Raw genomic sequence first — 72,089 nt, 5'->3', positions numbered from 1 at the left:
GAGTTTATTAATTTTTTATGATAATTCATACATACATCTAATATAGTACATCAATAAAATAGAACATTGTGCTTGAGATAATTTGTATTTCTCAAATTAAGCATGTTACAAATACATTTTAATATCTATTTCTCAAATTAAAATATTAAGCCAATTTTATATTTCAAATGTAAACCTTAAATTATTTAATAGAGGGAAAATTTTGAAAAGTATATAAAGGCTTCAAATAAATAATCATTGCTATTTACTGAGTATCTACAATTCTTATAACAGGCACTGTACTAGCTGACTTTTATTTTTTCTAGTATTCTCAACAGTACACTTCTTTCTTTCTTTCTTTCTTTCTTTCTTTCTTTCTTTCTTTCTTTCTTTCTTTCTTCTTTCTTTCTTTTCTTTCTTTCTTTCTTTCTTTCTTTCTTTCTTTCTTTCTTTCTTTCTTTCTTTCTTTCTTTCTTTCTTTCTTTCTTTCTTTCTTTCTTTCTTTCTTTCTTTCTTTCTTTCTTTTTCTTCTTTCTTTCGTTTGAGACAGGGTCTCACTCTGTCACCCAGGCTAGAGTGCAGTGGCATCATCATAGCTCACTGCAACCTCAAACTCCCCAGCTCAAGTGATCCTCCTGTCTCAGCCTCTGGATTACCTGGGACTACAAGTGTATGCCACTATACTTGGCTAAGTTTTTGTAGAGTTTTCTAGTTTTTGTAGAGACGTGGTCTTGCTATGTTGCTCAGGCTGGGACCATCTATATTCTATAATTGAGGAAACAGAGAGGATAAATAACTTGGCCAAAGTCAACAGCTTACAAATTGCTAAACTGGGACTTGCTTGTTCTTTCCCCTGCATCCTATTGCCAAGGATCAGGCTTCCCATGAAAAACTAACAGTGCATGGACTTTAGAATTTTATTTAAATGATACTTCTTACAAAACAATTATTTGCCAAAATTTTATGAGACTCTCTGACTTTCTAAAAGCAATGAGATTCAGTGGATGGATGAATTTGTAATTTCTTTTCAGTCATGTACTTTAAATTATAATAACATCATGGTCAAATTCCATGTAAGAAATATATAGATAAAAAAATAAATGTTCTAAAGATGGTCTTTGGTTTTCTGTTTTCATATTATATTCTGTTGGTATCTGAAAATCCATATCTTAATTTTCAGAAATGGAAACAGTCTCAAAAAGTAGAATTTGAGTATAAATGAGAAAAAGTTTACCCTTTAAAAAAATGCTTAGCAGAAACAAAGATATCCATAACAAACTATGGAAAAAATGTCAACAAGTTAAAATAAGATGCCATTTTTACATTCATCTTATAGATGAATAACACCTGCAGAATTTGATAAACCTCAGGGTTGATGAGGAAAATGAGCTCTCAGATTCACTCTTAGTAGTACCATTAATTGGAAACATTTTTGAAGATAATTTTGTAATACCCATCTAAATTGAAATGTATATACTCTTCACATCAGTAATTCCATCTTATCCTGGCAAAGTGTGCCAAGATATATATTTACATGATACAAATTATATAAAATTTTTGATAGAGTAAAAGAATCCAAAAATGAAATGTCCATTATCAAGAAATTTCTTTTAAAATTGTTATTTACTGGTACCATGGAGTGTGATATAGTCAATACAAAGATGTACTGAAGTACACAGAGTAAGTTATAGAAAATTATAAACACCATAGAGGAATTTGTATTAAATATGTACATATACATTTGCTTCCATATTCCTAAGAAACTTCTGCAATTATATAGAAGAAACTGTAACCTAGTGCTATCACTGGTAGAGGGAGGAAGGAAGGGGTTTTTCAGTTTTCCATTTTGTATTATTTTACCCAGAATTGCAATGACTTTACAAGAATAAAAAAGCTTCACAACTCAAAATGGATTGAAGATTTAAATGTTAAGGTCTAAAACTATAAAAGTACTAGAAGAAAACATACGGAAACTCCTTCAGGACATTGGTCTAGGCAACTTCAGTTAGAATGGCTATTATCAAAAGGACAAAAAGTAATAAATTCTGGTGAGTATGCAGAGAAAAGGGAACTTTTATATACTGCTGGGGAAATGTGAATTAGTACCGCTATTATGGAAAACAATATGGAGATTTCTCAAAAAACTAAAAATAGAACTACTATAGGACCCAGAAATCTTACTGCTGAGTATTCACCCAAAGGAAAGTAAATGAATATATCAAAAAGATATCTCTACCCCTGTGATTATTGCAGCACTATTCACAATAGCCAAGATATGGAATCAATGTTAAGTGTCCATCAACAGATGTATGGATAAAGGAAATGTGTGTGTGTGTGTGTGCATATATATATACACACACACACACACAATTAAATACAATTATGCCATAAAAAAAGAATGAAATCCTGTCATTTCACAGCAACATGGAAAACCTAGAGGACATTATCTTAAGGGAAATGAGCCAGGCACAGAAAGATAAATACGGCCTGTTCTCTTTCACATATAAAAGCTAAAAAATTTAAGAAATGAACTTATTGAAGTAGAGAATAGAATGTAGTTATTAGGGGTTGGAAAGGATGAGGGATGGGGAGGAAAGAGGTTGGTTAATGGATACAAAATTATGCTGAGTGGGAGGAATAAGTTCTAGTGTTCTATAGTATTGTAGAGTGAATATAGTTATCAATAATTTATTGTATATGTTCAAAAAGCTAGAAAAGATGAATTTGAATGTTTCCAACACAAAGAAAAAATAAATGTTTAAGGTGACAGATACCCTAATTACCCTGATTTGATCATTACACATTGTACATGTATATCAAAATGACTCTGAACCCCATAAATATGTACAATTATTGCATAGCAACTAAAAATAAAAGTACAAGAAAGAATACAAAAGATTTTAAGCTAACATAAAAAACTATACAAGTGTTTTAATTTTTAAAAAATTATTGGAGTTAAAAATGTATAATAATAATTTGAATCATTTTTATTGCTTTTTGAAGCTCAATTCAGATATTAAACAAGCTAAAGTATAAAGAAATGATGTCTATAACAAATAAAATATTTTCCTTTTCCCTCACAGGAAATTCAATGCCTCAAAGAGTTTAAGATGTTAGTGACTTTGAGGATGTTGATACTTTGAGACGGGAGTCTGCCAATCTCCTCGTTTGCTGGCAAATTAATAACTCCTCTTTCCTTCTCCTCAAAAAAAAATATTTTAGTGACTTTAATTGTACCATAATCCAAGTATCTAGCCAACTGTGGATTTGGCATATCCCAAACTGGTTTGTGGCTTCATCTCTTGTTTCTAAAAGGAAGTCTGGAGGAAAAGGAGAAGGAATTGACAGTAACATTTGTACAAGTCAGATCAAGTAAGGCATTCAACTACAACCACTCTGCTCTTGGCTTTTACAGGGAGTTGAAGGCTAACTGTGTACGCAACACAAGTTCCTTTCAATCCTGTGCAAATTAAGAGTCCTCAGTAGAACTAGAGAATGTAAGGAATTCTAGTTCTTTTCCCTTAACTCTTCCCTCTTTTTGTTTTCTTCTCTCTCTCTCTCATAAGCAGATGAGAAAAGAGAAATATCCAGGTTCTCTAAATCTTATTGATGAGTTTTATTGATAGGTTTTCACTTTCAAGTTCTTAATCACTCCATGTCAAATTGTAATTTCATCAAAATGTCAATACTGTGCAAATGATTGTGCTGAAACAATCGTGGCATTTTTACAAGTGGAACAGATAATATGAGTTTGTGAGCTCTGAGCTATAGAATACTGATAGGCAAACTGTTGAGTCCTGGAATACAAATTGAATTCATGGTTGAGAATTCCTACAAGATTGCAGTGTTTGTCAAGGTCAAAGGAAACCACTATTCATTAGGTATAGAAAGAACTTTCCAAAAAGGACGTTTCAGTGAGGCATGTTGTTTTCAGACATTTAGTTGGTCTAAAAAGCATGCTTTAAAATGGACATATTGTTCATTTTAGCTAAAATGTACAACTACAAATTCACTATAGAAGAGCTCATGGTGAGAAACAAAATATTAACAAAGAAAACTATGGCAGATGGTGTGGAGGATGAGACAGTATGGGGAGTGGAAGAAGGTTTTTCATTCCAGCTGGAAGGCTGACCACTGAGTTCTGAGTTTGGAATGGCATCTATACAAATGTTTTCAGCAACACACACATCAATAGCATTAATGTCTTTTATATCATCTCTCTCCTTACAACCCAAGGTAGAATAACAGCTACAACGAAATTTTTCAGAAAATTGCTGCAGGTCTTCAAGTGCAGGTTTTCCAAGTACTGTGTACTCTCTACCTTTCCCAATTTGAATAGCAAAATGCGCTGGGTTCAGGTGAAGATAGTCACTTGAATTCCAGTTTTTCCTTGTACATACACCTTGCTCCTGGCAAAGCACTTGGCTACACATTTTGGCTGCTAGGGTGAGATTGAGTATGTAAGGATTCAGTGTAGTCTTCATGTAATTGTCCAGGTTCAAGCAAGATTTCTATAAAATAAAACAGAATACAGCCAAGAACAAGTTAGTTCATATGTGAATTAATTCACTGAAATAAGCAATTTTTAAGGAAGAACAAAAAAAGATACAGAAAGAGGTAGGGAATATTTTTCCTTAATAAGCAAGATTCTTCCAACTATTTTTTGTAACATTTGTCATTAAGTTTCCCAGCTGTTTCAAGCTACTAAATAATTGACCAGTTGAAGCTTCACATACTATAGCCTTGTTCTTCCTTAATAATGCATAAACTAATTGAGATAGAAGGCTATAGCTGTTCTGTGGTCAATTTGCTTTAATTGATTCCCAGTTCAATTAGTGACTACCTGTAAGAAATTGGGAATCTCTCAAGCTTTTGAAATCTTACTTTCTTAACAGCATGACTTGGGAAAATTACTTAACCTATATGCTTCAGCTTCATGATCTGTAAAATATTAAAATAATATTAAAATAATATTTAATAATATTTAATATAAAAATAATATTTAATAATATTTAATTTAATATGACGCCTACCTCATAGAGTTGTTGTGAAGATGAAAACGTATTATATATACACAAGTGTTTAACACAGGGCCTAGCATGTCTTTGGTTGACCCTCAATAAGTTATAAATAATGTAATAAGCATCACATTTGTCAGACAAGTTTAAACAGCATTGAAAAGATTTACTAATTTCTAAATTGCAGGCTCAAAACAACTAAACAGGGGTTTAACTGAGTACACTTTATATTAAATGTTATGTATAGTCAAGTTATGGGTAGATAATGAAAACTCTTTTACAAATTTGGCAGAGTGATTAACTGAAATGATTCATCTTGAGACTGGTATGTACTTAAACTTGGGCACTGTTGTTCTAAAGACAATAAAGATAGTCCTTTTTCCTGACTGACAGTTTCCACTGAGTGAGCTGAGTCAGCAGACAAAAGGAAATGGTGATTGTAGGTCGACAGGTAAGTCAAGAAATCTTGACAGCTTCTACTTAAATCTATTTCCTGTTACCTTCCTGGAGATGATGTCATCTACTGCTGGCAGAGTAATTGCTTCCCAAAGATGTCACACCCTAATCCCCTGGAATCTGGGACTATGTTATATTACATGGCAAAAGGAACTTTGTAGATGTGATTAAGGCTATGGATCTTAAGAAGGGGAGATTACCCTGAATTATCTGGATGTGCTCAACCTAATTACTTGAGTCTAAACATGTAGAAATTTATCAAGCTGAGTTAGAAAGATTAGATGGAAGGAGAAGGATAGATTCAAAGTGTAAGAGGGACTCAATTCACCATTGCTAACTTTGAAAAGACAAGAAGAGGGCCATGAGCTACGGAATGGACCAGCCTCTAGAAGCTGGGAATGGTCTCTAACCAACAGCCAGCCAGATAATGGAGATCTCATTGTTCCAACCACAAGGAAGTGAATCTGCCAACAACCCAAGTGACCCAATTAGGATCCTCCCCTAGAAAGAAATGCAACCCTCCTGACACCTTGATTTTAGCCCATTAAGAACCACACTGAATTTTTGACCTACTGAACTATAATACATTTCTGTTTTATTAAGTCATTAAGCTTTTTGTAATTTTTATGGAAGCAATAGAAAATTAATATACCAGCCATCTTCTTAACTCTCTAATGGCTTTGCATGATGTTAAAATAAAATCCAACTTCTCCTCTTGACTTGTACACAGCCTGACATGTTGTAACCCTTCTTTCCTCTTGTACAACCTTCAGACACCCACTCTACCATAGACATAGGAGTTATTTCACTAGCATGGCATGTAGGATAGGAGAAGGATAGATTCAAAGTGTAAGAGGGACTCTTACATAAATTTCTACATGTTTAGATAATTTCTACATGTTTAGATAAATTTCTACATGTTTAGACTCAAGTAATTGCAAACTGCACTTACTCTTCTCTCTGCTTGGAAAGCTCTTTCCTCTAATTTTTAACATGGTTGACTCCATCTTGTCATTCAGATGGCAGCTTTAATTAGATAATGCCTTTCCCAGAAACCTTTCTGGTTGATTTTCTCACATCTCTCTATTTTAACTCTCTGTATAGCACTTATCAAACCAAATATTTTTCTTGTTTGTGTATTGTATTTCAAACACTCATAAACCTCAAGGTACATGAATTACTTGTTATGTTTCTTCTGATTTGTTGACAACTGGAGAAACCAGTAATTGAAGGTTTACTTGCAGTTACTGAAACTGACCTTAAACAAGTGTAAGTAAACCATTTCTTTTCCTTTCATTTTACTAAATCTAGTGGTGTGATGGAGCCAGCTCTACTGTTTCTGCTTGTTAAATACCATGTTCAGATAACATTGCAGTTGCTTCCTCAACTCCACAGAGACAAGGGTTCGGCAAAAAGAGGAGTAAAGGGATAAGAATAATTTTAGAATCATTAGCCTACGCAGCAGTAGTCTATAAAAAGATCCCAAAACTGGCTTTCTAACAGATAAGGCCTGGTTTATGTCAGATATATATATATATATATATATCTTCATGGTGTAAATACTCCTACCATGGCCAATTTCAAGTTACTAATCTGACATTACTGAATGCAGAATTGGGAATCAAGTATATCACCATTACACAATATGGCAGTATGGCGTAGAGTAGCACATCATTACATAGTATTTTCACTTATATAGATATAGTAGATGTAAATAATTTCAAGAGATGAATAACAGTAAAATGAAGTAAAATAAACAATATAGTGAGAATTTATTACCTTTGTTTTTAACATAATTCATTTTAATATAAATCTTTGAAAATTAATATTTAATAATGGCTGTATTTAACAACTGTCTCACAAAATTCCCAAATATTTAACAAGCAGAAACAGTAGAGCTGGCTCCATCACACCACTAGATTTAGTAAAATGAAAGGAAAAGAAATGGTTTACTTACACTTGTTTAAGGTCAGTTTCAGTAACTGCAAGTAAACCTTCAATTACTGGTTTCTCCAGTTGTCAACAAATCAGAAGAAACATAACAAGTAATTCATGACTCTATAGGGGACAATTCTGAGACAGTGCCATGAAGTAGAAAATAGTCATGTTAAAGTTAAAGGGCTGTCCCTGGTATAAATAATACTAAAGATGATTCAGGAGGCATGGTAGTAGAATGTAAATCTAAGATTAAAATGCCATTAAAAATCAGTGTCACACCTAAATAGTAAATGTTATCCTACTCATTGAGGAATGCATGATTCATTGTTCCTCCCACTAAAGGTGGAGTTCTCGATGGGGGAGTTTGTTTTTTTCTTTTTTTTTATTATTTAATTTTTTTAATGGAGTTCCCAGTTACATTAAAAACAAAAGGAAAAAATTTGTATGGAGAATTCATATATATTTATAAAATGTTAAATAATAGGACCCTTGAGAAAGGAGTTTGTGGGTTTGGGAAAACACCTAACAAAAATTAGGAATATACTTAAGAGAATTACAATTTTAAAATAACTTACTGACATATACAAGATTTTACCGAGGGACATATACCTTTCTCTGAACTTCTATTTTCTGTTATTTATTTTTATTGGAGATCAAACTAGAGACCATAGAATTATTCAAAATAGAGAGAAGGGCTCAGATTACCTTGAAAGAATTTCACAAATGTAACTGCCGTTAAATATTTTTAAATAAAGTAAGAACGTGCTATTCTATCTGAAGGACAAGAGATGAATATGACCCTTCTCATAAGGTTTCTTGGGGTCCTAGAATTTAAAGTCTGTTCTCTACAGATCCTACAATAGGACCCCTGGGCCATGAGCTCCATTTGACATGTCCCCTGGCACGTTCATTACTATTTCCACATCCATCAGATAAGGAAAAGTTCAGCTTCAATTCGCAATGACCATATGACAGCTTTCCTCTCATATTGAATCAAGAGGACTGAAGAGGTGGGGGATAAAGACCTGATATGGAGAATTAAAGAGGAATGAAAATAAAGGCAGAGAGAGACCTATCTTCTTAAACCAAATACCATGTCAGAAAACAGAGGATAGTCTTGTTTTTGCAACTTAATAGCCAGGTAGCTTAGACAAATTCAATTAACCTCACTGAATTTCTGCTTCATCACTGGAAAACAGGTATAATATTTTCTGCCTTACCTCAACCACACAAACACAAGATATTTTAATTCAGCCAGTATTAACTGAGCGAGCGCTTACTGTTACAAAGGTGTTACATAGGCATAGTAGTACTTATCTCTCTTATTCAATACCAAACAATCCCGAAAAATATTAAAGAGAGAAATATTTTCATCTATTTCCTACCAATTCAACTTACCACACTCCGCATTATACTTAGGCTATCCCATATTACAATTCCAGAGGCACCCAGAGCCACACTTTCACCAAGTGTATTCACAAGGTCTTCCTGGCAAATGTGATAGAAAAAGTTAGCAGGCATAAAATGAAAGTGTTATATATAGGACAGTAACAAAACAAAAGTTAAGCATGCTAACCCAACAATAATAATTTAAATATTTCTCCACCATTTTTTCTATCTTTTACACAGCCATTTTGTCTCCCTACAAAAAAAAAATAGAAACTACTATTATTTTAATTACTTCTATTGATAAGGGAGCAGAAAGAAAAAAAGAAACTGAGTAAATACATTGTCTATATTACCTAATTCTCCATACTTACTAAAAAATCATAAGTAACATAGAAATTAAACATATTCCTATTTTGCATTCATACAATAATGTAGAACTACTTGTGCACATTCCTAAGTGATATTAAAGGCTAAATTTCACTCCCTTCAAAAATAACATTAAATCCCACTAAACACTTTTTGTTGACAGCATTTCATAGCCCTTATACCTTGATTTACTTACCTCAGAAAGGTATTTCAAAGCTTGATCAGTAAAAACTAGGCGGGCATATACAAAAACTGGAAGTGGCCTTTCAACATCAGGTACTTTGGAAATCCTAATGGCCTCATGAACTCGATTACGAACATAGAGCAAACTTTTTCGAGGAGATATGCTGCTGTTCAAATAAATGGATGGGAAAAGGGCAGTGCTTTCCTTCCATAACCAGTCAAGAGCATCATTTCTTTTCTTTTCAATATCAAAGCAACTTCCATTAAAATTGGGTTCTCTATGATTATGGTTGTAACAATCAGGAAAAAGATAATAACCCCATACATGATTTGGCTGAAGTAATTTCCCCAATTTTAAAGTCTCTTGCATGAAACTCTTTGCTGCATTTTCAAAATCAGCCTTGGCTATCTTGGTAGCCTCTGTGACATTAAGTTGTATATTCTGTTGCTGGACCAACTCAATAGACTGATTCCTATAAACATCTTTAGGTTTCCAGTTTCTTTCCCAAGTGGGCCTCCATTCTTCCCAGTCAATGACAGCCAAGCCCACATTGTCCGTTGGCATGTAATAAAGAATGTCTTTCTTAGCTTTGTCCAGATGGTCTTTTAAGGACCCCTTCTGGGGGATTCCTCCGTTCAAACTTGTGCCTTTCCCATTTATATAAGGATAGTAGCCAAGTCTATCAGTATAAAATATTGTAACGCCTTGCCCTGTTATGTTTTTCCGAGGGCTTCCCACTAAAGAGAAGAGGCTCAGATCTAGTGGCTCACCAAAACTTCCAACACAAAGTTCAGTTGGGGCATTCCAGGCCCAGAGGAAAGGCACATTTGGGATAAGAGGGGGTGCTCTGAAATCCAGAGCCAAGCAACATGGAATCAAAAGGAAGGTGAACACTGCCTGGGATGCTCCACTGAACTCCACAAAGCTCCCACAAAAGATGCGCTTGAACCTTAGCACTCCCATTGCAGAGAATAATGACTGAAAAACACTTATTTCTTCCTACACAGTTTGGTTTACCCAACAGTTGATGGAAGATAGGAGCACAGATGAAAAAAAGTGGAAAGAAGCCACTTTGATAAATAAAGAGGTATATGATTATATTACATTTAAATATTGTTCTTCTTGTTTCACATTTCAGGAATGTTTTGCAAGTTGCATCATCTATAACTGAAAAAAATATATAATATATCATTATGCTACATTTCACAATAAAGATTATAAGCTTTACCAAGTTCTCAACTTTTAAGTGCAAAGAGTTTAATTCAATTTTAAAAGATGGGAGACCTACTCCTGTGTTTGAATCAATAAAATTATTTCCCCTTATGTTTGTTATATGTTCTATAATGGTTAATATTTGTCTTATCTTTCAAAATCATTACTGAGCCTACAGAGAGACAAAGGTAGCTATTTTTCCTTTTGCCTTCCCAGGTGTGCAGAGTGCTATACCAAGCAATGCCTCAGCAAAAGCCCATTGAATGAAAATACAATCAAAGTTGGACCTCTTTTTCTTGGTTATTGCAAAACCAATTTATAGTGGTCTGCCAAATATTGAAAACAACCTGTCATAGAATTGAAAATTTTCATATTTCTTTTTTTTTTTTTTGAAAGGGGTAGTAAGAGAAAAGGAAAAGTCACTTCTGCCAAAGGTAATAAACCAAAAGTTTCCTTGAACTTATTAAATCAATGAAAAACTCCTACCAAACAAGTTTAAGTGCTCTTTGGAACACTGCTCAATCAAGTCTTACAGTAATGTACTCTCATGTTTGAAGTTAATAAAACAGTTTACTACTTCATATCTTCTATTAAAAGGATTGGTTCCAGCGTAGCTTAAGAAAAGTAATATATGGATTTTGGTCTTTTTATAGTGTTTGTTAAGTGAGATTGTGTTGTCATTCTGATTGTTACAAAGTGAAGTGTTATACACTTTCACTGCATGGTACCACTTTTGTGGTAAAATAAAATGGTCTGAGCCAATGAAAAATTAAACTATGTATTATTCATCATTTGATATTTGCAAAAATTGCCTACAAGAAGATATATTTAAATGTTCTGTGATTCTAAAAGGAAACTAGAACCTTTCTTTTTAATTAGATTAGTAGTATACTGCTATATGAGGGTACAACAAGAAATACACCATTCTTCCCAGGAACATGTGTCTTTACTGTAGAAAATTATCCATTCACTCCCATCACTGAAAAATATATTACTCTAATAAGAACACCAAAGTCAGAATAAAATAAAATCTTAAGAACTATTACAGTAATATGTTTTAAAAATAATGAGTTTTTCACCTCATATTTAGAACATGTAAAGTAGCTAAAGATTTTCATAGTTTAAACCCTTAGAAACTTCTTTACTTAGGACCTAGAAAATCTTCACCTGAAGTAACATTTGGGGAAAAAACTAATTCCTTTTACCTGAAGTAACATTTGGGGGAAAAACTAATTCCTTTTAACTACCAACACCAATGCCTGAATGGCAGAAAAGGGAGCAGGAAATGGAATACAGGATTAGCTTTTCTTACGTGTCAGGGAAAGAGTTGGCTAAGCTCATTGAAATTAACTTTCAAATCTATTTCGTCATAATCATTTTATTTTTTTAAAAAAATGGGGTGAGTGAGACTATTGAGAATATCTTTACCCACAGAAATCTTCAAAAAAGAAGGGACACTTCTATTCTTGAAAATTTATTCAGTGAAATATCTCTTTTTTTAGTATTAATCCAAGACAAAGCCTTGGGGCACAAAATTGGCACAAAATTGGGGACAGACCTAGAAGTTAGAAACCAAAATAGCATCTTTGTATTATTTAAAATATCTAATACAGAACCTTGCCTATTTAAACAGAGAACCTAATAGAGAATCCCATTTATCTGGAAAATCTTAACTGATTTAGCCCCAGATTATTAACACCCAACCTTCTCTCTCTACTAGCATTCCTAAGGTCTATACTCAATTTATACTTATGAAAGTTGCCTCTTTAAGTGTCTTCCTGGTCCACTGTGTGGATAATTGCTTCTTAAAGCACTGCTGCTAAGTCTTTAATATCCCCCCAGTCTCCAACAATGGTACTTACCTACAAGCCTACTTTCAAAGTCCAACTACACAACCTGTCTTCAGTAGTATTAAGATAAGATGTGGCCTGGGCTCAATATCTTCCTAGAGCATTGGCTGGCCAATTAGCATACCTTTAAAAAAAAATAAAGATCATTTTCTTTCAAGATAGACTTAGAAGCTTAAAATATGAATACATCTAAAATCCTATTTTAATTAAACTTTTGGCTGGAAGCAGTGTCTCATGCCTATAATCCCAGCACTTTGGGAGGTTGAGGCAGGAGGATCACCTGAGGCCAAGAGTTTGAGACCAGCCTGGGCAACACAGTAAGATTGCTGTCCCTACAAAAAAATTTTAATAAACCCAGCTGGGTGTGGTGGTGTGCACCTGTAGTCTCAACTGCTTGGAAGGCTGAGGCAGGAGAATTGCTTGAGCCCAGCAGTATGACGTTGCAGTGAGTTTTGATGACACCACAGCATTCTAGCCCAGGTAATGAAGCGAAACCCCATATCAAAAGAAAAAAAAGGCAACTTTAATACCCAATGCATAAGATATGCTTCAATACAGTATTTCACCCTGAGAGAATTTATGCAGATATCAGAACTAGTTATAAAGCAATTGAAGCAACATGTAAAGATGTTTCCCTAAAATATTAAGTGAAATAAAGTAAAAAAAATACACACTATAAGTTGAGGTATACCAAAACATGTAAGTACATACTTAGGGAACTGAAAAATATTCAGAAATATGAAAGAATATTTGTATTTTCTGAGCCTCCATTATATATTATTAATCTTCTAATTTTCTTTTATCCAACTATTATACCATTTCTCAAATAAAAATGGGAGCAAAATAAAATTTAATGTTAGAACTTAGTTTGCCAGAACAGATTTGAAGTTCAGCTTCTCTTCATCAGGGAAAGGAAAAGAACTATAGACCTTCCTATACTCTATTTACCAGGATGCTTGTACAAAGGGTTCTTATTTTATATTTTGAAAGAGGAGTTGATGATTGGACTTTCTTCAAATTAAATTGTATTTTGTATATTTAAGGTATATAACATGATGTTATGGGAAAACTGGGATTTTTGAGGTAAAATCATAATGAACAGACATAGAAATCAGTCAAGAGACTGTCTTCAGAATATACCTTTTGTTGTTCCCATTTTCTTTGAGTCTATGTATATATTATCTGCATGGAATTAAGAACTGAATTTAGGGCTGGGCATGGTGGCTCATGCCTGTAATCCTAGCACTCTGGGAGTCCAAGGCAAGAGGATCCCTCAAAAATACAAAAATTAGTCAGGTGTGGTAGTTCATGCCTGTAGTCCCAGTTACTTGGAAGGCTGAAGCAAGAGGATCAATTGAGACCAGAAATTTGAGGTTGCAGTGAGCTACTGAGCTGTGATGATGTCACTGCACTCTAGCCAGGGGCAACAGAGTAAGACATCTTCTAAAAAGGAAAGAAGGAAAGGAGAGGCTAGGAGAGGCCTGGTGAGGCCAGGCGAGGGGAGGGGAGAGGAGGGGAGGGGAGGGGAGGGGAGGGGAGGGGAGGGGAGGGGAGGAAAGAAAGAAAACTGAATTTAGATACAATCCTTATACCATTACAATTATTTCAGATATTGAATGTAAATTATTATAAACATGAAGGTAGAAATTCAGAAATATGGACAAGTACTGATAAAGGCAAGATTATAGCTTTGGTGAAAGCAGATCACAACATTATTGAAGGGGGAGGGGTGAAGGAGAGAGTCCAAAGGTTTCAGTCTTCACGAGGCACCTCCCCAGTCTCTGTTTCCCTACAGTCCTCAGAACAACTAACACTATCTAGGCATTGTTGCAATAATGCACAAATAGCTTCTAGCCTCAGGAAGCCTAAGAATACTGAAGGTAATTTTAATATATCTAAATTACTTCCATAAATAGTCGGAATCATTCTTTAAAATGAAAAATAAAAAGCAAAATTCCACATGAGCAGCAGGCCGCAAGTTTACTGCCCTTGTATCCTAATCACATTTGGTAGAGTGTGTAACATTTCCAAGGTACTAGGTTCATAAATTCACCCCAAAGACTGATTTATGCCTCCAGTTATAAGTTACAGTGAATCCAAGCTAAGGATTTTACACAAACTTTTAAGAGACCAGCATAATATCCCCCAAAGCAAGAAACTAAGTATTTTTTCTCTTAAAGCAAAAATTTACAGATTTTTAGGAAAGAAAGGAGCCTTTGAGCAATATTTCTAGATTTCTTCTTAAATTGTGGTATTTTATAAATAATTTGGCCAAATATGATAAACGGGATTTGACAAGAGAAGTTAATCTCATTTTAGGTGACATTCCATTAACTCCTTTTTCCTTCCTCTTTTCTTTTATTATTATCATAATCACTCTTTTCCCTTGCTTCCTTCCAGCTTCATTTTAACTTTCTCAGTGTTGCCCCAGATATGTTTTGAACTAGCTGGAGATTCTCAAGGCTGAAGGAATTGCTCAAATATCTGGCCTATTACAAAATTTCTTATCCTTTTTCACAAAGCAATACCTGAATTTCCCTACTAGGCTATAAAGTAGGAGGGAAAAAACCCAACTTACTTTTGATGCAAAAATTGAAAAGTTTTCCTGTAAGATATCAGTAGGTCAGAAGTTGCTTCAATCTATAGCTCTGCAGTATTTAATCTATTGAGTGAGAAAAAGGAGCCCTTTTCCCAGTCGATTAAAGAAAGAATTAATCTTTTAAGAAGTTACTGTGTGATGGGGTAGGGAAACCTGTGTGTGTGTGTGTGTGTGTGTGTGTGTGTGTGTGTATGTGTGTAGGTGTGCATGCGTGTACACTTATGTGTGTGTGTGTTTGGTATTTTAATCCCAGCAAATTCAAGTCCCATGGCAGAGAAAATTAGCATAAGAACAGTATAAATTTTTTTATTATCATTTGAAATGAGTTTAAGAGCCCAATGGTAAAACAAGCCCTCATTGCAATTACTTTGATTTTTAAGCATTTTGTTAAATTGTCAGATTTCTGCAGTGTAATACAGATGAAGAACAAATGTTAAGGCACTGTCTTCTAGAAAGTACATTTACTGTAAAAATATAAGTAATTTCTTCTTATAAAATTAATAAAATAAATTAGAATTAATGTTTTCAAAATGATAAAGAAGGATGTATTTAATATTTGTTATTATAGGAAAATACTAATTTTCTGAATTCTGCTCCTTTTCTTTAAAGTGGGAAGGGAGAGGGGAAAGGAGAAAAAGAAGAGTGAAATACATAATGAAATGAAATCCTTCAAGAGTGTTCTCAAAATCAAATTTTATTTAATTGCAGTGGTGGAACATACAAATGTAATTCATAATTGCCCAATTTATACAGTAAATTTATCTTCTTGTTTCATGATATAATTAGGGAATAATATATCTAAGAACTGAGAAAACCACAGTCTGATTAAACTCAAATTCTAAATATTGAATACTTAAGCAAATTGATGTGTTGTAAAAAATATTAAAACCTCAACTGTTAAAGATGCATACATAGTCAAAATAAGAAAGTAATTCATTTTAATTTTGGAAGATAATTCTTTTGGGGAAAAGTGTGAATAACATTCTATGTCCAAAATATCTTCACAGGCCTCAGAGTTTATTAAGGAATGTATATCATATACCTTTACTTGTAGAATTAGGATATTGTTCCACTTTCAGAGCCATTCAATTGGTAGTCAACAGATAACATGCTAAATCAGTTATTTACTTAATTGAATGAACTTGTACTTTGAATTTCAGTAAACAAAATTATAGTCAATGATGACACTTCGAAATGAATATGTTCAAACAAAAACTGGAGCTATTTTACCAATCACAAGCCACAGACTTGTCAAAAGAAATCCAGGACTGAACAATAATTAAAGCAGTAAAAAGAAATTTTATTCAGAAAAACTATTGCAATAGGTTAAACAAAACCTCAGTGTATATTATAACTGGGTTCAATTCCAAATACAGCAAGGAAAAATGGGAATTTATACCCAAAAAGCAGGGCGTGGAGTCAGAGGATAGAAAATTACTAAGAGGAAACATCAGGGATAAGGGAGATTCTGGCTAAACTGACCTAACAATATTCTTGCTGGCAGCTGGCTAGGGTGATCAGACATCACTTGGGGGATGATGGAGGAAGAAGAACCTCTAAGAATGACATGATATGGAGGATGGGAGATTCTTGCTACAGCTAGACGCTAAAAGGAAGCAGGGTTTGAGATAACCAAAACAGAATGCACAGATGAGCCTGATTAGAGTTTGGTCAAGGGGAGAATGTTTGTCAGTTTCCCCCCTTGTACATGCTAAGTGAGTTACTTAATTAAGTAAATGAAGTTGATGTACTCTGAATTTCAGTAAATTCAAAATTATGGACAATTACGACACTTTAAAACCAAGATATTCAAACAAAAAGTGAAGCACATCATCCAGAACTTGTAAAGCTCAAGCATTATTCAGATCCAAGCATTATTCAGATTGGATCTTCTGATCCAAATCAGAAGACAAGTATGTTTTCTATAGCTAAGTATGAGGCTGACACTCAGATATGACTGAAGCTAGGTAATTGAATAAAGACTTGAACAGCCTCTAAATGCAATGTGCTAATTAAAAACACAATAGCTCTGCTAGGGATGCTCTCTGCAATGCCACTTCTCAAATACAATGCTAAGCTCTGTGATACGTGACTTTCAGTCAATCCAACATCCCACCATCATAAACCTAGGACCAAATTCTAATTCTTCTATGATTAAAGTGGCTCAGCTGCCTGTACTAATGAGCAAAAGGGCTCAGTATCAAGTCAAGTCAAAATTTAAGAATAATAAAGAATACTTATGGTGCAACTGGTACATTGTATAATGAAGTTCACAAAATTATAATAGCCATAGCATGGGCTATGAGTCCACAATAAGCCTTCTATAAGCAATAACCAGTGTTTCTCTTTCCTTGAGCAGTAAGACTTTTGTTTCTTATTTCTCTGATTTTCCCAAGTCATAGTTACTAAATCTTCCACATATGGCAATACATTAAAGATCCAAATCAGTACTCTAGTCAAACACATAGAGAAAATACTTATCTGTTAATAAATTTCCTTTGTCCAAAGGTAATGGGGACACAATCTCATCAAATGTAACTGAGCACATTAACCAATGCTGAAGATAAATACCATTAAAGAAAAACATATGATGTCACCTTCAAAAGATAATACAGTAAATATTTTTCCTTCTATCTATATAACATATTTGGAGCCTATAAAGATACCAGGCCTGGAGCATTTAGGATGTAGACTGAATTTTTCCCTAGGAAAGATGATAGGTTCAATAATCTTGTCAGAGTTTAAGTGATTTATTACTTATCTTCTTTAAAAAGCCATGTCCTCCCGTCTACCTTAGGTATGCACATTTTTATTTCTCTACACTTGTTCACACACACACACACAAAAGCACATTTTGTACAGTCAGGCTTAGTGGTGCATCCCTGTAGTCTCAGCTACTTTGGAGACAGAGGCAGGAAAAACACTTGAGCTCAGGAGTTTGAGGCTGTAGTGTGCTGATATCCTGCCTGTGAACAGCCACTGCACTCTAGGCTGGGCAACTTGGCTAGACCCTGTCTCTTTAAAAAAACAAACAAACAAAAAAAACAAGAATGTGCATTTTGTGAAAGAAAAACTATAACTGAAGTCTGAAGCAATCAAATGTCTTCCCAGCACTAAACACTACTATGCTCTCTAGCTAGTGGTGTGATAAAGTACAAAATTACAATATACTTGTGCCACAAAGCAGCAATCAAAACACTTATTATATTATACAAAGCCAGGACATTGCGAAAATAATTGCCCTGTACTTCAAAGAAAGGAAGGCTTAAAGAATCTCCCTAAACTCCAATATCCTCAGGGGGTCCATTTTCTCCTTTCTGGGGAAGTAGGGGGAGGATCCTCTATTTTTAAAAATAGAGGATCAGAAACTAGATTTCTTAGTTGACACTGATGTGACTTTCTCTACCACTGGCTCAAAGGATTTATCTCCACCTATCACCTCTAATTAAACAAGCTGTTGGAATTTCTGGACAACCTACTTCATTGCCCACATCTCAGGTCACTCCAATATTTGCAGGCTGTCTTAATATACATCATGCCTTTCTAGCTTCTGACTCCTCAAACCTTTTAGGCAGAGATTTATTATATAAATTTAATGCCATCATACAGTGTAATGATAAATATGTTCTTATTTTCCTACATTCAGACAAAACCTAAAACTTCCTGCTTTTTCTAAGAGAAACCCATCTCCATTTGAAATCCTCTGAAGAGGATGAAATCTTAAAAGATACCCCAATTACTTTCTGGGCCTCACATATAAATGACTCAGTTGGACTGCTATTGAGTACAGAGCCTGTGGGCATTGCCTGGAAAAGTTATAAACCTTTCCTATGAGTAGCCTAATACTTTTTTGTTCAAGATGCAAAACAAGGAACTGAACCTATAACAGACTGTTTTGTATAGCAGAGTATGTTTATCTTTATTCCCTCATTAAAAGGGAAATTTGATTCAGAGGAGAATCAAATCCATAGATCTATATAGGATGTAAGAGCTATAAACTCTTTTGTAATTCCACACTACCCCATAGTCTCTAATCCAGCTACTATTCTTACTTTGTTGCTGATGTAGCCTGGTTTACAGTAATTGGCCTCTGTTCAGCTTTCTTTTCAATTTCTTTGCACCATGACTCAAAATTTCTCTTCACATTTATGTTTAGAGGAAGACAATTAACAGAGACATTTTGAGTTCCGCTGAATATTTTCTCAATTCTATAAAACCAACTTAGACCTTTAGCTGTTACTCAAGGCTTCACACTTATTCAGTATATAAATGGCATCTTAGTTTATAGCCAAACTAAACCAGGTACCTTCATTCTCCTAAAGGCATTAGCTGAAAAAGCCAAAAATTCTCCAGAACCAAATGTCTATGGGTACAAACAACCACTTGCTTAGGACATGAGCTATCTCAGGGAATTTAAAAATTCAACACAAAATGCATTGACTCAGTTTTGCCCATCCATCTCCCCAAAACATAAAGCTGCTGCTTAGATTTCTAGGGATAATTAGCTCCTGTCACAAATGGATTCCTAATTTTGCTGACATTCAAACCCTTATGTGTCCTCATTCCAGATGCTACGTCTCAGTCAGTTTTCTGGCTCTCGCAGGCATTGAACTGTTGCAAATACTTCAAATTAGCATTTCCCACATACCATGCTCTTGGCTAACTCAATTTGTACCAACCATTTCATCTATATTGTCATGAAAGTAATCATATTGTTTTAGGTATTCTGGAATAAACTTTTACTTCTCAGATACAACCTATATCATATTTTTTTCAAGTTAATTAGACCCTATTGGATCAGGCATGTCCCCCTGCCTGCATGAGGTAGCCACAGCAGCTGCCCTAATTGAAAAATTCAACAGTTTTCCATTAGGCTCCCCCATTCACCTCTACACTCCCCATTCTGTGTCTGCTCTCTTACAAGTCCATAAGACACGGCACCTTTCTACACAGCAACAGACCACTGATGAACAGGCCCTAGTAACCAATCTTTCCATTATTGTAACACTTAAAATTCACCTACTTTACTATCCCTCTCTGATGATTGAGAGCCCCACTCCATTCCACATGATTGCCTTGCAACTACAGAAACTTTCAATGTCATGAGAGGATCTCTTAAATATCCCCTTAGGAATCCCAGACTTACCTCCACTTTTTTTTATTTCAGCATATTATGGGGGAACAAATGTTAAGGTTATGTATATTGCCGTTGCCTCCCCTCCACCCTCGAGTCAGAGCTTCCCCTAGATGGTGCCCATCACACTCATTATGTATGTATATACACATCCCCACCTCTCCCCTCCCACCTGCCCAACACCCGATAAATGTTATTCCTATATGTCCACTTAGGTGTTGATCAGTGAAACCAATTTGCTGGTGAATACATGTGGTGCTTATTTTTCCATTCTTGGGATACTTCACTTAGTACTTTTTAATGGATCTTGTGAATGAAATGTCCAGGGAAACATAATAGATGTTTATACCATAGTTTCCCTGAATGTAACACTTGAGGCATACTTTTTGCACAATGTAAAATCAGCACATGCTGCTCATAGCCCTTACTAGAGCTTTATATACTGAGAAAATGGAAAACTAGCTGTATACAAGAACTAATATACTTGGAACATATCATCAACAAGTAAAATGGTATGACCTCCACTGACTGACAAATCTTGCCATCTTTTTCGACCAGGAGATCAAGTGAACATCAAGATTTTTAGAAGAAAGCATGCACCATTACCTTGCTGACAAGGACCCAAGGAAGTACTGCCAACCATCTACACGGTCATGATAATAAAAGAAAAAAATCTTTCTGCATTTATGTAAGCCACATCAAACTAGGCTCAGCTTATCACTCCCAGGATAACTGGAATACTATCCCTACAGGTGACCTCATAGTAAGGATTTCAGAACAAATTCCAAGCCTCTAGAGACAAGATGACACCACAAAGTAGACAGCCTTCCCTAAGATCACAGATCAAGAAATTTTGCTTTCACCTATTTTCCCCTTTTTAAGTCCTCTCCCCCCAGGTGGAGGAATGTTTTTATAAAACAAAGCCTAACATTCTCCCCCCAACCAATCCTGATTTATTGAAGATAAATTGAAGTTTTACTTGTCTCAATTTATCCTACTTCCCCTTTGATCCTGCACTATGGGCTCTCTTTCAAATTATATCTCTGTCATATTTATTAATAGGTCAGGCACAAATCTGATACCCCCTTACACCAGTTTTCTAAGCCCTGGTCATGTTAACTAGTCAATCTGATTGCTGGTTATGTCAATATCCAGATAGCACGAAAAAACCTGAACTAGTTTTCATTCCTGCCAATGTGAGCACCTGGCAGATGAACTGTGGAAGATGGACAAATGAAAGTGTATGGTATCCATGACCAGAAAAACAATGTCACTCTACCTTTCCTTCTGGTGAGTTCATTCAGCCTAGAACAATCTCTATGCAAGGTCAAAGACTGTTCCTTGCTCAGGTAACATTGAAAGGAATTTATTTTCTTTGTATTAAAAACATACATGGTACTAGACTCTCATTGGTGACAAACCAAGGCAATACTGTGATCAAACTCTGTGGTTTTATTCCACACTCAACATTCTCAAACCCTTCATGGAGGCCATAAGTGGTTTTAGCACAGCCTTTTATGGCACAAACTTTTGCCAATTCTGGCAGGTTCATAGGGTAGTCTTTCACAACCTGGGATAGCTGAGCTGCTCCCCTCATTAGACTACCTAACACCAAATATTTTATATGGTTAGACCAAAAATCTGGACTAACTTGGTTAGATAATAAAATCAAGCTTTATACCTGCCAAAGTCAGACTGCAGGTCTCCTATATATCAAATATTTCACAACTTGTCCTGCTCTAACAAATTGACAGCAGAACATGAAAATAGAGGTGTGCAGATGCCAAGATGACCAATGACAAAGGCTGTGAAACACACTTGACCCAGAGAATTTCAGATTTGACCCTGACTTTGTTCATGAACAACACTGGTCTTTTTTATCTTATGTGGGAACAAAGTATAATATATAAAGGATTCCTGCCTAAATAGGGAGGGCAATGTGGACTCAGATACCTGGATTCTTCTATAACTAGATACTACACCTTAAATACTAGCCGAATTACAAACTTGGGATGCTTCATTAATAAAGTCATGCCATATAAACATATCAGATGAGACTGCATAGTAAACCTGCTTGTGTATTGCCAGCCAAAGTTCTTTACAATGTTGAGGACCTACTTCCAAGTTTTGGAAATTGTGACTTAGAAAAAGCAACCCTAAAGTCTTTTTATGGTAATAGAACAAGAGTTTAATGCTACTATGAAAATGTTGGAAGCATTCTGATCAGAAGTTAATAGTTTAGCTTCTATTATACTCCAAAATCATCATACCCTGATACACAACTACCCAACAAGGAGGAGCTTGTGCAATTACTGGTGAAAATGCTGCCTCTTTGTGAATCAGATGAGACAAATATTGTCTAATTTATACCTTTGAACAGAAAAGAATAACACTCTCCATAAGGTAAATGAAGCTCAACCATTTTATTGACTGGCCCATTGCCAGAGTTGGAAGACTGGTTTAATGGGAGATGGGGGAATATGTTTACATTTGTGCTTTTTTGCTTATTTATCCTCATTCTAATATACATTCTTCTCTCCCTTTGAGAGAGATCTCCTACCACTCACTACCAAACTGATTCTTTTCTCTACAGCCACCAACTGACCTTTTATAATGAAAAACTTTTGATGTTTCAGATGGGGAAATGAAGGTGCTCAGAACATGGTACCTCAAAACATGCCACTTTGCCATATTTATTATTTTGGGCTGAAAGTGGTGGAGCAACAGCAGATGCAGGAAGAGGGCTGTTGACCACCTCCTTTCTGCCTGAAGCAAGACATAAAATTTCCCATATGAAAGATATCCTCCCTGTGTTAGGAAGAGAACATTTTTATCACTGGAGGCTGGGAGTCAATGCTAACATGGATCAGTACAAACAAACCTATTAAAATAATCCTTGTCTTCCATTAGTTTTTCCCATTTATTTTCTAGTCATTATTGCCACAAATTACAAGCTTAAGCCACTTTTCCTTTGTCTTGTCACTTCTCCACAATTTATCATTCTTTGTTAAAGAAGTATATAAGCTTTCTATCATATTTGCTTCTTTGGGTCTTCATTTTTGCTATGAAGTTTGCCATATGCCAACAAAAATATTAAATAAAATATATATTCTTTTTTCCTGTTAATCTCTCTTTTGTCAGTTCAATTCATAGGCCCTAGCTACAGAATGTAAGAGAGTAGAAGAAAGTTATTTATTACCCCTTATAACTGGCACATAAAAAGTACTCAATAAATATAAGTTGTTCCTTTTACGGTTATTAATAATATTGTCCCTTGCCCCTACCCACTTCTGTATGAAAGGCAGTGAAAAGCATGAAAAAGAAGCCAAGCACAAGAACATTTAATGATTCATAGGCCTGCTAGCATTCAAGCTCCCCTAAGAAATTAAGATAAAAAAGTAATCAAAATATGATATCCATTAAAGAATTATTCTGGTAGAAATGAAATCATTCTGATGGCACATGCCTGTAGCCCCAGCTTCTTGGGAGGCTGAGGCAGGAAGATGATTTGAGCCCAGGATTCAATTCCAGCCTGGACAATATAGTGAGACTCCATCTCAAAATAACAAAAATGAAAAAAACAAAAAGCAATGAAAAACCCAAAACTGAAATACTCAGCAAATTCATACTGCAGTATAGCCACTGCACCTTAGTAATGGTGAGTTGTTCACCATATGGTGAGCTTCCTAGAAGGAACCTACACAAGGAAGTCTTCACGGATCATGACACTATCAGCATATCAAGCTCACTCAAGCCTTAGTGTACTTTTCATTAATTTGACTGCCTCTTTGCATGTGCGTCACAGAGTCCACTAAGAAAACACCCTATTCAACCTTGAAGTAAGACTTCAAGCTCCCTTCTCAGCCCAGTTGAAATATTTTTCTAACTTGTAAAATTTGACTTCTCTGAAAAGTTTTCAACCTTTTAAACTGGATTAGTGGATAAGTAAGTGACATTTTAAAAAAACAGTGGCAAAATGCATTATTAATATAGAAACCAGTATTTTTTACAGTTTTTGGTAGTTATACATCGGTCTGGCAAACAGGATTGTTATGCTTCTATTTCACAAAGAGAAGGAAAAGAGGTTACCAAACATTATCAAACATTAAAGAAACAAGAATTAAAAAGATGATTTCTCAGTATCAAACTCAAACCAACTTACTTTGGCTATTAGCATGTTTGTTACATCCACAGGATATAGTTAATCATTAATAACCATTATTGTTGTTATTAAAATAAATAAAACATCTAGTATATAGCATATCTCATAAATGTATGACAGATGCTATCCAAAAAGACAATTAACTGCAATTTCAACCTTTTAATGACATTATAAAGATGCATTAATATTCATAGTTCTCTTTGCCCCTCTACTCCATAAAAACCTAAGCACATTTACCCTTATGGATGAGAAGACCAGGCAGTTGTGTTTGTCTCCTTATCAAAAACAGAGGAAAACAAGAATGCCCTATGATTCTTACCTAAAACATAAGAAACAGGAACTCAGTGCACAAGCAACAGGTGACTAAGAATCTGGCTAGTTGATGACAGGATGGGAGTGTCTCTGAGACTCACCAACTAGGAAAAGGGACGGGAAAGGAAAAAACTCTGAGAGGACCTGGGAAATGAGCTGTGAAAATATTCAGGTATATTTAATAGGATTGGAGGCTGTTCCACTTCAGAATTTTATAAGAGTTTGGACCAAGTATGATGTTGGGGACCAAGTGTGAGGTTGAGGTATGGGGACAAGACCTACTTGCTTAAAAATAAAACAAACAAAACCCAGAGCAGGGAGATAGCAAGATAACTTGAAAGGATTAAAAAGGAACTTCAAAAGGCACAGGTGCACTCGTAAACATTGTAATTACGTTTTATGTGTTTTATAAGTTTACGTATGCTCTGTAATTGAGTAGTGTCGCAAGGTTGCATCTAATTAGTATCTTAGTATTTCATAAATATTATGGCAGACAAAAAATATTGTTGTTATTTAGTTGTGTATGTCTTATTTGCTTTTAAATCTTAACATGTAATAGCTACAATTTCAAAAATCCAAGCTATAATATTTATTGATGGCCTACACTGTTCTATCCAAATATGTGATATTTATTATAATTTTAAAGGTTAAAATAAATACACAAGTCTTTCATTAAAATATTATTGAGACAGTATTAATAGGAAAGTAATTTCTGCCATATCTATAAAATCCAAAATCAATAACTGGATATGAAGTTACCTAACCAGTTATCCTTAGTTACCTAAGGATTTTCAGTAAATAATTATGACATTTAAAAATTACAGCAACACTCTGGGGTCAGAATTACAATTCTCATTTTCCAAATGAGTAAATAAACATTTTAATAAGTTATTAAAATTTAATAACTTGCCTATCAGCCCAAAGCTAGAAAACCTACTTCTAGCTAATTCTAAGGCTCTTGCTTTTTACCCTGCCCTATACTGGACCAGTCACTATTATTGTAGAGGTAAAACTATGATACAAATGTAGGACAAGTCAAGAGAAGGGAGACTGAATATTTTCATTGTCTAGTACAGTATGGAGATGAGGGAAATCTTTCTATTTGTATAATTAACCATCATACTTTGCTGTTATAATCAATTTCACTTTTAAAAAAGAAATTAATAAGGCTAACAGTCTAAATATCATCAAAGATATGCATTTAGCTACACCAAAGGACACTACTCTTTCTGTGAAACTATTTTTAGCTTAGATCACTTTAACAAAATGGTTGCCTCATTTCTTAATTTTTTTCTAATTCAACAACTGTTTTTATTTACTCAAAATGATTAGAGGTGTTAACCTGGCAATTAAGTTATGTTTCATATTTTGACTTAGTTTATTCAATTTTCATGAGAAAAATGGAAGTGCTGCATTCATATTTAATAACTTTCCACATCATGAGATATAAGAATTTAAGAAGTCCTTTAAACTAAGGCACAAACATTTTACCTAAATTAGAGGTAAGTTTTAATCATTTTGGGGAGTCATATCTCCTGGTTATGTACAGCACATTCCAACTGCCAACAGTGATTAATTGAAGGTCAGATTTGTTATATAACTTTCTCAGAAAAACACAACGGCCAAGCGTGGGTCCATTAGCACCGGCCTAGAAATTTTTGTGCTATAAAGCACAGAGAGGAACCAGGACAAAGGGCACTAGCTTGAGTCTAGCATCAGCCCTAAATCTAAGAGAGCTAAACAGTTACTCACATTTTTACTTTCCTTTCTTTCCTATTCTCTCTTTTTCTCTCACTCTTACACACTCTGCATATATTGACTCATCGAATTCTATTAACACCCCATGAGTAGGCACAAGTATTGTCCCCATTTTCCAGATGCCACTCAACTGCTTTTTACCTCAGACCAAGCAAATTTCAGCCTCATCGCCTGGATTCAGGTTTCAGAACCATATCTCATCCATTGGCAAAGCCCTGCAGGGGCTCAGCTCAGCAGTTCAGGTGAGGAAACCAAACCAGTTGGGGTGAGGACAGGTGGGTTCTTCAGCTCCAGCCATCTCTTCCACCTAAATGCTGGCTTCTGGGATGTTTCTGGCTCTCTGCAAAGTTTTAGAATAAAGTTTTAGCGTTTAAGGGAGAGAAAACTGTAGAAAGTGCCAAAAGATGTGTGGCTGGAACCAGGGACCCAATCCGGAGGTTTGGCTAAAAGCCCACCGTGCCCAGGAGCCCCCAGTCTCTCATAGCCGCTGTCTACACTCAAGTGTGGCTGGTGCAGCAAATGAGCCAGACCCAGGGTGGCCACTACCAGAAGGAACAGATGGTTTCCCGCCTCGATGCTGTCCCGTTCCACACTCCTAACACTGGCAAAGTTGGGGACCCCGCATTACTTCTGTCACAGGTCGCCTCAGCGTGCCGGGTCCTCACTGGCCTCTGCCCACCAGAACAATGGCGTGGGTTTCCCACAATCCCTGGCGCGCCTGCGCTCTGGGGCTCGCGGGTCTCCAGGCGGCTGCGACAAACCTGCTCCTCACGCGCCTGCTGCTCTGATGCCTGCGGTTTTCCTCTGAGGCCTGGTGTTCGCGTCTCTGCTTCAGGTGTTCTCATGTACCCTGTAAGTCCTTTGCTGTGATTTCGATTCCGGTTTCTTCTCTGTACTCCATCCTAAGAATCCCCCTGGCTATGATCTCTACACCCCAAGTAAGGCTCCCCACACTGCAGCCAAGGCCTGGCATCCACTCGGTAGCAATTAATTAAATTCTACTTCATGATCCTGATCCTTCCTGGCCCACAAACCGAGTTCAAATGTCCTGCTGTCTTGGTCCAGTTCCTTCACTGATTTACTTCTATTTAGATTTTTATGCTGTAGAAGTTTCTGTTATATATCTATACTTAAATAAACACATAAATGTACTTACGTTATATGTTACTATAATTGTAATAATGTTATTGCATTTAGACTGGACTCCATCAGCGTTTTCACTGATTGCCTAAGTGAGAATTGTAGACATTACTGAAAGATTCAGAGGAGAAGCTCTAGGGTCACTGGGACCTTTCAGACTATACGATAGGTGTCAGTTACTTAATATATTGATTTAACCATTTAACAAATGTTAGTGGATTATTAATTACATTCCAAACACTGTTCTAGGCATGGAGGGTATTGTAATAAACCACACAAAACAGGCTGTATTCTCATGGTGCTTGCTTTCCAGTGGAAGGAAACAGACAATAAATAATAAATGATTTCAGAGTGATAGCTGATACTACAGAATCTAAAAAGAAAAATGGGAAAGAGAGCAATTAGGGTTGAATATGTATGTCACGTCCAGTTTAAAGTGTAAAAGATAACTGCTGTTTAAAGAGTAATTATCCAGTTAGCATTTCCTTCAGAAATTGATAGTACTTATTTCCTCACACCTCAAGCTAACATTTACTATAATACATCATAAAGTTGTTGCCAATATGAGTAATGTAAAAATGTAATCTCATTATTATTGTGATTATAATTTGTTTTATTTTGAGAGAAGTTGAGCCATTCATATTTCTTTGCTGTGATTTTCTGTTCAGATTCTTTTCCGATATTAGGCTTGAATCATTTTGAATTGATTTGCTTAAGAAGTCTTTAAATAATAGGGGAAATTAGCAGTTGTCACATGTTCTCAATGTGTTTTTCCAATTTTTATTTTCACTTGTCCATGATATTGTTTCCATGCAAAAGGCAAGCTCCTTCTTTTTTCTTAAACATAGTTTGTTTCTAAATATTTGGAGAGTAAGTGGAACTTAGTTCCCCCAGGAGCGAGCCCTAAGATGAGGTTTCATGTGATTTTTTTAAAGAAATTTTTCTCAAAATAAAACTCTTAAGAGAATGAAAGAAGCAGGAAAGAGAAAGGGTTGAAGCCAAGAAAGGGTGTAATTTTATGTAAAGCCTTGGATGGGCAGCTTTAGCCTCATTATATAGAGGGGATCCAATTAAGGGCAGTGGGAGGCAAAATAAGCCTGAATGGGAGTGAGGGAGGGAGAAGGGCAAACACATTGAATCTGGGGAAAGGGATGCACAACAAACAATACAAGGGGCCTTGAGGGATCTGTATAGGCACTGACAGTGTCCCTTAACAATGGATGGTTCAGGGTCAATGTAAGGAAAGAATAGGGAAGTTCAAACCCAACATCTGACTTGCATAAAAATCTCTTTTTATTTACTTGTGATTAATTCTTCAACTAGGTAATAGGAGAAATCCACCCAGTCAGGAAAATTTAGTCCACCCTAACATAGTCACTCATGATTAGTCACATATAATTTGTTTCCTGCTTTCCGTCACCTTTCTCAGTATTTGTAGTCATGACTGAAGATGCCAAAGTTATTGAGAAAGTCATTTTTCAATAAGTTGAAGGCCAAGTAAATACCTATAGATGTAGATCTTGGGGGTCTATGAAAAGTGATAATGTATTGGAAAGGAAACACTTGGTATTGGTTAAGGAACACAGAATTTATTCTTGTACCATTACTTATTAAGAACACCCTTGTGGTATTTCTGACGTAACTGAAAAATAGTCCATGATAGTGACTCTCATTAGCATCTCAGAGTGTTTTCTTCTTGAAGGATGCATAAATTCTACTAAAGACATGTGTTTCTTAATATTGTTCTGAAGTAAGATTTTTATCTTATAAATATCAAGCTGAGGACTCAAATCAATACATATTTGCTAATGTTTGAGAAGACAGTTCGCACAGGCTATGGGTTTCTAGAAGCTTCTCTGAAGGTCACATGGAGTTTATATGGCCTGATACTAGGGCAACTCATAACAGTAACTTTCTCATGGCTGTGCAGGCTTCTCCCAGCAGCATAAACAGGTCAGGTGAGCACTGTATAATGACTGAGGGACATTCAGTATGAAAAGTAGCTTACATCAATGACTTTTTGGTTGTTGCTTTTCTTAACTGAACCTCATATATGTACATGTGATTTTCACCAGGCCTTCTCATGGAGAAAGTTCCAGACATGACTAGGTAAATGCCAAAGATTCTTTATGAGATAGTGTAGTCACATTGAAATAGTGATCCCCTAGGTTTGAAAAATGTAAGTCAAACACAAGGCATATGGCTAAACTATTGGCTCACAGCACTTGGATTTTATCACCACAGATCCCCTGACATTATTTTTGTTGGATACATTTAAGATTTCATGCCAAGCCTATACTATTTTCTGAGCAGTCACAAATTACTAAGCAGTGAATAATATACTTGGCACCAGAAAGCAAAAAATACTTTGTGGTTACTAATTCATCAGTGCTTATCACTTCATTTGAATTCAACAAATATCTACAGAACAGTAGCTTTCACTGTACTGGAGATCATGCAAATATGGATACAAATGAGACGGTCCTTGCCATCAGGGACCAAGACTGATAAATATAAAATAAATGTAAAATATATTCTCATATTTAGATAGGAACACATTGGCAGAAGAATGGCATAAATGATCATGTAATATTATGCAATAATGTGATAATATAGATATTGGTAAACTGATGTTCTAACATTTGGGTTCTCATAAAGCAGTATTCTATGACTGTATATTTCTTTGTTTTTATTTAAATAGATTTAGGAGGGACAAGTGTTTTTTTGTTACATGGCTAAATTACACTCTGTCTAGGCTTTTAATATACCCATCACCTGAATACTATACATTGTACCCAATAGATACTTCATCCCACACTTTCTGTGTTCTGAGTCCCCAATATCCATTAAGTCTGTAGTTCCCAGCCCTTAGGCTGCTGACCACTACTGGTCCATGGCCTGTTAGGGACCCACCGCAAAGCTCCGCCAGCCCCCTCCCAACCCTGTCCATAGAAAAATTGTCTTTCTTGAAATTTAGGAATGGGGATGCACAGTAGGAGGTGAGTGATGAGCGCAGGCAAGCGAATTTACAGCCAATGCCCATTGCTTGCATCACCACCTGAACTCTGTCTCCCCCACCCCCCAACCCCGTCCGTGGAAAAATTATCTTCCATGAAACCAGTTGCTGGTGCCAAAAAGGTTGGGGACTGATGCTTAACAATATAACCATACATACATATTGTTTAGCTCCCACTTATAAGAACATGCCATATTTGGTGTTTTGTTCCTGGGTTACTTTAATTAGAATACTGGCTTCCAGTTCCATCCAAGTTGCTGCAAAAGACATTATTTCAATATTTTTGATGGCTGAGTAATATTCTATGGTATGTGTGTGTGTATATATATATATATACACATATACATATATATTAACACATACACACACACACACCCCACATTTTCTTTATCCACTTATCCCTTGTTGGGCACTTAGGCTGGTTCCATATCTTTGCAATTGTGAATTGTGCTGCAGTAAACATACAAATGCAGGGGACTTTTTTCTATGACTTATTTTCTTTTGCGTAGATAATGAGTAGTAGGATTGCTGGATCAAATGGTAGGTCTACTTTTAGTTTTTTGAGATATCTCCATGCTGTTTTTCCATAGAGGTTATACTGTTTACATTCCCACTAACAGCACATAAGCATTCCCTTTCAGCACATCTGCACCAGCATCTGTTCTTTTCTGACTTTTTGATCATGGCCATTCTGACGGGTAAGGTGGTTTCCCATTGTGGTCTTATTTGAATTTCCCTAATGATTAGTAATGTTGAGCATTTTTTCATGTTCATTGGCCGTTTGTTTCTCTTCTTTTGAAAAATGTCTTTTCATGTCTTCTGCTCACTTTTTAATGGGGTGGTTTCGTTCTTACTGATTTGTTTGTTCCTTATAGGTTCTGGATATTAGGCCTTTGTCAGAAGTATAGCTTGAAAATATTTTCTCCTGTTCTGTAGGTTGTCTATTTACTCTATTGATTATATCTTTTGCTGGAAGAAGTTTGTAGTTTAATTAATCCCATTTATTTTTCTTTTTGTTCTATTTGCTTTTGGGATCTTAGTCATAAATTCTTTCTTTTCTTTTCTTTTCTTTTTTTTTTTTTTTTTTGAGACAGAGTCTCACTTTGTTGTCCAGGCTAGAGTGAGTGCCATGGTGTCAGCCTAGCTCACAGCAACCTCAAACTCCTGGGCTCAAGCGATCCTGCTGCCTCAGCCTCCCGAGTAGCTGGGACTACAGGCATGCACCACTATGCCCGGCTAATTTTTTCTATATATATTAGTTGGCCAATTAATTTCTTTCTCTTTATAGTAGAGACAGGGTCTCGCTCTTGCTCAGGCTGGTTTTGAACTCCTGACCTCAAGCAATCCACCCATCTTGGCCTCCCAGAGTGCTAGGATTACAGGCATGAGCCACGGCGCCTGGCCTCTTAGTCATAAATTCTTTACCTAGGCTGATCTCAAAGATAGTTTTTCCTAGGTTTTCTTCTAATATTTTTATGGTTTCAGGGCTTACATTTAAAATTTTAACCCACTTTGGGTTAATTTTTGTATGGTGAGACACATTCTTCCACATTGAGGCTATCGAGTTGTGCCAATACCATTTATTGAATAGAATGTCCTTTCTCTAGTGTATACTTTTATCTAATTTGTTGAAGATCAGTTGGTTGTACGTGTTTTGCTTTATGTCTTTTTTCTCTTTTCTGTTCTGTTAGCCTGGGTGTCTGCTTTTATACCATGCTGTTTTGGTTACTATAGCCTTATAGTTTAATTTGAAGTCAGGTAATGTAATGCTTCCAGATTTATTCTTTCGCTCAGAATTGCATTAGTTATCTGTGCTCTTTATTAATTCCATAGAAATTTTGGGGTTTTTTTCTAATTTTTGCAAAACAATGTTCATATTTTGTTAGAAATTGCATTGACTCTGCAGATTGCTATGGACAGTATGGACATTGTAATAATCTTAATTCTTCTAATCCATCAGTATGGAATGGTTTTCCTTTTGCTTATGTCATCCATGATTTCTCTCATCAGTCTTTCACCTCCTTGGTTAAATATATTCCAAGTTTTGTTTGTTTTTGTAGCTATTGTAAATGATATTGAGTTCTTGATTTGATTCTCAACTTGGCTGTTATTGGTATATCAAAATGCTAATTATTTAGATTCATTGATTTTGTAACCTGAGCCTTTACTAAATTCATTTATCAATCTAGGAGTCTTTTGGAGGAGTTTTTAGAGTTTTCTAGGTATATGATCATATCTAGGGCAAACAGGGATAGTTTTACTTCCTCTTTTCCAATGTGGCTGCCCTTTATTTCCCTTGTCTGATTGCTCTGATTAGGACTTTCAGTACTCCATTGAATAGAAGGGTGAAAGTGGGCATCCTTGTCTTGTTCTAGTTCTTAGGGGGAATCCATTCAACTTACTCCATTCAGTATGATGTTGGCTGTGGGTTTGTCATATATGGGGCTTTTATTATTTTGAGGTATGTTTCTTCTATGCCTTGTTTGCTGTGGGTCATTATCATGAAGTTGTGCTGGATTTTATTGAATGCTTTCTGTGCATCATTTGAGATGACTATATGGTATTTGTTTTTAATTCTATTTATGTGATGAATCGCATTTATTTATTTACATATGTTGAACCATCCTTGCATCTCTAGGATGAAACCCACTTGAACATGGTAAATATTTTTTGATGTGCCGTTGGATTTAGTTTGCTAGTATAGTGTTGAGGATTTATGCATTTATGATCATGAGGGATATTAGTCTCTAGTTTACAGTTTTTGTTGTATCCTTTCCTGGCTTTGCTTTCAGGTAATACTGGCTTCATAGAATGAGTTAGGAAGGATTTCCTATGGAGCAGTTTCATTATGATAGTTATAGGCTCTTTGTGAGTATGGTAGAATTCAGCTATGAATCCATCTGGTTTGGGGTTTCTCTTTATTGGGAGATTTTTTATTGCTTATTCAATCTTCCAGCTCATTAATGGTCTGTTCGGAATTTCTGTTTCTTCCTGATTCAAGTTTGGGAGGTTACATGTTTCCAGAATTTTTTTTCACATGCTCTAGATTTTCTAGTTTGTGTACGAAGAGGTGTTCATAGTAGTATGGGAGGATCTTTTGAATTTCTGTGGTATCAGTTATAATGTCTCCTTTTTCATTTCTGATTGAGCTTATTTGAATCCTCTTTTTTTCATGGTTAATCCAGCTAGTGGTCTGTCAATTTTGTTTATCTTTTCAAAGACCAACTTTTAATTTCATTGATCCTCTGTATTGTTTTGTGGTTTGTTTTTTATTTTTGGAGGGTTTTTTGTGGTTTTTGTTTGTTTGTTTGTTTCAGTTTCATTTAGTTCTACTCTGAATTTTGTTGTTTCTTGTCTTTTGCTAGCTTTACATTTGCATTTTTTCCTAGTTTCCTGATGTGTGACATTGAGTTGTTAATTTGTGATTTTTCTGTCCCTTTTTTTTTTTTTTTTGAAACAGAGTCATACTCTGTCACCTGGGCTAGAGTGCAGTGGCATCACCATAGCTCACTGCAACCTCCAATCCCTAGGATCAAGCAATCCTCCTGCACTGCAAGAATAAGTTTAACATTTCAAAATTAGAAAGGTCTCTGTCTCTTCTCATTTTTGCTCTATGTTGATACACATCTTCATTTGATGGACTTAAGAATTGACATAAACACATCAGAAGATAGCATTAATTTGGGTGGGGGTGGTCACACAGTATCATGTGTGATGGCTACCACAAGGCTGCTTAATCTTGGGCAGAGCCTCCTTGTGACACCATGGGGTGGAGAAAGGAGACTTTCTGAAAGACCTTGTTGTCCTATTCCAAAACATGAGGTTTTCATTATTTAAAATGTTTTCTCATGTATTAATCATTATCTTGATTTGTCCTCACTATAATCACATGTGTTACATAAGAAATTTATTAGCCTCCTTATGTTAGAGAAGAAATTAATGCCATAAATGCTAAGTAAATTGCCCAGAGTCAGAGAGCATGTTGGTTGTATCTCTGGGACTAGTACAGTTAGACTTTTTTTTTAAGAGAGCCATGCATTATTTTTCTACTTAAAATAAGATTTATTAAGTTTTACTTTATACAGAATAAAATTCATCAATTTTAAATGTACAATTCAGTGAGTTTTGTTAAATGTATACAACTGTGTAACCATCACTACAATCAAGAAACAAAACAGCTCTTTCTTGCCCTCTATAGTCAATTTCCTTCCCCAACCCCCAGCACCTGGCAACCACTCTGCTTTCAGTCACTAGTATTATGTCTTTTTTAGAATTTCATATAAATGAAATCACAACTTTCATAGTCTGCTATGTCTGCCTTCCTTTGATGAGCATAATGCTTTGGATATTTATCCATGTTATTACAGGTACCAGTAGTTTGTCCCTTTTCTATTCAGAAGAGTATTCCATTGTGTGGATTTACCACAACCTTTTTATCCATTCCTCAGTTAAAGGACATTTGCATCATTTAGAATTTGGGGCTATTACACATAAAGTTATTATAAGCATTCATGTCAAGTCTTTGTGGAGATCTATGTTTTTATTTTTTCCTGGGTAAATATCTAGGAGTGAAATGGTTGGATTATATGGTAGCTGGCTAAGTTTATAAGAAAGTGCCAGTTTCCTAAAGTGGTGGTAGTATTTTCACTTTTCACCAGCAGTGTGTCAGAGTTCCAGTAGTTCCATACTCTTTCTACCACTTTGTATTTTAGACATTCTAGTGAGTGTGAAATGTAATGTGAGTGTGTTTTAAACTTCCATTTAACACCATAAAGTGTGGTGAGGGATAGAGATTGGAAGTAGGACTTATCTCCAGAATCATGGACACGTTCCTTAAACTCTCTATGCCTGAGTTTCCTCATCTTTAAATTGTACCTGATAATAGTACCAACTTCACAGGATAGTTTAATGATTAAATGAGCTAAGGACAGTCATGTGCAACATAACAACATTTCAGTCAACAAGGGAACACATATACACTGGTGGCCCCATAAGATTATAATGGAATATATGCAGAAACCTGATATATGGCACTTGATATTGACATTGGTGATATAATAGGGGAAGTGACTCATATTTGATAATGATACTGGGACATATGGTTTTCCATATGAAAAAATATATATAAATAAAAATATGTATGTCATATATGTTTGTGTAAGTTCACTCTATGATACTCTCAGAGATCAACAAAGATGACATTGCATAAGGACCCTCTTCTCAAGTTGTATTCCCATCTTTAAGTGACTCATGACAGTATATGAAACACTTAAAAGAATGTCTGGGGCTTGGCAAATGTTTAATGAAGATTAGCTGTTATTTTTGTTCTTAATTGTTACTATCATAGCTCAAAAAGCAGTTGGAAATTTCGCTCTGAGGTCACATTCTATATTATCTTTCTGGAGCTATGAGACTTGTTGCAATTGTTTTATAGCAGGAGAGGTAATACCGTAATAAGGAATGCATTGGGAGAATGTCCACTTCTTATATGTCCATATACTCCAGATAAAAAATTCATTGGCAAGAGGCAAGGGGTAGTTTAATCTTGTTTCCATATGGAGAATGTAGAAACTCATTTATTGATCCATAGACAACAGCAAAATTGGGTTGGAATTTAAAGGTAAAAGAGACAGAGAAGCAGAAGGAAAGCACCTCAGGATAGATGCTCCAGGGTCAAGAAGGGAAGGAGGAGTTAGGAAGTGGCAGCAGGTTAGGCAGCACAGGCAGTATCTTAGGTAAAGCCTGGGCAGCATAAAGAGGCCTCATGGACAACTCTGGGATGATGGTTTGGATGAGTGAGGTGAAGGCAGACAGAATGGAGAGGACTAGAGGAGCAAGATCTACACTGAACTAAGAAGATCGAGTTGGTGCTAGAGAAGTGAGCCAAGTTTGAGAAAGGGGAAACGTGGTAGCTTCTGTAGGCTGAAGATACGATTTTTACTGAAATATAATAGATTATTCAAACTGAGAATTATAAACTCCTTTATACACTCAATAAAGCAGAAAGTATTTCTACAGACAAAATAGGAAAACCCTCATGGTGGACAGAGCAAACCTACATCAGTGACAGATTGTGGCTCCAAGCCTTTGGCAAGTAATTTTGCACCCCCTCACTTTCCCTGGTAGTCACTAAACATAACAGTCTGGATCACCTTGAGCCACATGCCCACCCACTCCAACCTCCCTACTTTGACACCTGGGCCAATCTTTTCTACCATTCTTACTACATGTGTTCTGATTTTCCTATTCCATTCCCCCCATTCCATCACTTCCACATCCAGCCTCAGTATCTCTCTACCTGCCCCTAGTCCTGACACTTGGACCTTTGTTCCCTGCTTTTCCTTCCTCTCTCCCTACATTGTCCCCTGCTCATCCCACCTCATTCCTTGAGGCCTTCTCAGTCTGAGGAAGGAATACATTTAGCATCCTTGTCTCCTGAATTGTAGTGTCTCTGCTGTGATGAACACCTACTGCACCACCATGTCCACCTGTGCTCATGTTCTTGACTTTGTGGAACTAACAGGATTTGGTTTCACATCAAGCTCAGTTCCCATTTCTGTCTCCTCTGGTGCACTCACTCAATCTCAATCAATCTCTCTCTCTCTCTCTCTCTCTCCCCTTAAGCAATTCAAATAAATGTTTTCCCTCCTGATTGGAGGAAGATGAAAAATGTCCCACTTCACAGGAGATTTGTGAGGACTCATTTGAAGCTCCTGAAGTGTTTTGAGAACCTGCCTGGTTCTCAAGAAGCCTGAGTTCTTGACGGCGTGGCTGCACGTCTTCTTTGCAAACGTGTCTGGGCTTTAGATACAGCTTCCTCATGGCAGGAGTGGACTGAAATGAAACTGCAGTGTGTCCAGCCACCATTTCAAATGCAACCCTAATGCAAGTAACCATTAGTACTGCACTCCTTTTTGTATTCAAAGTGCTTCAAATATAAATATAATATTTTTTCTACTGTGATTTCCTCATTTAGAGGCTTTCATGTAGGAATGGTAAATACATGCAAGAGTGTATAATAATACTTCTTATGGTAAAGAGTAAGCTCTGAGTGAGGTTTTAGTCAAGAGTTTCTCTTATGTTATTTGATCAAATGAAATTACTAATTTATATCTGCAACAAACGTCTGGCTCAAACTATATTACATAATCAAAATGTGAGTGAGGTATAGTAAGAGAAGCACATGATGCCACCCAGAAGGTCCATCTGTGGGACTTTCCATGTAACTATGTTAAGTAGGAGGAAAGTCTATCCATTGCAGCATTATGCAGGAGACAGTTGTAGAATCAAAATCAGAAAGGATTCCTGGACCTTTTCAGACTATGGGTGACTGCACCCTTAGACCACATTTTCTCAGGAGTGTGGGGAGGGGACAGGAAGTTTAAATAATTCCAGAGCCTCATCTTCTGCTTCTTTTTCCTCTTTATCTTTTTACATCATGGAATCAACCTAAATAAAATGGCAGAAACCCACGCTCTCTTTCTGTAACCTGAAGCTAGACAGATAATTTTATAAGAAAAAATATGAGGGAAGAAATTCAGAAATGTAAACAACAGATAAATCAAACTAGATCCCGTTGGAATCATTTTCTTCAGGCAGAACAGGCTCCTACATTGATTATAACCTAATAAAATTCCTCAGCAGGGATGAAAAGGAATAGCACATGTTTGTATTGACCCTAGAGAAGCACCTTGCCTCCACTCCATGTGTACCTTTTAAAAAATCTGTTTAATTATTTGTGGGTTTTTTTGTTTGTCTCTTCTCCCTGTGCTTAGTTTCCTGAACATACAAGTGAGATCCAAGGTACGTTTGTCACGTTTGCTTAACACAATTTTATGTCACTCAGAATTAGCATGGATACTAATTTCTGTGACAGTCCAAGAGACAGTGTTTTACTCAGGCCTGACAGTAGCTCACTAGTGCTTCAAATTCCTTTTGCACACAAGCAGGGACCTCCGGTCCTGGGCCCTGGCTGAAGCACAGTCTCCCTCAGCTGAAGGCCGAGAGGGTTGTGGCAAGTGTCACTTGCACACAGACTGAGGCAGGTGCAGACAGGAGGGTGACTGAACAACCAGCCTCCTGGAAAAAAGCCAATCAAATGTGAGCAGACCATCCAAGTGAGGCATCTATCTGAGGGGCAGGGCAGAGAGGGTGAATTCAGGCATTGAGTTCATTGGATACAACTGAAACCAGCCACCAGAGGAAATTCCAAACAGAGGGGAGAGGAAAGAGCCTCATTTAGGTCCCTGCTCTCTTGCTGCAATCTATGTTACTGTGCTACATCATATAAACTATCTAAGCCTCAGTTTCCTCATCATTGACATAATTGCAGTTTCTACCTCAGGCATTATGAGGAGGAACTTTGATGATGCATTCAAAGTATATAATATAACTTCTGACATAAAGTAGAAGCTCCTTATATATTATTTGCTGGAATCATTACTATTATAATTGTTATTTATCCTTAACAAAGGGGAGAGTGGCTGTGTGGCTACATCAGGTTTTACAGAGAGTTCATGTACTTGGTGTGGCCAGAAGGGATTAAAGAAATCCTATCTAGACAAACACAAGATGTCTGGCACAAGTTGGTTCCCAATTGCTCTCCCCATATTAAAAAATGAGGAAACTGAGACAAACAGAGATTAAATAATTTTTTCAGGGTCACACATAGCAGAGCTAAAATTCAAGCCTTAGCAGTTTGCTCTATCCTGATAGCTGAGGGTTACCAATATAACTCTTAGTTTCTTAGAGTCATCCACACTCCTCACGTTTCCCAGATTATGGCATTTCCCATTTTAGTTTCTGTCTGGAACATTCATTCTTTCCCATCTACTCAACTTAATAATCTTCTGCTCAATCTTGAAGTTGCAGCTTAAATATTATCTACTGGGTCCTGGTGAAGCCCTTTCTAAGGCCACCAGGAATGTGGGTTTCTCCCCCAAAGGGCTCACATCAATCTTTGTCATGACATCGGATTTTGGGTTGGGTTGAACTGCCATCCACTCCTTTGCACCAGGGCTCTTAACTTGGTGTTTCTGAAAGAGCTTCAGAGATAGGTCAGTGAATCAGGCATGTGGATATGCGTATGCACACACATGCACACACACAAGGACAAAAACACACACATATGTAACAGTAATTTTTAATTTGATCTTTCCAAATAACCTTGGTGTACCCATTATTTGTATGTCCATTATAGGCTGCTCCTACGGACAGGCACTGTATACTCATCAGTGTTGTCATGCTATGTCAGAATAGCTTCCCACTGGCAGAAAGTAGGAAAAATGTGTCTTGCCATTAGGATGATGAGCATGTGTCTTTGTTTGCTTTAGGATTGGCTTAAATTAGAAAATGTCAAAGAAACTAAAGAGGAAATATCAAATAGCCTGTGGCTTTGCTTTCTATTGTATGTGAAGAACACCAAAGCCCACATACTTTTCCTATGACAACATTCTAGCCAGTGGAAGAAGCATGAAGCCAAAAATGCTGAAGTAGCATCTCATGTATTTTGTTCCAAAAATATATTAATGTATACCTTTTTCAAGAAAAGAAGGCTGAAGTTCCAAAGGCAAAAATTTACTGAAACTTGATCTGCCCTGATGCAGCAACCTAGTCTTAAAATAGCAACAAGGTAATTGGTAAGAAGCCATGTAGCCCCAAATGGCCATTAGTGTGTGATTTGGAAAACAGGAACAGGTTAAAATAGTGCCCCTATTCATTCCTCAGTGGGAATGAAAGGACATAAATCTAGAAAAGTGCATGGGCTGCAATGTCAAAGACCGTTTTTAATTTCTGCTTGTCATTTAATGTAGACGAGAGATGCATTCTCATTAAAATTTATTTTTTTAGCAAAATCAAGTTTATTTTTAATTCAATTTGTGCACTGTGAGCTTCTTTTTTCCCTTCTCCTTATTTTTAAAAATACTGCTGGAAATTAACTTTGAATGCAAAAATTGATGGAAAAGACATAATTCTTTATAGAAAGTATTTTGATCCAATGCAATAAAATAAGCTACATACAAAATTTTGCTTATAAACTTATATAAATATCTTCAGGAGGAAAAGCCATACTTATCTTTCATCAGATTCCCATTCAGAACAATAACATGAAGATATGACTATCTTGAGGGAATGGACATCTTTGTAATCTGCCTTCTCCCCACAGCATCTAGGAGAGTGACTACAAGTAATACCCAACAATCTTGGTCATGGTGGTCATGGTTTTCCCATTTGGTAAGAGATACTGACCACAAGATACAAGGTTGGCTGAATAAACAGAAATATATGTGAATTATAATTTAAATGCTGAGTTCAAATCTTTATTCTTAATCAAGGGAAGAAAGAAAGACTCTTAATATCTTGTGCATTGGAGAAGGAAGATCTGACTGGGAGAATGTAGAATAAAAATTTATTTTTTTCAATTGATCCCACAAACTGGTGGGGTAGAATATGTTTCTTTGTTTGTAGTGTAGTTCTATAATAGATCCATCAACATCTTTAACAATTAAAATAAACATCATTGGGGTATTGATATTTTCAATATCATGATATAAATACATAATGGTTTTCATCCATGTTTCCTGGCTCACAACTCTCCATAGCCCTTGTGACATTACACAGAATCTCTGTCTCTCTCTCTTTCCCTCCTTTCACCTGCACAAGGCAAAACTCTAATCTGAATGTGGAGCATGAGACCCTCATCCCAGAGTAGGTCCTGCCCCATATCCTGGAGAAAGTAATGCTGCACAGAGAGGCCAAGAAGTATCTGAACAAAAAGGCTCTGCTGGGTTTAGATCACACGCTTCTAACCTAATCACATTTCTACATAATTGCTAGTCATGCCTATCTAATGAAGTCTCCGTAAGAAGGAGACAGGTGGAGGTCTGGAGGGTGGTGTGCCTAGAGAGGGTAAGCGAGCTCCATACCCCTTCCCCATACCTCACCATATGCATCTCTTCATCCCTATTCTTTGTAATATCCTTTATAATAAACCAGTAAATTTGTTCTCCTTAGTTTTTTGACACACTCCCTCAAATTAATAAAACGCGAAGAGGGAATTATGGGAACCCCAACTTGAAGCCAGTTGGTCAGAATGTCCAGAGGCCCAGACTTGTGATAGGAGATGTCTAAAGTGGAAGTAGTTTGGGGGATTGAGCCCTCATTCTCCAGGCAGGTAATGTGGGAATTGAATTAGAGGACATCCAGCTTATGTCCAGTGCAGATCAGAATGCTCATTTGGTGTTGGGGAGAAACCCCACCCCACCACATTGTTTTTTTTGGAAGTTTTCTTCTATGTGGATAATTGTGTTTGGTGAAAGAATAGAAACAAGCACTATGTGTGTGTGTGTGTGTGGTTTTTCCACATTCACTATATTGTTATGCACTGAATTGTGTCCCCTCCAAATTTATATGTTTAGCTTTTTAAACCCCAGTAGTTTAGATCTAGTGATGACATGGGCCTCAGAAGGAACCAATTCTGCCAATACCTTGATACCAGACTTCCAGCCACTAGAATTTTGAGAAAATTCGCTTCTGTTGTTTAGGACTGTGGTGCCCAACCCCCAGACTGCAGCGCGGTACCTGTCCATGGGCTGTTAGGAACCCAGCTACCCATCACCGCCTTAGCTCCGCCTCTCTCCCCCCCCTCCACAGCCTCTCTACCACATCCATGGAAAAATTTTCTTCCATGAAACTAGGAACCAGGCTGCACAGCAGGAGGTGAGTGGCAGGCAAGCTTCATCTATATTTACAGCCACTCCCCATCGCTCTCATCACTGCCTGAGCTCCACCTCCCTCCCCCACCCCATACTTCCCTGGTCCATGGAAAAATTGTCTTCCATGAAACTGGTCTCTTATGTCAAAAAGGTTGGGGACCACTGGTTTAGGCCACTCAGTCTGTGGTATTGTCACAGCATCCCTAGCAAACTAATACAGATATACAGAATAAATCTCAGGGGATCCTAGGCAAAGAGAGAGAATCCAGGCTAAGGGACCCTAAAGGAAACACTAAGCTGTACACAGAAGTAGATATGATTTATTAATCCCTATGACCACGGCCTAGGGAAAGGAGAAAGCTCTTAGGATCAGAAATAGATGGGCAGCTCCAGGGTTCTGAGTTTTAAGTGCCTTCATCGTATGTTAAACCTATTAGATATTGTGATGCTTCTGGTGTAGGATTCAAGATTCATGTGTCTGGTAGTTTATTTTTTTATTTTTACATAGAGAAGTGTAGGAAAATTATTTTTCACAGATATAAAATCTCAATGTTAGGAGTAATGGAAGATAAAAGCCTATAAGGGCAGACAGGAAAGGAAACCCTTATCTGACTAGGTCACAGATCAATTGACTTTGCAGCACTGCTTCTCCTTCTGCATCTTCCACTCAACACTTTTAGTTGCTTTTCTCTGCCCTAGTCCCCACCCTTTAAGGACATCGGTGATCCCTGACTCCTTGCCCTTCATACACTCCCACTGGGTGGATTCCTCCATTTTCAGGATTTCAGATATCATCTAAGTGGAATTAGGTACCTGCTTTCTTAAAACCTGAGCTTGCATCCTGGGCTTTTCCCCTTATTTTCCAGTAGATTACTTTAGGAAAGTTGGTCAGACTAAGGTCTTAGCTTCTTCAGATAATAACTGTGTAACCATCACAGGATACTATGAAGATTACATCAGAAAATGCCTATAAGTCCTTAGCACAGGCTTGGCTCAGGAAAGTATTCAATAAATAAAAGCTAAAATAAAAATAACAATAAACAAGCCTACGGTGTTTACTGTACCTGTACTGACCTAAAACCTTTATGAACATCAACTCATTTCATTCTCAGCACATGAGAAAATGAAGGCACTGAGAAGTTATGTGACTTGCCCACACTCACATAGCTAGTAAATGATGGGCCTTGAACTCCAAATCAGGTAGTCTGGCTTTAAAGACCATGTTATCAAAATATTAGACATCCTTGGTCTCTCTGTTATTATCCATTGTTAAAAAGATAGCCCTCAGCTCTCCCTTGAGCTTCTAAATCACAGAGATATTTTAAAAAAAAAAAAAGCTGTCCCTGTACCCCACAGGCACCCCAAATGCAACATGATCAAAACGAATCCTCCCAAACTGGCTCCTCCACCTATGCCACTTCCTCAGGACTTGATGACATGGCCCTGGCAAGAAACCTGGTGTCAGATTAGATTCCTTGCTTTTCCTTGACCATCCCATATCCAATCAGCCAGTCATTGGTTTCTAATTCTCTCCTGTCCTCTCTATCCCTAAGAATTCCCTAGTTCAAGATTTCATGGTCTACATAATGGCAACAGCTTTCTAACTGATTTTTCTACCTTCAGGTTCAAAAATCCAATTTCTCCCGGTGCATCTTCTCTGAAGATTTAAAATACAAATCTGATCATTTCAATCCTTCCTAAAGGATTAACTGCCATTTCCTTAGTATTACTCTTCGTATCTGATACCTTTCCAGCCTCAACTCCCATTGCCCACCAAGTTCCACATCTGCCTTCTACCTCAGCCATCCCTTACAGGCTTTCACACTCTCTCCATCTCTCAGTCTCTCTGTCTCTGTCTCTGTCTGTCTCTCACAAAAACATAAACACACACATACAAACACATACACTATGATGGTGTTTCAAAAATACTATAGTGGAGTCTACATTTGAAAACATTATTCAGTATATCTACTAAGAATACATAATAGGAAAAATATTTTTACTTAATTTCCTACTCCACCGTTTCCCTCACTGCCACAAAGCCCACAAAATTCAAGTTTTTACTTGTAGAAAAAGAAAAGTCACTTTTTATAAGCAAGCAAAATTTTTTTAAATTATCTTTCAAAGACACAGAACCTACACAACAATCACAAACAAGCAACATTACTCATATATTCTGTTTTTGGCATTGTAATACCTGACTTTTTATCTGAAGGATAAGTTTACTGAATTTCTGCTGGAGACAAAATGGAAGACTAGCTTGTGACTAGTTACCACTTTTGTCCGCTGAAATCAAAATGCTTTAAGGACACAGAAATGTAATTGTTGAAGAAGCAACATTATCTTACCCTTGCTGTCCTAAATTCATAGTGTTTCATTGTGTCCAAAATGCAGCCCAGGAAATTATAGGATGATGCAAATTTCTAATCTAAGCTGCTTCTTTCTTCAATTGCAGTTTCTCCTTTTATTGACTAAAGCCATTGTAAAAGTATGTATAAAATTAATAAATGCCCTTTGATCACCTGTCCCCTGTGGTCTAGCACTCAGAAAAATTCTTCATAGTGCACACATAACCATGGTCAGATGCTGTTCTGGAGCCTGGAGTGAAAAGAAAGAATAGGTACTAGTTTGAAGTTACTTTGTGCTAAGATGGTATGTCACCCCATGCACTTCTGGGGGCAGTATTGTGTAATGGTGGAATGCACAGGCTTGGGAGTCAAGGTCATCCAACCAATCTTCTTTCTGTCTGTAAGACTTACTGACTGTGTTGACCCAGGGCAAGTCGCTTAATCTAAGGCTTAATTACTTTATCTTGGAGGAAAAAAAAAACTTCAATTGGAAATTGTATGTAAAGTACATAATGTAAATGTTGTATAATAAACAAAATCTCTTTTTATGTATGAAGAATTCTAAAGTAGCACAATGTTTTAAACTTTTATTGGCAATTTCAGCCAGACTAATTTCCAGCAGCACATAGGAACAGAACATCACTAAAATTATTAGTTACTGAAGTTGACTCTCACTATTCAGGAACTAAGGTTTTTTACAGGATACAAAACATATATATTTTTTTGGCTGCTCAACTCTCAAAAACATTGTATACTAAATGTTACGGTCTTATTGGTTTTTTCCACTTTTACAAAATTGTTATTTTACATAATAATAAGCACAATTATAAATATTAAACTCAGAAATTTCTTAATTTCTTCAAAACCTCTAGTCTTCATTAAAACCTAGCAGAGAAAAATAAAATCATTTGTAATGATTTATACCTAAAAATTACATAATTATATATTGTTGGCCCAAGCCCATTCTTGTCCTTAAATGTTATTTAGGATTAGCAAATTGGGATAGGAAAAGACATATATTTCAAGAGAAATTATATGTCTGCGTATTACTTTAAGGTTTATAATTAAATGTATTCTGTATTGAAATGTTAGAAACCAAATAAGTGATTGGTGGATAATTCCAATTATAGATATAGTATAACAATCATAAGACAAAGACCCTCCAGAGTACTAATTTTTTAATGATAATTATACATACATTTTAATATAGTACATAAATAAAATAGAGCATGTTGTGCTTGGATTAGAAATTTGTAGTTCTTAGTCAAATTAAACTCATTATAATTAAACTCATACATTTTATTTAATATCCTATCCCTCAAAATGAAAATATTAAGCCCATTTTATATTCCAAATGTAAACTTTAAATCATCTAATAGAGGAAAAATTTTGAAAAGTATTTCAAATAAATAATCATTGCCATATATTGAGCACCTTACACTTTTGTAACAAACACTGTACTCACTGACTTTTGTTTATTTTCTCTAGTCTTCTCAACGGTTAACCTTTTTACATTTTATAATTGGGGAAACAAACTCAGAGAGGGTAACTTATCCAAAGTCAACAGCTTACATATTGCTAAACTAGAATTAGCTTGCTCTTTCCCCTCCATACCAATACCAATGATTGGGCTTCTCATGAAAAACTAACAGCACATAGATTGTAGAATTTCATTTAAATGATACTTCTGACAAAAGTTATTTGTCAAAACGTTACAAGACTCTACGAACATATAAAAGCAGTGAGATACAGTGGATGATGGGTTTGTAGTTCCTTGTGACTGATGTACCTTAAAAAATATAATAATGATTATCATAGTCAAATGCCACATAACAAATATAATGAAATAAAGGAATAATTTTTTTAAAGCTGGTCTTTGGTTTTCTGTTTTCATATTATACTCTATTGGTATCTGAAAAGCCATGTCTAATCATCATAAATGCAACAGTCTCAAAAAACAGAATGCAAGTATAAATGAGAAAACAGAGTTTACTCTTTTAAAAAGGCTTGGCAAGAAAAAATGATACCCATAACAAGCTATTCATAAGAAAAAAATATCAACATGACTATTTTAAAATGAAGTTAAAAGGAGATGCCATTTTCACCAATCAGATGAATAATGACTGCAGAACTTGAAAAAACCCAGTGCTAGTAAGGAAAAGCAACCCTCTCATTCATTATTTATTAATGATATCATTAGTTGGAACAAAATTTTTGAAAGATAATTTTGTAAGTATCTATCTAAATTAAAATGTATATACCCTTCACGTTAGCAATTCCATTTCATTCCGGCAAAAGTGTTCCAAGATACACACTTATATGATACTAACTATAAAATTTTTGATGCAGAAAAAAAATCTCCAAAACTGACATGTCCATTAAGAAGAAATTTCTTTAAATAATGTCATATAGTGATGCAGAGGAGAAATATGATGTGGTCAGTACAAAGATATGCTGATATGGAGACACACACAAAATATATTGTCTGGTGAGAGGAGCAAGTTATAGAAAATTATAAATACCATAGAACAATTTGTATAAAATATATGCACACATATTTGTTTCCACATAGCTAGGAAATTTTAAAACTTATATCCAAGAAACTGCAGCCAGGAGTTATCACTGGTAGAGAGCAGAAGAAGGCAACTTTTAGATTTCTACTTTGTATCATTTTACCATGAGTAGCAATGACTTTAAAAGAGTGAAAAAGATTTTACAACACAAAATGTATTAAAGACTTATATGTTAAGACCTAAACTATAAAACTACTAGAAGAAAACATAGAGAAAATACTGCAGGACATTGGTCCAGGCAAAGATTTTATGGCTAAGACTATAAAAGCACAGGCAACAAAAACACAAATAGACAAGTGGCATATATCATACTAAAAAGCTTCTGCACAGCACAAGTGGAGAGGAAGGAGGTGACAATAACATTTGTACAGGTCAGACCAGGTAAGGCATTCAACTACAATGACTTTTGGCTTTAACAGGGAGCTGAAAGCTAATTGTGTATGCGACACATGTTCCTTTCAGTCCTGTGCAAAGGAGTATTCTCAACAGCACCAGAAAAAGCAAAAAATTCTAGCTCTTTTTCTTTCTTTATCTCTTCCCTTATCTCTTCCCTCCTTTTGTTTTCTTCCTTCTCACCCATCCTCTTTCCTTCTCTCTTTTTGTCCCTTGATTGTGAGCAGAGGAGAAAAGAGAAACAGCCAGATTCTCTAAATTTTAATGATGGGTTTTATTCATGTTTTCACTTTCAAGTTCTTAACCACTACATGTCAAATTGTAATTTCATCACAATGTCAGTATCTGGTGCAGAATTATTGAGTTGAAACAATCCTGACAGTTTCACAAGTGAAACAGATAATTATGTGTGCTCTAAACTGGAGAATATTGATAGGCAAGCTGTTGAGTCCTGGAATATGAACTGAATCTATGGTTGAGAATTCCTACAAGATGACAGTGTTAGTCAAGTTCAAAGGAAACCAACATTCACTAGGGATAGTAATTCAGTAAAATCTTTCCAAAGATGGTCATTTTTTTCAGCAGGAGGTGTTGTTTTTTAGGCATTTCATTAGTCTAAAAAGCACACTTTAAAATGGGCTCATTGTTCATTCAGCTAACATGTCAATTACAAATTCACAGCATAATTTATAAAGAGAAACAAAATGTTAAGAAAGACCATTTTGGCAGATGGTGTGAAGGATGAGACATCGTGGGAAATGAAATAATGTTCATCATCCCAGCTGTAAGAATGAACACTGGATTCTGTGTCAAAATAGGCGTCTATACAAAGACCTTCACCAATACACACATTGATGGCACGAACATTATGTACATCATCTCTTGCCTTACAAGTCATGTTGCTATAACAGGTGCAACGAAATTTTTCTGAAAATTGCTTCAGGTCGTCAGGTGTGGGTTTTCCAACTATTAAGTACTTTCCCTCCTTCCCAATTTGAATAGCAATATTCGCTGAGTTCAGGTGAAGATAGTCACTTGAATTCCAGTCTTTCCTTGTACACACACCTTGTTCCTGGCAAAGCACTTGGTTACACATTTTTGCTGCTAGGGTAATGTTGATTACGTAAGGATTTAGTGTAGTCGTCATGTAATCATGTAGGTCCGTGCAAGGTTTCTGTAAAATTATAAGATGGTCAGGATATCAAAAGATAAGTTAGTTGGTATTTGATTTAATTCACTGCAATAAGCAATTTTTAAGGAACAACAACAACAACAAAAACAAACACAGAAAGGGGTAAGGAACATTTGATCTTTATCACATTAACAAGGATGATTATTCTGTTTTTTGTAACATTGTTAAGATCACTGCACAGGCTGTTTAGTGCCACTGATTAATTGACCAGTTGAGGCTTCATGTACCCTAGCCTTGATCTTCCTTAATAACTCATAAATTACTCAGAGAAAGAATAGCTGTTAAAGTATAGCCTCTAAAGTATGGGGTTCATTTGCCAATATTCCCAGTTCCATTAGTGACTACCTGTATGGATTTGGGACTCTCTCGAACTTTCTAAGTCTTAGTTTCCTATCTGGGTGACTTGGGCAAATTAATTAAGCTGGATATACTTCAGCTTCACCATCTGTAAGATAAGGAAAATTATGGTGCTTAACTCATATGGTTATTGTGAAGATGAACATATATGATACATATAAAAGTACTTAACAGAGGGCCTAGCATATCTTTGGTTGACCCTCATGAATTATAAAGAAATGTAAAGCATCACATTTGTCAAACAAATTTAAACAGCATTGACAAATGCGATTTTTATTTATTTTTATTTCAATAGATTCAGGGGGTGCAAATGTTTTTTTCTTATATAGATGAATTGTATAGTGGTGAAGTCGGGGTTTTAGTTTACCCATTACCTGAATAGCAAACATTGTATCTGAAAGGTAATTTTTTGTTTCTCAGCTCCCTCTCACCCTCCCCACTTCTGATTTTCCAACAGCCATAATACCATTCTATATGACTATACATAACCATTGCTTAGCTCCAACTTATAAGTGAGGATGCATGGTATTTGTTTTTTCATTCTTGAGATACTTCACTCATGATAATAATGGTCTCCAGTTCAACCCAAGTTGCTGCAAAAGACATTATTTAATTCTTTTTATGACTGAGTAGTATTCCATGGTATGTGTGTGTGTGTATATATATATACACACACCATTTTCTTTATCCACACATTAGTTGACGGGCACTTAGGTTGATTCCACATCCTTGCAGTTGTGAGTTGTGCTGTGATTAAGATACAAGTGTAGGTATCTTTTTTTTATATAACGACTTATTTTCTTTTGTATAGATATCCAGTATCTACTGCATTGCTGGATCAAATGGTTGGTCTACTTTTAGTTCTTTAAGGAATCTTCATACTATTTTCCATAGAGGTTGTACTAATTTACATTCCCAGTAAAAGTGTATAAGCGATCCTTTTTCACTGCATCTGCAATTTTGACTTTTTAATGATGGCCATCTGAGAGGGATAAGTTGGTATTTCATTGTAGCTTTAATTTGCATTTCCCTGATAATTAGGGATGTTGAGTATTTTTTTAATGTTTGTTTGCCATTTATCTTCTTTTGGAAAATTTCTGTTTATGTCTTTACCTACTTTTTAATGGGGTTGTTTTTTTTAATTTTCTTAAGTTCCTTATAGATTCTAGATATTAGTCCTTCATCAGACATGTAATTTGCAAATATTTTCTCCCATTCTGTAGGTTGTATATATTCTCTTGTTATAATTTCTTTTTCTGTGCAGAAGCTTTTTAGCTTAATTAAGTCTATTTATTTACTTTTCTTTTTGTTGTATTTGCTTTTACAGTCTTAGTCATAAATTCTTTGCCTAGGCCAACGTCCAGAAGAGAGTTTCTGAGGTTTTCTTATAGAATTTTTATGGATTCGGGTCTTACATTTCAGTCTTCAATTCATCTTGAGTTAAATACATTTTATTATAAACATAATAGTTATATAAATATAAATATAAAATATATGTTCCATTAACTTTATTTTATACCATGATATATACTATTATATATATCATCTTTATATACTATCATAGTATATTATCATATACTAATTATGATATAAAATTAATCAATATAATTAATATTTACATTATAATATTTAAGTAATCACATTAATATGATTATACAATGAATATAATATATAACACTTATAATATTATAAAATGGTATATAAATCATGGGAGATGCTCATTTTCATTCTTCTCTATATGACTGTCTAATTTTCCTAGCACCATTTATTAAATATGGCATCACTTCCCAAGTTTATGTTTTTGTTTGCTTTGTCAAAGATAAGTTGGTTGTAAGTATACAATTTTATTTCTGAGTTCTCTATTCTCCATTAATCTATGTGTCCACTTTTATAGCAGTACTATACTGATTTGGTTACTATGGCCTTGTAGTATAATTTGAAGTCAGGTAATGTGATACCTCCATATTTGTTCTTTTTGTTTAGGATTGCTTTGGCTGTTCAGGCTCTTTTTTAATTCCATATGAACTTTAGGATTTTTTTTCTAATTCTGTAAAAAAATGATGTTTGTATTGTGATGAGAATTGCATTGAATCTATAAATCACTTAGGGCAGTACGAACATGTTAATAATAGTGATTCTTCCAATTCATGAGCATGGGATGTTTTTCCATTTGTTTATGTTATCTACAATTTTTTTTTTTGCAGCAGTTATAAATGGTATTGAATTCTTGATTTGATTCTCATCTTGGCATTTGTTAGCAGGTAGAAATGCTACTGATTTGTCTACGTTAATTTTGTAACATAAAACCTTACTGAATTCCTTTTTCAGTTCTAGAAATTGTATGAATGAGGCTTTAGGATTTTCTAGATATGAGATCACATCCTTGGCATACAGGAGTAGTTTGACTTCCTCTTTCCCAATTTGGATGGCATTTATTCCACTGTCTTATCTTTTTCTCTGGCTAAGACTTCCAGGACTTTATTAAATAGAAATGGTGAAAGTATGCATTCTTGTGTTATTGCAATTCTTAGGGGGAATGCTTTCAACTTTTTCCTGTTCAGTGCAATGTTGGTGGAGGGTTCGTCATAAATGGCTTTTAACATTTGTAGGTATGTTCCTTCTATGCCTAGTTTGTTGAGGGGTTTTTTTCATGAAGAGTTGTTGAATTTTATCAAATGCTTTTTCTGCATCTATAAGATGATTATATATTTTTCTTCTTAATTGCTTTTATGTGGTGCATCACATCTATTGATTTGCATATGCTGAGCCCTCCTTGCATTCCTGGGATGAAACCCACATGATCATGGTCATTTTCTTTTCGATCTTCTTTTGGACTTAGTTTGCTAGTATTTTGTTGAGGAATTTTACATCTATATACATCAGGGATATTTGTTTGTAGTTTTCTTTTCTTGTTGTGTCTTTCCCTGGCTTTGGTTTTATGGTGATACTGGCTTTGTTGAATGAGTTAGGAAGGATTTCCTTCCTCTCAGTCTTGGAACAGTTCTGGTACATACCCATTTTTCTTTGTCAGTCTGACATAATTCAGCTGTGAATCCATTTGGTACTGGGCTTTAGTTTGTTAGGAAATGTTTTATTAATGATTCCGTCTCACTACTCATTTTTGGTCTGTTCAGGATTTTTGTTTCTTCTTGCTTCAAGCTTGGGAGGTTGAATCTTTCAAAAAATTTATCTATTTTCTCTAGATTTTCTAATTTTTGTGCACAGAGGGATTCATAATACTCTCAGGTGATGCTTTGTGTATCTATGGTATCAGTTATAATGTCTACTTTCTCATTTCTGATTGAGTTGATTTGAATCCTCTTTCTTCTTTCCTTAGTTAATCTGGTTAATAGTCTATTGATTTTGCTTATCTTTTCAAAGGACCAACTTTATGTTTCACTGATCCTTTGTATTGTTTGGGGGGTTCTGATTTCATTTAGTTCTGTTTTGATCTTTATTATTTCTTGTGTTCTGCTAGCTTTTGGTTTGGTATGTTCTGTTTTTCCAGTTCCTGGAGATGAGACATTAGGTTATTAACTTGTGATCTTTCTGTCTTTTTGATGTAAGCATATAGTGCTATAAACTTCCCTCTCAGCACTGCTTTTACTGTATCCCAGTGATTTTGGTAACTTATATAACCACTCTTATTTAATTTAAACAATTTTGTGATTTCTATCTTGATTTCATCATTGACTCAAAGATGATTCAATAGCACACTGTTAATTTCCTTGTATTTGTATAATTTTGAGAATTCCTCTTCAAATTGATTTCTACCTTTATTACACTGTGGACTCAGAAGATATACGATATGATTTAAATTTTTTCAAATTTTGTGACACTTGTTTTGTGGCTTAACATACGGTCTACCTCAGAAAATATTCCATGTATTGATGAAGAAGAATGTATGTTCTGTAGTTTTCAGGTTGAATGTTCTGTGAATGTTAGGTCCTTTTGTTCTAGAGTCCCATTTAAGTCCCATGTTTCTTATTGATTTTCTGCATCAATGATTTGTCTACTGTTGTCTCTAGAGCGTTGTAGTCCCCCACTATTATTATATTGCTATTTATTTCTTAGGTCTACTAGTATTTGTTTTGTGAATTTGGGAATTTTGGTGTTAGGTGTATATATATTTAGGATTGTTGTATCTTCTTGTTGAATTGTCACTTTATCATTATATTATAACCATTTTTGTCTTTTTTTGCTGTTGTTGAATTAAGTCTGTTTTATCTAGTATAAGAATAGCTATTCCGGCCGGGCGCTGTGGCTCACGCCTGTAATCCTAGCTCTTGGGAGGCCGAGGCGGGTGGATTGCTCAAGGTCAGGAGTTCAAAACCAGCCTGAGCAAGAGCGAGACCCCGTCTCTACTATAAATAGAAAGAAATTAATTGGCCAACTGATATATATATAAAAAAAAAAAATTAGCCGGGCATGGTGGCGCATGCCTGTAGTCCCAGCTACCCGGGAGGCTGAGGCAGAAGGATCACTTGAGCCCAGGAGTTTGAGGTTGCTGTGAGCTAGGCTGACGCCACGGCACTCACTCTAGCCTGGGCGAGACTCTGTCTAAAAAAAAAAAAAAAAAAAAAGAATAGCTATTCCTGCTCACTTTTGGATTCTGTTTGCATGGAATATTTTTCCCACTCCTTTACCTTAAGTCTGTGATAATCTTTACAAATTAAATGGGATTCTTGGAGACAGAAGATATTTGGGTTTCATTTGTTTATCCATTCCACCATTCTATATTGGTCATTTGTACCATTTACATTCAAAGTTAATATTGATATATGAGATACTGTTGCAGTCATCATGTTGATTGCTACCTAGTTGCTTTTTATTCTCCTCTGTGTTAAAGTTTTATAATAGTTGTGAGTTTTTACTTTCAAATGTTTTTATACCTGTATCAACCATTCTTTTTCATGTTTAGATGACTTTTTATCACTTCTTGTAGGGCCAACCTAGTGGTAGAAAATTTACTTAGTGTTTGCTTGTCTTGGAAAGACTTTATTTCTCTTCAATTATGAAACTAAGTTTTGCAAAATTCATGGCTGACACTTACTCTTTTTAAGAATACTAAAGATAGCACACCAATCCCTTGTGACATGTAAAATTTCTGCTAAGAAGTCAACTATTATTCTAATGGAACTTCTTTGCAAATTATTTGATGTTTTATCTCACAGCACACAGGAATTCCTCCTTCACACTGACATTGGCCTGTCTGATGACTATGTGCCTTGGTGATGTCCTTTTTGAAATGAAACTCCTAGGATTTCATTGACTTTCTTGTATCTGGATGTCCAATTCTCGAGCAATACCACGGAAGTTTTCCTCAAATAATCCCTCACATAGGCTTTCAAAGCTTTTTACTTTTTGATGTTTTCCTTCAGGAATACCTACAATTGTCATTTGGACATTACACATAATCCCATTACTTTTGAGAAACTTTGTTCAATTCCTTTCTTTATTTTTTATTTTTGCCTGACTGGGTTAATTCAAAAGACTGGTCTTCAAGCTTTGAAATTCTTTCTTCTGCTTGGTGTAGTCTACTATTAAAATTTTCCACCATGCTTAATATTTCCCTGAATGGCTGGGCGCAGTGGCTCACGCCTGTAATCCTAGCACTCTGGGAGGCCGAAGTGGGCAGATTGCTCGAGTTCAGGAGTTCGAAACCAGCCTGAGCAAGAGTGAAACCCCGTCTCTACTATAAATGGAAAGAAATTAATTGGCCAACTAATATATATACATATATATATATGCGCCACCATGCCCGGCTAATTTTATATGTATATATATATATATATATATATATGGCATGTCACATTAACCTACTCTTTGAAGAATGTCTGATCCATTCTTCCTCAGAGTAAGGGTGAAGCTCTCAGTTTTCTTTAAAAGACAGAAAAGAATGTGGAGAATTTATAAATATCTATGAATTTTTAAATAACAGAATCCTTGATAAAAGAGTTTATGAATTTGAGAAAACAACTAATAAAAATTAGGAATACACTTAGTAGAATTATAGTTTTAAAATAATTTTCTGACATATAAAAGATTTTACCAAGGGATACAACACCTTTCTCTGAACTTATATTTTCTGTTGTTTCTCTTTCTTGAAGATCAAACTAGAGACATTAGAATTATTCAAAATAGGTAGAAGAGCTCAGATTACCTTAAAAGAATTTCACAAATGCAACTGCTCTTAAGTATTTGTAAATAAAGTAAGAATATGGCTATTCTATCTGAAGGATAAGATATGAATATATTCCTTTTCAAAAAGTCTCTTGTGGTCTTAGAATATAAAATCTCATCTCTACAGGTTCTAGCATAAGATCCCTGGGCAATGAGCTTCAACTGACATTCTCCATGGCATGTTCATCATTAGAATTTCCACATGCATCAGAGAAAGAAAAGTTCAGTTCCAATTTATCAGTGACAATTTGACAGCTTTACTCTTACACTGAGTCAAGAGGATTGAAGAGGTGGGAGAATAAAGACCTGATATGGAGAGTGAAACAAGAATAAAAATAACAGAAGAGCCATTTAATAACTCACCATGTCAGAAAACTGATATCATAATCTTGTTTTTGCTACTTAATAACTATGTACCCTATAGAAATTCACTTAATCTCACTGAATTTCTGTTTTCCCAATGGAAATGTTACAATATACCCTGATTTATAACAACCAAACAAATGCAAGATATTTTGATTCAGCCAGTATTAATTAAGCTTCAACTACTATATGCCTTATATAGAACTACTTATTTTCTTGTTTAATACCAAACAATCCTCAAAAATATTAAAAGTAGAAATATTTTCATCTATTTCCTACCAATTCACTTACCACATTTCGCAGTAAACTAAGGCTTCCCCATAATACAACTCCAGAGGCTCCCAGAGCAATACTTTCACCAAGTGTATTCACCAGGTCATCCTGGCAAATATAATAGAAAAAGATAGCAGATAAAAATAAAATGAAAGTGTTATATTTAAAATATTAATACCAAAGATAAGCATGCTGACCCAATAATAGTAATTTAAATATTTCTCCATTATTTCTACCTTTTACACAGCCATTGCCTTACTATAAAAAATAGAGATTATTATTGTTTTAATTACTTCTATTGACAAGACAGCAGGCCTATGAAAGAAAAAACAGTAAGTGAGTCAATATACTCTCTATACTACCTAATTCTCCATGCTTACTAAGAGATCATGAGATTACATTAAAGATTAAACATATTTATTTTACATTCATTTAATGATGTAAAACTACTAGTGTGTACATTGCTAAATGACACTAAAAGCTAAACTTCACTCCCTTCAAAAATAATATGAAATTTCACAAAACAGTTTTGTGCACACTATTTCATTGTCCTCATACCTTGATTTACTTACCTGAGAAAGGTATTTCAAAACTAGATCAGCAAAAACTGGTCGGGCATATACAAAAATTGGAAGTGGCCTTCCAATATCAAGAAATTTGGAAATCCTAATGGCTTCATAAATTCGATTACGTGCATAGAGCGCAACTTGTGTAGAAGACAGTCTGCTACTCAAATAAATAGATGGAAAAAGGGCAGTGCTTTCGTTCCACAACCAGCTAAGAGCATCATTTCTTATTTTCTCTATGTCAAAGCAATCTCCAGTGAAATCTTGTTGATTATAATTATAGTTGTAACAATCAGGAAAAAGATAATAACCCCATAAGCGATGTGGCCGAAGTAATTTTCCCAATTTTAAAGTCTCTAGCATGAAATCCTTTGCTGCTTTTTCAAATTCAACTATGGCTATGTTGGTAGCTTCTGTGTCATTAAGGTGTAGATTTTGTTGCCTGACCAAGTCAATAGACTCACTCTTATAAACATGTTTAGGTTTCCAGTTTCTTCCCCAAGTGGGCCTCCATTCTTTCCAATCAATGACAGCCAACCCGGTATCATCATTTGGGATGTAAAAGACAATGTCTTTCTCGGCTTTGTCCAAATGCTTTTTTAAGGGTGCCTTCTGGGGAATTCCTCCATGTATAAGTCTGCCTGTGCTATCTATATAAGGATAGTAGCCAAGTCTATCAGTATAAAATATTGTCATATTTTGCCCTGTGACATTTTCTCGGGGGCTTCCTACTAAAGAGAAGAGGCTCAGATCTATTGGCCCATCCTGCCCTACAAGACAAAGTTCAGTTGGGGCATTCCAGGCCCAGAGGAAAGGCACATCTGGGAAAAGAGGGGGTGCTCTGAAATCCAGAGCCAAGCAACATGGAATCAGAAGGAAGGTGAACACTGTCTGGGATACTGCATTGGACCCAACAAAGCTCCTGAAAAAGATGTTCTTGAACCTTAGCACTCCCATTGCAAACAGCAATGACTATAAAAAAACATATTTCCTCCTACACACTTAGATTTACTCGATATTAGATGTAAGATATTAGAACATATAAAAGAGAGTAGAGTGAAGCCACTTTGTTGTTTGATAAAGAGGTACAATGATTGTATTACACCTAAATATTGTTCTTCTTGTTTCATGTACCAGGAATGTTTTGCAAGTTGCATCACCTATAACTGATAAAAGAAACATAGAATATATTATTATGTTGCATTTTATAATAAAGATCATAAGCTTTACCATGTTCTAAACTTTAAGTGCAGGAATTTTAATTGTTTTTTTAATTTATTTTTTATATGAAGGGGGTAGTGGGGAGGGGGATCCAATTTCTTTTCTTTTTCTTTTTCTTTTCTTTTCTTTTCTTTTTTTTTTTTTTGAGACAGTCTCACTCTGTCGCCCTGGGTAGAGTACAATGGCATCATTGTAGCTCACTCCAGCCTCAGACTACTGGGATCAAGCGATCTTCCTGCCTCAGCCTCCTGAGTAGCTAGCACTACAGGTGTGCACCATGATACCCAGCTAATTTTTCAATTTTTAGTAGAGACAGAGTCTCGTTTTTGCTCAGGCTGGTCTCTAACTCCTAAACTCAAGCAATCCTCCTGCCTCGACCTTCTATAGTGCTAGGATTACAAGCATGAGCCACCATATCCATCCTTAATTCAATTTTAAAAGATGGAAAAGCTAGTCCTGTGTTTGAATCAATAAAATTATTTCCTCTTACAAATGATGCAAACTCTATAATGGTTAACATTTGTTTCATTTTCCCAAATCATTACTGAGCCTACAGAGAGGTGAAGGTAACTATTTTTCCTTTTGCCTTCCCCGGTGTACAGAATGCTGTACCAAGCAATGCCTTGGCAAAAGCCCGTAGAAGGAAAATAAATTCAAAGTTGAACTTCTCATTCATGTTTATTGCTTCTCAAAAGATTGTTTTATAGTAGTCTCTAAATATTGAAAACAATATCTTATGGAATCGTGATCATTTTCTTTCTTTTCTTTTTTTGTTTTCTTTTGTTTGTTTGTTTTATTTGAACAGGCACAATAAGGGGATAGGGAAAAGTCACTTCTGCTAGAGATAATAAATCAAAAGTTTGCTTGGACTTAACCAACCAAAACTCTTCTCCTGCTCTTTGTCCTCTCCTGCTCTTTTGAACACTGTTTGATCAAGTCTTACAGTAATATACTCTCATGTTTAAGTCAATAAAACAGTTTACTACTTTACTACTCAAAGGATTGGTTCTATTCTAGCTTTAAAAAAAGCAATATATGGATTTTGGTCTTGTTATTGTGTTTGATAAGTGACATTATGTTGTCAGACTGATTTTCAAAAAATGAAGTGTTATAGCACACACTGTTGCTATATGGTACCACTTTTGTGGTACAATGAAATAGGTCTGAGCCAAGGAAAAGAAATTAAACTATGTATTATTCAGCATTTGATATTTGTAAAAGTTACCTACAAGAAGACATATTTAAATGTTCTGTGATTCTAAAAGAAACCTTTCTTTTTAATTAGACTAGTACTATACTGCTATGTAAAGGAATAAGAATTACACTATTCTTTCCATGAATATTTGTCCTTACTATAGCAAATTATCCATTCATTCTCATCATTGAAACATAAATTACTCTAAAGAAAAAACCTGCACATGAGATTTGGGCCTTGTAGGAGAGAGAGAGAGAGAGGGAGAGAGAGAGACCATAGTCAGAATAGAATGAAATATCAAGAACCATTAGAGTCTAATGTTTTGAAGATAATAAATTTTTCCCACATGTTTAGAACATATAAAGTAGCTAAAGATTTTTATAGTTTAAACCTTATAAACTTTTTTACTCAGGACCTAGAAAATCTTCAGCTAAAATTAATATTAGGGCAAAAACTAATTCCTTTTAAAAACCAAATGTCAACACAAATACCTGAATGGCAGGGAGTGGGAGAAGGAAATGGAATAAAGGATTAGCTTTTCCTATGTCTCGGGGAAGGAGTAGGCTAATCTTATAGAGATTAATATTCAAATCTATTTCCACATGATCATTTTATATAAGAAAAACAAGGGGCAGAATAATCCTATTGAGAAGATCTCTACCTACAGAAATCTTCAAAAAAGAAGGGACACATCTATCCTTGAAAATTGACCGAATGAAAAATCTCTACTTTAGTGAAAATCCAAGACAAAGCGTTGAGACACAGAATTGGCACAAAATTGGGGCAGACTTAGAAGTCAGCATCTAAAACAGCATCTTCCTATTACTTAAAGTATCTAATAGAGAACTTTCCCTATTTAAATAGAGAGCCTCATGTGCCTGGAAATCATCCCTTAGCACTCTAGCCTGCGGGACATAGTGAGACCTTATCTCAAAAGAACGTTTTAAAAAAACCTTATACCTGGTGCAAAAGAATTTTATCATTATCACACATACTAGCAAAATCCTTTGAACCAGGACCCCCTTGTCTGAGGAAAAGTCCAAAATTATTTTGTAATAAAAATTATATAGCTATGTGTAGATATCCACATATGTGATATTCACCAATACATATAGAAGTATCTATCAAAAGAGAAAATATAAAAAGCAACTTCAATACAAAATGATAAATTCTTAAATATGGTATTTCAGCCTGAGGGAATTTATGCAGGTATCAGAACTAGATATAAAGATAATGAAACAACATGTAAAGGTATTTGCCTAAAATACTAAGTGAAATAAACTACAAAAACACACACTATAATTAGACATATACAAAAACATGTAAGTACATGCTTAAGAAATTGATAACATTTAGAAAAATTTAAAGAAAGATGTAATTTCTGAATATACTCTGTGTGTATTTTTTTTTTTAAGAGACAGGGATTTTCTCTGTCCCCCAAGATAGAGTGCAGTAGCCCGATCATAGCTCACTGTAACCTCAAATTCTTGGGCTCCAGTGATCTTCCTAACTCACCATCTAGAATAGCTGAGACTACAAGTACACACCCACACACTCACTTGATTTTTTTATTTTTTGTGGGGACTTAGTTTCCTCATGTTGCCCAGGCCAGTCTCCAATTTCTGGCCTCAAAAACAATCTTCCCAACTCAGCCTTCCAAAATGCTGAGATTACAAGGGTCAGCCTCCCTGTCAGACTTGTTATATATATTTTTGAGCTTCTAATTTTCTTTCATCCAATCATCATAATGTTTCTCAAATAAAAAGTGGAAACAAAGTGAAGAAATTAAGTGTGCCAGAAGAAATTTGAGCTTAGCTTCTCTTGAGTGGAGGAAGAAAAAGAACCATAAATATTCCTACACTTTATTCAGCAGGATGCTTGTACAAGGAGTTCTTGTTTAATTTTTGGGAAGAGGAGGTGCTGATTGGGATTTTTTTTCAAATAAATTATGTTGTATATATTTAAGGTATACAACATGATTTTATGGAAAAATTGGGGTTTTTGAGGTAAGGGGAAAATAATATCAGACAGAGAAAGCCAAACAAAAGAGCCAGATTTCTTAGCTTAATACTTTGTTCTTCTTTTCCAAAACAAATGCTTCATTTCCATAACAAATGCTTTCTCCTTAGAGAATTATAACGAATGGATATAGAAGTCAGTTAGGAAACTATCTCTAGAATCTACCTTTTGGCGTTCCCATTTCCCATGAGTCTATGAATATAGTAGCTGTAAGGAAATAACTGAATTCAGAGAACAGAGAACCCAGATATAAAACCATCCTCATACTGCCATCTAATCTTTAACAAAGCAGACAAAAACATACACTGGGGAAAAGAATCCTTATTCTATAACTGGTGCTGGGAAAACTGAATAGCTACATGTAGAAGACTGAAACAGGATCCACACCTTTTACCTCTCACAAAAATCAACTCACACTGGGTAACAGACTTAAACCTAAGGTATGAAACTATTAGAATTCTAGAGGAGGCCGGGTGCGGTGGCTCACGCCTGTAATCCTAGCACTCTGGGAGGCCGAGACGGGCGGATTGCTTGAGGTCAGGAGTTCAAAACCAGCCTGAGCAAGAGCAAGACCCTGTCTCTACTATAAATAGAAACAAATTAATTGGCCAACTAATATATATATAGAAAAAATTAACCGGGCATGGTTGTGCATGCCTGTAGTCCCAGCTACTTGGGAGGCTGAGGCAGGAGGATTGCTTGAGTCCAGGAGTTTGAGGTTGCTGTAAGCTTGCTGATGCCGTGGCACTCACTCTAGCCTGGGCAACAAAGTGAGACTCTACCTCAAAAAAAAAAAAAAAAAGAAAAGAAAGAAAGAAAAGAAAAGAAAGAATTCTAGAGGAAAATGTTGGAAATACTCTTCTAGACATTGGCCTAGGCAAAGATATTAAGAAGAAGACCCCAAAGGCAATCACAGAAACAACAAAAATAAATAAATGGGACCTGATGAAACTGAACAGCTTCTGCACAGCCAAAGAAATAGTCATGAGAGCAAACAGATAACCTACAGAATGGGAGAAAATTTTCACAAGCTACACGTCCAATAAGGGGCTGACAACTAGAATCTATTTAGAACTCACGAAAATCAGCAAGAAAAAAATCGAACAACCCTATCAAAAAGTGGGCAAAGGACATGAACAAAAATGTTTCAAAAGAAGACAGAATAATGGCCAACAAATATGAAAAAATGCTCAACATCTCTAGTCATCAGGGAAATGCAAATCAAAACTGCAATGAGATATCATTTATCTCCAGTAAAAATGGCCTTTATCAAAAAGTCCCCAAACAATAAATGTTGGCCTGGATGCAGAGAGATAGGAACACTCCTACACTGCTGTTGGGACTGCAAACTAGTTCAATCTCTGTGGAAAGCAATATGGAGATACCTTAAAGCGACACAAGTAGATCTACCATTTGATCCAGCAATCCCACTACTGGGCATCTACCCAAAAGAACAAAAGACACTCTGTAAAGAAGACACCTCCACTCGAATGTCTATAGCAGCACAATTCACAATTGCAAAGTTGTAGAAACAACCCAAGTGCCCATCAATACATGAGTGGATTAATGTATTTTGTATTTTTCTGGATAGAGCTGGAACCCATTCTACTAAGTGAAGTATCCCAAGAATGGAAAAATAAGCACCACATGTACTCACCAGCAAATTGGTATTAGTGACCAACACCTAAGTGGACATATAGGAATAACATTAATCAGGTGTGGGGCACGTGGGAGGGGGGAGTAGGGGATGGGTATATACATACATAATGAGTGTGAGGCGCACTGTCTGGGGGATGGTCATGCTTAAAGCTCTGACTCAAGGGGGGAGAGAGGGCAAGGCCAATATACGTAACTTTAATTTTTGTACCCCCATAATATGCTGAAATAAAAAAGAAAAATAAAAAAGTAAAAATAGAAAACAATCAAAATATCCAATGAAGTAAAATAATAAAATAGATGTTAATCTAAAAAAAAAAGAACTGAATTTAGACATTATCCTCTTATCATTAAAATTATTATTGACTTTTAATATAAATTGTTATAAATATGAAGGTAAAAATTCATACATGAGACAGATATTGATAAAGACAATATTATAGCTTTGGTGAAAGCAGACATGACATTACTGAAGGGGGAGGGGCACAGGAGAGAGTCAAAGGTTTCAGTCTTCACAAGGCACCTCCCCAGTCTCCATTTCCCTATAATCCTCATAACAACTAACATGATCTAGGCATTATTACAGGACTGAAAAGATAGCCTCTAGCCTCATGATAATGAAGGTAATTTTAATATATCTAAAATACTTCCATAAATATTGTGAGAATCATTCTTTAACATGAAAAATAAAAGGCAAAATTCCTCATGAGCATCAGGCCCCAAGTTTATTGTCTTTGTATCCTAATCACATTTTGTAGAATGTGTATTGTTTTTCAGGTACTTACTTCATAAATTCAACCAAAAGGCTGACTTATACCTCCAGGTCCAAGGAGTTGCTGGGACTACGGGCGCACGAGGTCTGGCTAATATTTAGCTATTTTTAGTAGAGATGGGGTCTCAATTTTGCTTAGGCTGGTCTCAAACTCCTGAGCTCAAGCAATCCTCCGCACCTCAACCTCCCAGAGTGCTAGGATTATAGGCATGAGCCAGAATGTCCAGCCTTCAAAGAGTTAAGAGGAGAACTACCATTTGATCCAGCAATCCCATTACTGGGCATCTATCCCAAGGAAAAAAGGCATTCTATAAAAAGACATCTGCACTCAAATGTTTATAGCAGCACAATTCACAATTGCAAAGATATGGAAACAGCCCAAGTGCCCATCAATACATGAGTGGGTTAATAAAATGTGGTATATGTATACCATGGAATACTACTCAGCTACAAAAAACACCTCTTGTATTATCCTGGATGGAAATGGAGCCCATTCTACTAAGTGAAGTATCACAAGAGTGGAAAAACAAGCACCACATTTACTCACCATCAAATTGGTACTAAGTGATCAACACATATGTGCACATATGGTAGAACATTCATCAGGTGTCAGGCAGGTGGGAGGAGGGAGGAAGAGATGGGTATATTCACACCTAATGGGTGCAGTATGCATGTCTGGGGGATGGGCATGCTTGTAGCTCTGAGTTGGGCAGGGCAAAGGCAATATATGTAACCTAAACATTTATACCCCCCATAATATTCTGAAAAAAATGTTTTTAAAGTGAAAATCATAAAGTTTTCCTCTAAGATGTGATTAGATAAGAAGTTGCCCCAATCTGTTAGCTCTGTAGTATTTAACCTATTTGGTGAAGAAAGGTAGCCTTTCTTCCAGTCAATTAAATAAATAATTAATCTTTTGAGAAGTTAAATCAGTTATTTAGTTTTGAATTAACTTGTACTTTGAATTTCAGCAAACTCAAAATTATAGCCAATGGTGACACTCTGAAATGAAGATGTTCAAACAAAAACTGAAGCTACCAATCAGAAGCCATGGAGCTGTCCAAAAAAAATCCAGTACTGAGCAATAATTGAATGAGTCAAAACATTTTATTCAGAAAAACTATTGCAATATGTTCAATGAAACCTCAGTATTTATTATAACTGAGTTCAATTCCAAATACAGCAAGGAAAATGGGAATTTATACCCAAAAAGCAATGTGTGGGGTCAGTGGATAGAAAATTACTAAGAGGAAACATCAGGGATAAGGGGGATTCTGGCTAAACTGACCTAACAATATTCTTGCTGGCAGCTGGCCAGGGTGATCAGATATCACTTGAGGGATGATGGAGGAAGAAGAACCCCTAAGAGTGAGTGATCTGATACAGAGAATCGGGGATTCTTGCTACAGCTAGACTCTAAAAGGAAGGACACAGAAGCACAGGGTTTGAGATAACTAAACAGAATGCACAGATGAGCTTGATTAGTTTGGTCAAGGGGAGAATCTTTGTCAGTCTCCCTTCTTGTGCATGCTAAATGAGTTACTTAATTAAGTAAATGAAGTTGATGTACTTTGAATTTCAGTAAATTCAAACTTATGGACAATTACGACACTTTAAAATCAAGATATTCAAACAAAAAGTGAAGCACATCATCCAGAACCCATAAAGCTCAGCCTTATTCAGAAGACAAGTATGTTTTCTAGAGCCAAGCATGAGGCTGACACTCAGATATGACTGAAACTAAATAACTGAATAAAGACTTGAACAGCCTCTAAATGCAATGTGCTAATTAAAAACACAATAGCTCTGCTAGGGATGCTCTCTGCAATGCCACTTCTGAAACCCAATGCTAAGCTCAGTGATGCTTGACTTTCAGTCAATCCAACATCCCACCATCATAATCCTAGGACCAAATTCTAGTTCTTCCGTGATTAAAGTGGCTCAGCTGCCTGCACTAATAAGCAAAAGGGCTTAGTATCAAGTCAAGTCAAAGTTTAAAAAAGTAACAAACACTTCTATTACTACAGGTGCATTGCATAATGAATTCACAAAAGTGTAATAGCCATAATATGGGCTATGAGTCTGCAATTTACCTTATATTATTATATAATAATAGTGTTTCTCTTCCCCTGGCCAGTCAGATGACTTTTGGGATTTATTTCTCTGATTTTCCAAAGTCACACTTACTAAATCTGACATATATGGGATTATATTAAAGATCCAAATGGCCACTATGGTCAAACACAAACAGAAACTACCTATGTGTTCAGAAATTCCCTTTGTCTAAAGGTACTAGGGACCCAACCTCATCAAATGTAACTAAGCACATTAAGCAATGATTAAGATAAATGTCAATAAAAATAATATATGATATTACCTTGAAAATACAACATGATAAATATTTTTCCTCTTATCTAATTAAGATATTTGGAGCCTATAGAGATGCCAGTCCTTTAAATGGAGCAATTAGGATGCAGATAGAATTTTCCTTTAGGAAAGATGACAGGGTCAAAAATCTTGTCAGAGTTTTAACTGGTTAATTACCTATGTTTTTAAAAAGACATGTACTCTCATCTACCTTAAGAATGCACACTTTTATTTCTCTACCCAAGTTCACAGGAAAAAAAAATAAAACATGTACATTTTGAAGAGCTGGGCATGGTGGGTCACTCTTGTGGTCCCAGCTACTTGGGAGGCTGAGGCCGGAAGATCTCTTGAGCCCAGGAGTTTGAGGCTGTAGTGTGCCAATATCTCATGTGTGAACAGCCACCAAATTCCATCCTGGGCAAAACATAGAAATCCTCGTCTCTTTAAAAAAAAAAAAAAAAAAAAGGAATGTGCATGTTGTGAAAATGAAACTATGCCTGAAGCCCTAAGTAATAAAATGTCTTCCCAGAACCAACTGCCATCATTCTTTCTAGCTAATGGTGTAATATAAAGTACAAGATTAGAAAATATTTACGCCACAAAGCAGCACGAGAAACATTAATGTCTTTCTTTACAATGACTTTTTTCTCACCTTTGCTTTTAACCTTTTATTTTCTATCTTAACTGAGTCTTCTATCTGTTCATGGGAGCTGGAGACTGGTGACACACATGTCTAAAATGATTGAGGAGCCCAGATCCAGAAAAGGATTGAGGCTTTATTTCCATTTCTAGCTCTGTCATGCAACAGCCTGAGGATCCAAATTACTCAATCTTCAAATATTTAACTATATGGGTAATACATAAATCTATCTAACTTCCAAGAGTGCTAAGATGTGTGAAATGATACCTATAAAGTATTTTTATAGAAATCAATGTAAATCTAAAGTGTAGGGTTACTTCCCCTAGACTACCAATATTATTAAATCTTGATTATGGCTTATTTGAATTTATTCCAAACTATAAGAAGGGCAGCTGTAATAGGTATAGAGAGAGTTATTTTTGACCATTTGGGAGCCAAAGGACAATGTATATAATTAGATTACAAGTATCTTGAGAAAACCTTAGAGATTGTAAATTCCTAGCCCAAGAACATCACAGAAATATTTACTATGGACACTGATTTATACAATATAGAGATGTTTGGGAGTAATAATAACATAATTCTCCTTTAAAGAATGTGGTTAATAAAAAATGAGAGACAGGAAGAGTCTTAACTAGCAAAATTCATTTCAAATTGTAGAAACTCAGAACAAGTTGTGCTTATAATTAAATTTCCCCTTTATCTCTACCAATATGAGAGGCTGTTGGTGATTATCCTCAACAGAGATCACATGCTTCTCCTTAAAGGGGAAATAGGAGAGCTAAATCAACCCTTCCAGGGGAGAGTTTGGTTAGGCCTTCACACAGTGAATTATCTCTGGCCAAAATCTAATTAGAAAGAGCATTTCAGAGCATCAGCTAAATATCACCTACATAGTCCTATGCATTTTAAGTACAATAGAGGGTAATTGTCAGATAATGATCCAAGAAAGTAATATTAGGTAGGCTTACACTTAGCATTTTTTTACAAACTGAACTCACAACTTAAAAGCTGGCCATAAAATAAATTTAATTGGTTGTATTGAGCATTTTTTAAAATAAGTAAAATAGACTTTAAAGGTTTAGCATAGGATAGGATAGGTTAAGACAGGAAGTAACAGAGTGCCATTGCATGTAATAAGGGTATTATTTTATGACCCTTTTCATTCAGTTATATATTTATATATGTGTATACTGAGTAAACAGTGTAAGATGTATTTTTTTTTACTGTGTAAGGGATCAAATCACTTGGATACACAAAAGCCTTAGAGTCTGACACACCAGGGTTTTGAATCCTAAGGGCAGCCACTTTATTATAATTAACTGGCCTTAAGCGAGTTACTTAATCTCTTCAGTGACCAGAAGAGAATTTTTATCTGAGGATTCCTTAAGTAATATCTATAAATGTCTAAACTACTGGAATTAAGTGATTTAGTTTTCTAGATTAGGACCAACATGCCTAGAATCTGGCTTCTCAGTATCAATGTAACCGTGCCCAAACTATGTAACTTTACCTCACCTTAGTTTTGTATTTTAACTGTAAAAGGTACATATTAAGCAACCATCTCATATGTCTGCTGTGAGATTTTAATGAAATTTACATAAAATGAAAAAATATACATAAAACACTTAACCCAATGCCTGTGAAGGGGTTCAGAACATACACATTTTGGCATATTGTGAGCTGGAGGTAATTGAGCAATAGCAGAATATCTTATGAGAAAGGGCTCTCTGATTGCATCCTTGCTGCTTGAAGCAAAACATAAAATTTCTCATGGACAAGGTATCCTCCCTATACCAGGAAGAAGAGAACATTTTTTTATCTATAATTCATACTTACTAATCGCACCTATTTATGGGGTACAAATAATGATAAAATCAAGGTAATTTTAATATCTATCATCTCAAACATTTGTCATTTATGTTGGGAACATTATAAATTCTCTCATCTAGCTATTTGAAATTGTACAGTAAATTATTGTTCTCTCATCTAGCTATTTGAAATTGTATAGTAAATTGTTGTCAAGTATAATCACCCTTTATCCCTATAGAACACTAGAACTTATTCCTCCTATTGTACTGTAATTTCGTATCCATTAACCTACTTCTCTTTATCCCTCTTTCTGCCTACTCTTCCCGACTTCAAATAACTACTATTTTACTCTCTTCTTCTATGAGATCAACATTTTTAGCTTCCACATATAAGTGAAACCATTAGGTATTTTATTTTCTGTGCTGGGTTATTTAACTTAACATAATGTCTTTCAGCTTCATCGATGCTACAGCAAAAGACAGGATTTCATTATGTTTTATGGCTAAATTATATTCCATTGTGTATATATATATTTCCTTTATCTATTCATCTGTTGATGGACACATAGATTGATTCCATATCTTGGCTATTATGAATAATACTGCAAAAATATGGCAGTGCAGGTATCTCTTTGACACACCAATTTCCTTTCCTTTGGATGTATAGACAGTAGTGGTATTGCTAGATCATATTTAGTTCCATTTTTTAGTTTTTTTAAGGAAATTTAATTCCATTTTGCATAGTGACTGTACTAATTTATTTACATTCCTAACAAGAAAGTATAAGAGTGCCCAGGCCAGGTGCAGTGGCTCACACCTATAATCCTAGCACTTTGGGAGGCCAAGTCAGGAGGATTGCTTGAGGTCAGGAGTTCCAAACCAGCCTGAGGAAGAGTGAGACTCTGTCTCTACAAAAAATAGAAGAATTATCTAGGCATAGTAGCACATGCCTGTAATCCTAGCTATTCAGGAAGCTGAGGAGGACTGCTTGAGCCTGCTAGTTCAAGGTTGCAGTAAGCTGTGAAGCTATGATGATGCCACTGAACTCTAGCCTGGGCAACAGAACAAGACAATGTTTCAAAAAAAAAAAAAAAAGTCCCCTTTTTCTGTACCCTCACTAGAACATGTTCATTTTATGTCTTTTTGATAATGGCCATTTTAACTGGACTGAGATGACATTTCCCTGTGGTTTTGATTTCCCTAATGTTTAGTGATGTTGAGCATTTTTCATCTATATTCGTGTCACTTAATAGCAGAATATCTTATGAGAAATGCATAATTAAGCAATTTCAACATTGGGCAAATGTCATAGTGTATACTTACACAAACCTAGATGGTATAGCCTACTACACACCTAGACTATATGGTATAGCCTATTGCTCTGGGGCTACAAACCTGTACAGCATGTTACTGAATTCTATAAACAACTATAACACAATGGTAAGTATTTGTGTATCTAAACATAGAAAAGGAAATGCATTATTGCATGACATTAAATGATTACATCTTTAGGCAATAGGAATTTTTCAGTTCCATTATAATCTTATAGGACCGCTGTGATTGATGATTGACTGTAAGGTTGTTATGTCATACGTGACTTCTTGGCCATTTGTATCTCTTCTTTTGAGAAATACCTATTCAGATCATTTGCCCATTTTTTAATCGGACTAGTTTTTCCTGTTGAGTTTTGAGTTCCTTGTATATTCTGGATATTAATCCCTTGTTGAATAGATAGTTACAAATATTTTCTCACATGAGAACATTCTTATCACTGGAGACTGGGTGTCAATGCTGAAATAGATACATACAATCTTACTAAAATAACCCCTATCTTTCATTAGTTCTCCCATATATTTCCTAGTCACTACCCCACAAATTACTTCTCCTAGAAGGTTAAACCTCTTTTCTTTGTCTTCTAACTCCTCTACAATTTATCACTCTTTGTAAAAAAAAAAAAAAAAAAACACCATGATAGTGATAAAGACATTAGTAACTGAGATTTTCCTCATTTCGGCACTCCTTTATCATTGTATCAGATGAAGAAATAAATTTTTTGAAGAAATAAACCACTTCCTCACAAAAACTCTGGACTACTCATTCAAATTTCCTTCACAGAGGTAATAAGTGGTTCCAGCTCTGGCTTTTACAGCACAAACTTTTGCCAAATCACCAAATGTTTGGGCAGATGCATAGGCCAGTCTCACATAACCTGTGGCAGCTCAGCTGCTTCCCTAATTAGGCTACCTAACACCAGAAATTTCCTATGGGTAGACCAAAAATCTACAATAACTTGGTAAGGAGACAAAACCCAAATCTTGTAGTTGCCCAAGCCATACTGCACATCCCCATCTTCAATCATCGGAACAAGTGGAACATAAATTTCTAGACATAAGAAGGACTTTAGAAAGAACCTGGATTTAAATGGCTAAAGGCATTACCTTCGGCCCTTACAAAAATATGTTATTCTCCAAATATAGACATAGAATAACCTCTTTTATAGTTTTTGGACATCTTATGTCTACTGGCATTTCAAAATCTTATATTCCAGAATTGAGTAAACATTATGGGAACTTGAGTGGACAATTCGATGTTATGATTAGCTATTATACAAGAAATAGTATTCTTGGAAAATATTGTCCATAAGTAAAAAAGGTATGACCTTCACTGATTGATAAATCTTGCCATCTTTTTTGACCAGGAATTCAGGTGAACATCAAGATTTTTAGGAGAAGGCATGCACTGTTACCTTGCTGAGGAGGACCTGATGACGTACTGCTAACTGCCTACATGACCATGATAATAAAAAAAAAGAAAAATCTTCCTGGATTCACATGAGCCACACCAAGCTAGATCTAAACCATCATTCCCAGGACTACTGGAAGACCATTCTTACAGTGACCTCATAATAAGAATTTCAGAGCCAATTCCAAGGCTCTAGAAGCAAGATGACACCACAAAGTGATCACAGATCAAGAAACTTTGTTGCCATCTATTTTTCCTGCTTTTAAGTCTCTCTCCTTCCTGAGGCAGTGGGGGGGGGGCATTTTTTAACCTAAATGTACCCTTTCTCCTTCATTTATTGAAATGTGACTGGAGATTACTTGTCTCAATCTATCCTTCTCTCCCTCTGATCCTCCACTATGAGTTCTCTTTCAACTGTATCTCTCTCATTTTAGCCTTGCTGTTTTATTAACAAGTCAGGCATGACCTGACACCCCCTTACAATGCTCTCTCCAACCTTGGTCATGTTAACTAATCAATATGATTGCTAGTTATGTCAACATCTACATAGTGTGAAGAATCCTGAACTAATTTTCATTTCTGCCAATGTCAGCATCTGGTGGACAAATTGTGGAAGATGGATGCATTAATGTGTATGGTATCCATGACCAGAAAAACAATGTCACTACTACCTTCCCTTCTGGTGAGTTTATTCAGCCAGGAAAAACCTCTTTGTAAGCTCAAGGATGATCACTTGCTCAGGGTAAAGATATTGGAAGCAATTTATTTTCCATGTGTTAAAAAGAGATATGGTAAATGGACCCTTCCTATGTGGCAAACCAAGGTGATATTGCAATCAAACCCTGTGGTTTGATTCCACACTCAGCATCTTCAAACCCTTTATGGAGGTCCTGAGTGGTTCCAGCAATGCCCATTAAGACACAGGCTTTTTCCAAATCACTAAGTGTTTCGGCTGGCTCATAAGTCAGTCTTATAGAGAACCCAGAGTAGCTCAGCTGTTTCCCTGATTAGGCTACTTAATAAAAAAAAAAATTTATATGAGTAGACAAAAAATCTGAAATAATTGGTGACAAAACCAAGCTTTAGGAGCTACCAAAGCCAGACTACATGTCTTCTATATCAAATATTTCACATGTCCTTCTTTTACAAACTGATAGCAACACATGGAAAAGGAGGTGTACAACTCTCCAT

General features: G+C 35.7%; 2 protein-coding genes across 2 annotated transcripts in view; both read right to left on the bottom strand.

The window, feature by feature from the left end:
* Positions 1-12,512, bottom strand: part of LOC105884814 (hyaluronidase PH-20-like) — a 13,132-nt gene extending 620 nt beyond the window's left edge. The window contains exons 1-4 of the mRNA XM_012789092.3: positions 12,405-12,512; positions 9,343-10,497; positions 8,790-8,879; positions 1-4,490 (exon numbers count right to left, since the gene is read on the bottom strand). The exon at positions 1-4,490 is cut by the window's left edge and continues 620 nt beyond it. Of these exons, the coding sequence (XP_012644546.1) occupies positions 3,981-4,490; positions 8,790-8,879; positions 9,343-10,293 (1,551 nt within the window). The 5' untranslated portion in view covers positions 10,294-10,497; positions 12,405-12,512 and the 3' untranslated portion in view covers positions 1-3,980. The remainder of the gene's footprint in view (positions 4,491-8,789; positions 8,880-9,342; positions 10,498-12,404) is intronic.
* A 35,271-nt stretch (positions 12,513-47,783) lies between these two features.
* On the bottom strand, positions 47,784-71,117 carry LOC142872873 (hyaluronidase PH-20-like). Its single transcript, XM_076006187.1, has 4 exons — positions 70,903-71,117; positions 56,482-57,641; positions 55,928-56,017; positions 47,784-48,715 (listed from the first exon to the last, which is right to left on the bottom strand). Exons 2-4 carry the CDS (start codon positions 57,430-57,432, stop codon positions 48,209-48,211), a joined length of 1,548 nt encoding a protein of 515 aa, XP_075862302.1. The 5' UTR covers positions 57,433-57,641; positions 70,903-71,117; the 3' UTR covers positions 47,784-48,208.
* Positions 71,118-72,089: the final 972 nt, after the last annotated feature.

This window comes from Microcebus murinus, chromosome 9 (assembly GCF_040939455.1).
Source record: "Microcebus murinus isolate Inina chromosome 9, M.murinus_Inina_mat1.0, whole genome shotgun sequence".
NCBI lineage: Eukaryota > Metazoa > Chordata > Mammalia > Primates > Cheirogaleidae > Microcebus > Microcebus murinus.
Note: the sequence above shows the minus strand (reverse complement) of the source record. Positions and strands in the feature narration are given on the sequence as shown.

Bases quoted from the DNA above. Each gene is read 5' to 3' on its own strand.
- LOC142872873 (XM_076006187.1), bottom strand. From the start codon at position 57,432: ATGGGAGTGCTAAGGTTCAAGAACATCTTTTTCAGGAGCTTTGTTGGG. The intron at 56,018-56,481 runs GTAAGTAAATCA...TATATTTGCCAG, and splicing joins TTTTGAAATACCTTTCTCAG to GATGACCTGGTGAATACACT. The intron at 48,716-55,927 runs GTAAGTGAATTG...ATAATTTTACAG, and splicing joins TTAGTTTACTGCGAAATGTG to AAACCTTGCACGGACCTACA.